This window comes from Rosa chinensis, chromosome 2, assembly GCF_002994745.2.
Source record: "Rosa chinensis cultivar Old Blush chromosome 2, RchiOBHm-V2, whole genome shotgun sequence".
Lineage (NCBI taxonomy): Eukaryota > Viridiplantae > Streptophyta > Magnoliopsida > Rosales > Rosaceae > Rosa > Rosa chinensis.
Window position 1 is genome coordinate 71,587,247 of NC_037089.1, and position 61,578 is coordinate 71,648,824.

Consider the following 61,578-nt stretch of genomic DNA (forward strand, 5'->3'; position numbering starts at 1 on the left):
GTTCATTTTAGGTATCGAAAATGTTCTTGATACCATTCCAGTGACACTGCGTTGGCGCTGAGCTAAATCTAGCTAACAAGTTCACTGAGAATGCAATGTCTGGTCGAGTACATTGGGCTAAGTACAATAATGCGCCTATTGTACTTATATAGGGAATTTCAGCTCCCAACACCTCTTCGTCGTCTTCCATTGGACGAAATGGATCTTTCCTTGCATCCAAGCTTCGACCGATTATGGGAGTGCTAGCAAGATGCGCTTTGTCCATGTTATATCACCTGACTTTTGGACATACGCAGACTGGTGGATTAGTTTTCCACAAACTCGGTGTTCTAGTTCAAGGCCTAGATAGATTAGAGTTTTCCCAAGATCCTTCATCTCAAATTCGGATTTCAAGTAGCTCGCGGTTTCTCTTATTTCATCAAGAGTACCTATTATGTTCATATCATCGATATATACAGCTACAATTGCAAATCCGGAACTTGTTTTCTTTATGAATACGCAGGGGCATACTTCACCATTCTTATATCCCTTCCCAATCAAGTAGTCACTTAGACGGGTCTACCACATCCGCCCGGATTGTTTCATTCCGTAAAGTGAGCGTTTCAACTTAATTGCAAACGCACTCAGTGGTTTAGAGTCACTTGACTTGGGTAATGTAAGGCCATCAGACACTTTCATATATATCTCTGAATATAGATCCCCATAGAGATATGTAGTAACCACATCCATAAGCTGCATTTCCAGTCCTTCGGAAACTACTAAGCTAACTAAGTAGTGAAACGTTATAACGTCCATTACGGGAGAGTATGTCTCCTCGTATTCAATTCCAGGACGTTGTGAGAAACCTTGCGCCACAAGGCGAGCCTTGTACCTCAAGACTTCATTCTTCTCATTACGCTTTCTGACAAACACCCATTTATGTCCTACAGGCTTTACACTTGGTGGGGTTAGCACTACCGAACCAAATACCTGTCTCTTTGTCAGAGAATCTAACTCTGCCTGGATTGTTTCTTTCCATTTAGGCCAATCTGCTCTTTGTTGACATTTTTCAACAGAGTGTGGTTCGATATCATCGTGCTCTATGATTCCTTGAGCAACAGTATATATCATCAATATGTATGGAAGATCTTTTATCAACTCATACACACTCTCATAATCCTTTGAGATTTTTTTGTCCTCTGGAATCATTTTAAACATCGGAGCGTCCTCCAGTATTGATTCATGGACATAATTATAATCAGAGACAATCTCATGAGAGGGATTCTATACATTGATGATTGGTTTGTGCCTTACTCGCCCTCTTCTTCCTTGGGTGAGTGTCAATAGAACCAAGTGGCCTCCCCCTCTTCCTTGGGGAGCCACAACCTCAATCACACTTCCACTAAGTGAGGTTGCAGTGCCTCTATCTGCGACACCGTGCCCCTTGTTGGGGACTTCTAACCTTGCAGGCACATTTGCAGCTGGTATATGTGATCTCGTCACTTTTGCGATATCAGTAAACGCATCAGGCATCGAATCTGCTACGTTCTGAAGATCGATTATTCTTTTCACTTCACTTTCACTTTGTGAAGTGCGAGGATCAAAATGAGACAGAGTGTGGACAAACCACGACAATTCCTGTTGTTCCCTTGGAAAATCCTTTTTCCTATCTCCCCCTAACAACGGGAACACTGTCTCATCAAAGTGACAATCCACAAATCTAGCGATAAAGAGATCGCCTGTTAAGGGTTCCAAATAGCGGATAATTGTTGGGGATTCATATCCAACATAAATACTTAATAGTCTCTGAGGACCCATTTTGGTGCGTTGTGGGGGCGCAATAGGCACATATACTGCTCAACCAAATATGCGTAAGTGTGAAATGTCAGGCTCATAACCAGTTACCAACTGGTTCGCAGAAAATGGTTGGCTCGCTGTGGGTCTGAAACGAATAAGTAAAGCTGCGTGCAATATTGCATAACCTCATGCAGATATAGGCAGGTTGGTGCGCATAACCAATACCCTAACCACCATCTGTAGCCTTTTAATGATGGCTTCTGCGAGACCATTTTGTGTATACACATAGGGTACAGGATGCTCTACATCGATCCTGATAGACATGCAGTAAGCATCAAATGCTTTTGATGTAAACTCTCCAACGTTATCAAGCCTTATGGACTTGATAGGGTGATCAGGGTGGTGAGCCCTTAAACGTATAATCTGTGCTAGGAGTTTTGCAGCATTTATTATGGACAATAAAATGACATGTGACCAGTGTGTCGAAGTATCCACCAGAACCATAAAGTACTTGAATGGTCCGCATTCTGGATGGATAGGTCCACAGATATGTCCTTGTATCCTTTGCAAGAATGGAATGTTTTCTGTTATATCTTTAGCATAGGGAGGTCTGTCCTTGTATCCTTTGTAAGAATGGAATGTTTTATGTTATATCTTTAGCATAGGGAGGTCTCGATCCTATTTTTGCTAAAGAGAAGGCTTTGCAAAACGAGTGATGTGCCTTTGAGATAGTCAATGAGGCATAATGGGAGGGAGGTAGTGCTTCTAGTACTTCAGAAGGCAATGACTGCATTTGAGCAATACTAGAACCGACACCTTTATCCCATTTTATGTTTCACTCAAAAGAAGGGATGTCCATATGAGTTTTTTAAAATACGGATCATCATGTCACGACCCCGGTGCCGTCATGCCAAAGCCTGTATGAGTCAGTGTCCCACATTTCATTGTTGGTGACAGTATAGGATTCAATGTTCCGAATCGTAGTGAGGTACAGTCCACTAGATTGACTCATAAGTTTCTCTAAAATGCGTTTCCTTCCACATTCATATCAAGGTATTCAGTTCCATTCTCACAGTGTGTTTCTACTGGATAACCGTTGGCACAAATAGCTTTGAAACTTAACAAGGTTTGATTAGCTCTTGGTGCATATAGAGCGTCTGTGACTTTAAATGTTGTGCCATTAGGCAGCAAAAATTTGGCAGTTCCTCGCCCTTTTATTACTTGTGATGATCCAATCATCGTAGTCACAGAGGAATTATGGGCTATTGATTCAATGAATTATTGCCTATTTCTTAATATTGTGTGGGTAGTCCCACTATCAATTAAGCACTCAAGTTCTCCTCCATTCATTCCTACAAATAAATGGGAGGTATTTAGAAAATATAGCTCATATTCTTTAAAGTATTTCTATTTGCGTAGAATGGTATTCTTTTCATTCTAATAATTTTTCTTTTTCTAGATGTATTTCTTTACATCTTTATAGTGCTATTTCGAACCATGTGGATATGTGTAGTAAATAAATTTGAATAAATTCAGTGCTTCAGAATAAAATTCAAAATTTATTAATAAGCCAACGATAATCAAATCAAGGTCTTTGTTCAAAAATCTAATTCATCAAACCATTCTTTAAGACCAAATAATAGTCTAATTAAAAGTGAGGCATTATGCCTTCACAACTGTCTTTGGAAAATAAAGCAGATCAGTCAAGATTGAGAGCATCCATTGACTTAGCAAGTTCCTCTTTGCCATTGAAGTATGCAATTGTAAGGTTGACGTCTAGGTTATGACCTCCTTCTTCCATATAGTGAGCCTCTTGTTCTTTAGACTCTCTATACCTCTTGTAATTGGCTACTACTCTCACTACTAGAATAACTTAATCAGACGACAGCCATCAGACGACACATTAATTTTTGCTGTCGTCTGAGTTAGTCAGACGACAGATTTTTTAAATCGGTCGTCTCATCTCTACTCATCCAACACATGATCATTTCGTAAATTTCAGAGATTTCAGACGACACTAACAAGGATATGTGTCGTCTGAATAACGAAAAAAAAAATCATTAATTTATATTTATTTTTCCCCCTCTCAAAACACCCAAAACCGGAGTAAGGGTGGGAGAGCGCTAGCATCTCTAGTCGCTTTTAATTTGTTTAAGTGTCTAAGCCCTCTTGTTAGGCTTGTGAAAGAGTTAAGAGTGTGTGCAGTGGAGTTTTCCGCCAAAAAAAAAAAAGAACAACACCCAAAACCTAGAAGTAAACCCGATCGAGTTCCCTCCCTTACCTAAAACTGTGCTCTCGGCCGCCTCCCTCCGACTCAACACTAGGTCTCAAAACTCAATCACCATCTGAGAATTGAGAATCACTCCTGCAGCTGAGAATCACTCAACCTAGAAGTAAACCCGACACCATCTGAGGCTCAGTCCCGCCGCCGCGACTCCCTCTGAGGCTCAGTCCCGCCGCGACTCCGTCTGAGGCTCAGTCCCGCCGCGACTCCGTCTGAGGCTCAGTCCCGCCGCGACTCCCTCTGAGGCTCAGTCCCGCCGCGACTCCCTCAGTCCCTCACCATGACTCCTTCTGTCCCTCGCCACGACGCCATGGCTACTCTCTGAGGCTCAAACGCCCAGTCCCACCGCGACTCCATCGAGCCACCTCCACCTCTCCACACGGCCACGCCTCCTCCTGTTTCTAGAGCCCAAGGTCCTCTTAAATCTTAATCGATTTTTTTTCCGTCTTCTTTTGGAGTTAATTGAATACCTTACGCTTAGTACGGTAGTCGGTTAGAGGAATTACTTAATTGAATACATTAATTGAAGTATTGAATTAGGCCTGTATTGAATACCTTCATGGCTTCATCAATTCCTCCTGTTTCAGTGATTGTTTTTGTCCGACTTGTGCCCACAATCTATGATTGTTTCTATAATTGAACTATATGTGCTGGTATCAATATATAGCCTTATCTGTTTTAATTGAATCAGGCCTGTATTGACTTTCTTCATCAACTAGGCTATATATGCTGGTATCAATATATATTCTAGCCCTTTGTTTTAGTTGTGCAGACTGTGACTTGTTTAGTTAGCTAATTGAATACCTTGTTCTGAAATTTCCAATTGGGTTTTGCGATTTTGATTGTTATTGAAAACCTAATTGCAGTTCTGTTCAGCGGGTTTTTCTTACTCGATCTCAGGAGCAACTGGAGTTCAAGAAAAATGTGTTTTGCAAGCTTGACTTTCCTTTCTCAGATCAGACATGGCACCGCCAAACAATGGATATCCAATCCATGCCAGTTGGTTTCTATATATATGCATGCATTCTGTAAGTCCAGGTCAATAACACATGTTTTAGTAAATGCAGATAATAAATATATATCTCTCGAGCTCCCTTCTTCCCCAATTTTAGCATAATCAACTAGCTGAGCACCATCTGTACGTTTCGAATCAGTTTGGAGCTATCTGCAGAAAAGGAAAGTACATACTGTGTTGCTGAATCAGTCAGGGATATGAACCTATAAGGCAGATATATAATAATCATCAACATGGGAAATTCCAGCTCCATTAAGCATAGCAGTGAAGGGTACGTACTTATTATATATAATTTTCTTTCATAATTCCCTCCTCAAACTTCAGGGTATTATTTAATTAATTTGTAATATGTACGTTATTGCAGAGGAAGATTGAAGCACTCGAAGAGAAAGCACAACCGGCTGGGTGTAACTTGTTCTGCAGGTTATGATCATGATTATCATGAAGGAATAAAGAGTGTAAGAGCGGACAACCACGTTTGTGATTTCTCTCCTTATTCGGATCTATGCATTTGCGTGGTTACTTGGAACATGAATGGTCAAGTGAGTTACGGAGATTTGGAGGAGATGGTTGCCGGGAACAACCGCAAGTTCGATCTTCTGGTTATCGGTCTGCAAGAAGTGCCCCGGAAAAATATTTCACGACTGTTGCAGACAGCGCTTCTTGACTCTCACATGTAAGTCGATCAATATTCCGGCAAGATAACAGTAGTACGTGTTTTATTTCGGTCATTGTTTTTGCTGTTGTCTACGTATACTTATGTGCATCATACTTAACTATAAGTTGGCCTTTATGTTCCTATTTTCTGATATGAAACAGCTTGTTAGGAAAAGCCACTATGCAATCAATACACCTGTATATCTTTGGGCCAAAGGGCTCAGATTTCTTCCTCAGAGGTGAGCTAGAACTAGAGACGTAGGTCATGATCAAATATATATATACACATGTACGTAGGTATACGAGTGTATTATTATCTCGTAGCTAGCTAGGTAGAAGTGTATTAATCACTGTGATCTAGCTAGTTAGTTAATTTTGAAATATTTCTATGATTGATGCACATACCGATGACGATGATGATGGCGTATACACAGAAATAAAGATCGATAAGGTTTCAGTAGGGGGATGTGGAGGGCTAATTGGGAGAAAGAAAGGAGCTGTGGGAAATTGATGTCAAGGTATTGCTTTAATGTTTGACCTATTTGATATCGGAAAATGATGAACTCTATTAGATATCGTCAGTGTTTTCATTTGAGATCAATGCAAAGTCCCTCTTCAAAGCCAATATCAATCTTTCTAGCTGTTGTATACATTTTGACAGTACAAATGGACTTTTGGAAGCCATCTCCAATGTCAAACAGTTGTCTCTTTCAACTCGTAATTTGGAGGTAAGCATGTCTGCAACTTACTCTTTTACACTATATATGTTAGAGAAGATTATAGAAACTACTAATTCAAGATTAGATAGAAAGATAGGCGCGCTATCTCCTGTTTGGTAGATTCTTCCTTGCACAGCTTCTAATACACTGAGATTCAGTAACAATTTTGTGAGATATACCACATATCTACGTACATACATGTCGGTTCATTTTCTTCATAGCTAGTGTAGTGTGTCTAGTGCAGGACATTAGACTTTCTGTTTGGCAGTGATTCTATTGAATAAGTGCGAAGGGTGAAGCATGTGTGTAGGTCCAAAGTTTTAAATGCCTTTGATGTTGGACAGATTGAAATCATAGAAGTTAAACGATACATTGATTGTTCTTTCCTTCTTCTTCTGCTTCTTCTTCCTTTTTTTTTTTTGGGAAGGAAACACTAAAATAAATAGCTCCATTTTTGTAAGAAAATCCTTATCTGCCATTACCCCCTTTATGTGCGAAACCGGTGGCGATATCTAATAGAGTTTGGAATCTGAATCATTTGGAACTGACTCTTGGTGGTTCTACCTGTTGGCGATATCTAATAGAGTTTCTCAAGAGATCACAGAATCTAGAATATCTTGTTATCAAACATGTAAGGTGTATTTTCACTTCTTATTACCGGCATGCAGCTTTTGAGGATTTTCATTTATTTGTTAGGGATTTGTTCTGTTGTTTTTCTTAAAACTATATCATGATAGATTGCTGATCGAAGTAACTCTTGATATTGCAGATTCTAGACAGTGGAGAACAGATAGGATTGAAGCATTTTAAGCCCTTGGGATCTGGTGATACTGGCAGGTTAGTATGTTAAACAGTTTTATACCTCAGGTTTGAAGTAGTCTATGGAAATTGAGGAATCTTAACTTAGCACAAGGTATTGGATAGTTTGTTGACCATTAAGTGCAAATCAATTTGTTTCAGTGGGAGAAAAAAGGGAAAGTAGCATATACCCAGCAACATATTGATGAAGTCAGAAACGAGTGGGCAAAATTTGTTGTTAAAACATATATGTAAGCTTGTGGTTGGGTATCGACTTATTTTGGTAACCTTGATTTTACAAGATATATAGACAATATTATTATTACTTGCTAGATTGAGGTTACTTTTGGTTAGAATTGTTGGATATAGATATGTACTTTTGGAAATGTTTTGGATTGGCAATGTAAGAACAGATGGCATTGATATATGACAATGTTATATTTTGGATTTGTTCAGGATATGAATATTCATGTTTGCAACAATTGTGCAAAGTTAATTCAGACAACATGTATAGGTCAAATAACTGTAGTTTCTAAAGGTATCACACAACTGAAGGGTTCACAAAACCATTGTCTGAGATCTACTCATACAACACATCTAAAAACAGCAAATAATACATGTTGTCTGAACTTCATTTCAGACAACAGAAATAACAAATTGATGTCGTGTGAACTTGATTTCAGACAACAGAAATAACAAATTGATGTCGTGTGATATTCAATTCAGACAACAGATATAACAATAATATGTTGACTAAAATTCATTTCAGACGACAGAAATAACAACTTGATGTTGTGTGATCTTCTTTCCGATAACATGTATAATAAAGTTACTGTCGTCTGATATTCAAATCACACAACAGATATAACAATAATATGTTGTCTGAACTTCATTTCAGACAACAGAAATAACAAATTGATGTCGTGTGATATTCAATTCAGACAACAGATATAACAATAATATGTTGACTGAACTTCATTTCAAACAACAGAAATAACAAATTGATGTCGTGTGATATTCAATTCAGACAACAGATATAACAATAATATGTTGACTAAGATTCATTTCAGACGACAGAGGTCTCCCAACAGTGTCGTCTGAGATTCATTTCAGACAACAGAGGTATCCCAACAGTGTCGTCTGAGATTCATTTCAGACAACATCGTTCTTTTAAAAGTGTTGAGGTAATATAATGTTTCTCAACATAAAATAAATGAACTGTTGTCTGAATGTCTAACAGTCAATAGTTTATCCAAATTAAAATAGTCTGGTAATTTTCAGACGACAGTTATGAGCTTATATGTGTCGTCTGAATGTAACACAGACAATAGTTTTGAACTGTCGTCTGAGCGAAGTCAATCAGACCACAGGCTACTAGACGACAGCACATTTTTTACTCAGACGACAGTTCAGGAACTGTCGTCTGATTAACTTTGTGGTGTAGTGTCTGTTGTTTTCTTGGCAATTCTTGTACCAATGCCCAATGAATCCACACCTATAGCATGGTTCATTGTCAACTCCTTCCTTTTGCATCTTGTTTCCACGATCCCCATGTCCATTTCCATGTGGTGCATGGTTGCCACGTGGGTAGGGATCAACACGTCTAAACCCCCTTGCATTGGAGTTCTTTCCACCTTTCATTTTTCCATAATTAGCCTCGGGAATTTTCTTTGTCCCAGTGGGCCTGGCATTGTTGTTCAAGAGAACCTCATTATGTCTCTCAGCCACTTGCAGTAGGCTTATTAACTTATTGAAGGTTGTGATTCTTTTGTTGTCATACTTCAATTTATACAGGTTCGCTAGTATAAATGCTGAAGCAAGAAAGGTGGTAAGAGTCTTGTAGATCATATCATCTTCTGTGATTTCCCTTCCACAGAAATTGAGACGTGCCTTAAGGCGCAACATGTCCTTGTTGAAGTCATTGACCCTTTTATAGTCAAGCAAGCGGATTCCATTCCACTGAACGGCCAGTTCTGAGAGCAAAATGTCATGAATGTTCCCAAAACGTCCCTTAAGGGCATCCCACAGTTCTTTGGGTGTCTTCAACTAAAGGTACTCTCAGTGTAGGCTAGGATCAATATGTCGCCTCAGAAACATTAAGGCATTTGCTTTCACCTTATTAGTATCATTTTTGGGGTCGGTAATGGTGGCAGTGTAGTCTTTTGCCACAAAGGCAGTTTCCATATCGGAAACCCAACGATGGTACTCAAGTCCTTCTGAGTCCAAAATGTCAAACTCAGGTCAAGTTGGATCAGCCATCTACATAAAACAAGAGAGAAGATATAAATTACGCAGTCATAAAGACATCCACGTAAATTATTTTCTAAACATATGAATTAGATTTCAAGACCGAGATTCGTAATGGTCACATTTTTTTTTCGATGCTATGTGAAAATACTTTATCACAGTAAATGTGTATGTATAATGCTCATGAATTTTCATTATCATGGCAAAGCGGATTATATATGTTGCATTCTAAAAATAAGCATAACACATTTAAACATAGCCTATATAAGAAATAAACTACATGGCATGCTCAAATTTCATATATATACAACAAATTATATACTACACATAATAATAGAAAGAATATATCATGCATAAAATAAAATATAAACAATAGCATATTTAAAACATGCTTAAAGATAATTATGTAAAACATAAATAACAAAACATGCTTAAAATGATCAAAATTATCTAACTAAACATGCTCAAAAGTTCTAATTATAAATAATGAAATATACCATAGTATGAAAATAAATAAAAGATAACATACTTGGTTGCGAGAAAATAAAATAATCCTAGCGCACGTGCTTGTTGATGCAGGCGTGCGTAGCGATATTTTTGGGCTTGAGAAAAACTAGGCCGCTTCCTCTTTTTTCAGCAATGGGCCACAAAGACTTATTTTTTTTCTTTTCTCTTTTTTTTCTAGGCCGCAGGCCTACTTCTTTTGTTTTTTTTTTTTTTCTGCTGGGCCGCAGGCCTGCTTTTTTTTATTATCCTGGGCCGCAAGGCCTGCTTCTTTTTTTTTTTTTTTTTATTGGGCCGGGTCACACCTTTTTTTCTTCTTTTTTTCTTTTCTTTCTTTTCTCTCTTTGTTCTTCTTCTTCCTAGCGTCTTCTTCGTTCTTGCTTTCTGTCCTTCTTCTGGGCCGGAGCCGGACGTAGCAGGTTGAAGACACACGGTAGAGGAAGATGGAGGTCGTTTTGGACAAGGCAGCGCCGGTGATTGGGGCCGAGGCTGGAAGGAGCGCGCTGCAGCGACAAGATCGGAGGCATGTTGCTGCGATCGGTGCTACTGCAAGGCTGGGATCTGCAGGTGGGAGGCAGCAGCGATGGGTGGAGGTGGGTGGGCTAGGCGTGGCCGGTGAGGTGAGACCGGTCTGTGTGAAGGTTGATTGAGACCGGTCTGTGCTATTGAAGAGCACAAGGGGCTGTGTGATGTGCAGGCGGAGGTGAAGCGCGGCCTGGTGTGCTGCAAGGGAGATGGAGGCCGGACGGGGCCTGTCTGGTCTGGGCGGCACAAAAAAAAAAAAAAAAATTTTTTTTTCTTCTAGGGCTTTGATTTTTTTTTTAACGAGAAGAAGAAAGAAACTAGAAAATTAACGTTTTTTCTTTGGCTATTGGCTCTGAGCGTGCTGATAACGTGTTAAAGTAAAATTGAGATTGGAATTGGTCTACTCATTTCATTTCATAGTCCCTTTATATAGGGAAAGAATTACAACGGAAATATCGATTACATTAATGATACTAAATGCTGATTGATCCGTAATTGCGCTGATTGATGGTAATCACTGATTCCTTGATTCCCTCTCCGTCAGTTGCTTTGACGAAGGCACACAATATATTTTTCCTTTAACAGAAATTAACTTATAACATTTATTAATTTAGTTAAGGTGATTATATTCAATTAACTATTTCTCTAAATCTCCCAATATTAATTGTTATGTAACAAAGAAAATAAAAATTAAAGAAAATAATAAAAATAATATATAAATTTTAGGGTTGGGCCGGGTAGGGCTTTTAGGGCCGGGCCGTAGGGTAGGGTAGGGCCGAGCTTCATTTGCGTGGCCCTTACCCTATCCTATTTGAATAAGGGTAGGGCCGGGTCGGGCTTAGGGCCGAAAGGCTAAATAATGAGGCCTAGATTCAAATTTGTACAATGAATTGCATTGTTGGTTTTTGAGAGGAATATACTTGGATAGCCTCAAAGGAAAGACCCTGAGATTGGAATCATTAATTGGTTAAATGCTTTGCTATTTTTCTCTACCTTATATATTGTATCTTGAGTTTGATTTACTAATTTACATTAAGCTTCTCTAGTTCCTGTTGGTTTGTAATCTCCACAAAACACCTTACTGAACTCGCCTTCAGATTTCAGAATACAACATGCATGTTTGGTTGCATACTCTTGCTAATTAGTTCGTCTTTATTCTAGCTCTGTACCATCTTTGATTGCACATAGATTTAGATCGATGCATGACAATTGTAGTTATATATTTTTTGGGCTTGGCTTATCAGGAAATCATTCTGACATGTGTTTGGATTTCTACAGTTGATCAACCATACATGATTTATTTGAATGGATTTCTTCAACAAGTATTTAAGCATATAGCATGAAATTGCAGATATAAAAATCATCCAATTACGATTGCTCTGTTATTTGGAATGCTCGATTGTTTCTTTATCAAATTTAAAGCACACCACCAACCTATACTTGCTGGAATACTCGATTAGCTAATTCCCACAGAATAAATTTAACGCCATATGGAGGTGCATGACATACATTACATAATAATTTCAAGGGCGGAACTTGCAAGCGACTTTTAATTCACCAGATCGTTTGTCTTTGTCAGCAGCAAGTCCACTGTCCACCCATGAAGAGTAGCCCCCTTCCATGTTAGTGACATGCTCGAAACCCTGCATATTTTTTTTTTGTCCTTAATACATTAATGAACTCAATTTCTCCATTATATAGACTAGTTATTTACAGAAATTGTAGATAACTTGCATTATGCATAGTGGTGAACTGAGAAACTTACTGCATTAAGAAGATCTACACAAGCTTTAAGTGATCTGCCTCCGCTGTTGCAACCCTACAATATATATATCGTGAAAAAAATCTAGACTCAATCAGAATCAATCAAGAAGAAGGAAAAAGAACCATAAATAATTTAGATTTAACAATTGATTAGTTACCACGACTAAGTGATCCTGTTTCTTGAGTATTGAGGAAATATGGGTTAGAAATTCAGGATTTTTCACTTTACCTGCATGGTTAATCATGACCAAAAAATAAAATAAGATTTGGTTTTAGTCGGATTAAAATGCATACTGGGGTATCTGTTTGAAAAATTAGAGTACCTTCTTGGGTCTTGAACATGTAAGGAACATTGAAGGCATTTTCAACGTGGCTCGTGTTGAACTCCTCATTCGTCCTATACATTCAGTGATAGAATTTTATTGAACTGATCGATCTAATTAATTCGTTAATTACTGCAATCATTAAGCTAGCTACACAACCGTGGTTAATTTGAGACATATCCGCACAGATTAATCAGTTCGCATATGCACCTGACATCCAGATACAGGTGACCGGTGCTGAGCAGACCTTTTGCAGTAAATACATCAACGCTCGTAACATCTTCACCCCTACAAAGTTAATAACCAGAGAAAATCATCATATTTCAGACATATGGGTAATTTTGAAGGGCTTGAAAAAATTAAACCGAACTTTCAAAACTACCACTAGCGTGACTTGACAGAATTAAAATAAGATCATCGATCAATCTCACCTTTTCATTTCGGCCATTGGTCGATCTTCACCTTCAATGTTCAACCTTGATCAGAAGATTTAGTAGCGAGCACAACTTCACATGTGAATTGGTGCCTGCAGCCGGGCGTGGTTATGTATGTATGAAGTGATAAGTGATTGAAACTCTCAAAACCAAGAGTTGACATTACTTAATTATTTAAAAAAAAAATATCTTAATTATTGATGAATTTATTATCTAGTTCTAGCTAGCGCGCGTGTGCTGCACTACATGTTCACGATCATATAGAAAATCCAACTAGTTCTAGGTGTTGACTTTGGATGAATTTATCTACTGTTAGTATATGGACAGATGACCTGGCCGTATTGCATGCTAGCGATGGATGTAAGAGATATTGAAATTGTACCTTTGAAAATCTCTCGACTACTTCAATGTAGAATAATATTGCAGTACGTACGTAGAGAGAGTAGTCGTTTCTTGTTCATGTTGGTGTTAGCTGGGAATTGTGTGGAACAAAGACGTACAAAGTGTCGAGTAATATTAGATATATATGTATATAGGGTAAAAAAATTCCTGTAATGTTCAATACATTTAGTTTTGAGAAAAAACTTCATAGATATTGCTTTTCTATAAATTATAAGTTGAAAACAATATCAGTGTAACATGAGAAGCTGAAAGAGACATCCCTTGAAAGAAACCTCTCAAAAGGCATTGACTTTGATCCATATATACAGTTCTTTTATTCGCAATATCACTTTAAGAATTTTATGTTTGCCAACCACTACACGGAGATGAGCATTACCTATGATTATTATATACATGATGATAGGGGCTCGATCCCTTTGACTTTGAAGGGTTAAATTTCAGTTTACCCCCCTGCGATTTGGGGATATCATCATTTCATCCCCCAAACTCTTAATTTCAATTTTTTACCTCCTAAACTTTCTAATTTTCGCATTCCGTGCCCAATCTTTGATTCTCCGTCCAAATTAGACGTTAAATCACGAATGTTGAGGGCTGAAATGGTCATTTTCACACAAATTTGCCTCCAAAATTTAAAAGTTACAGCACAAACTTAATCTATTACATATATACAAAGATTTGCCTCCAAATTTTGAAATTTTTCTGCCAAATTCTGATAAGTACTAAAAATCTGCAAAAGAACAAATGGGAAGCATATTAAGGGAAATTGCAGTACCAAAAACCTTATAAGTACAAATGGGAAGCATATATGTGAAAGAACAAATCTGCAATCACTAACAAAGACAAATTTGAAAGGATAGTATATTTGACCAATCCACTGACCAATTTCATTAAACTCAACATCCATGTCACCTAACCAATCATCATCCAAACCATATTCAGCATAATCTTCATTGTCAAACTTGGGAACATAGTCCTCATCCTCTGAACTATTCTCATACAACAAGTCTTCATCATCAGTTTCATAATCAGCTTCTTGCTCCACATCAACATGCACTCTTGATCTTCTTGAGCTTCTTGGTTCGTAGCTGGACACATCAACATCCACAAGACTGTGCAGGCCATCAAAGACACCTACCTTAGGTTCTTCTTCCACAATTTTTTGCTTTCCTTTGTCTTTAGGTGCATTCACTTGAGCTGCACTAGCTTGGGTAGGCACTACATTGGTCCATTCCAGCTCCCTAATGACAACTCCAGAAGACTTCTTTGGTGGCAGTAAATTATGCCATTCCAACTCAGGTTTGATGGTAGAAGATGACTTCTTTGGTGGCACTACATCATACCATTCCAACTCAGGTTTGACGGTAGAAGCTAACTTCTTTGGTGGCCTTCTCGGAGTATCCTTCCTTGGTGAATCAGGTAGTTGCTTTATAACCACGCTTGGCGGCCTCCTTGGTGAATCTAGTAACTCCTCAATAACAACTCCACTAGAACCAGCCTGACTAAAAGCAAAATCATAGTACTCATCTTCTTCATCCGAAAGCTCATCCTCATCATCATCTATCTCCAAAAATTGGGGTTCAAATACAAATGATCCAAGTATAAAATCACTAGCCTAATTTGTGGAACACAACAACACATAGTAACTGCATCCGAATCTGCGAAAGCTTTGTCAAAGCCTCATCCTCATTTCCAATCCAAAACCAATAATCTATCCTCTTGCCAACATAGTCTTGGTTCAACCCCCTCACCATTCCATCAACTTCGACAAGTGACATCCTATCCTTGTCCACAAAGTCATAATAGTTTACCTTCCCACCTATATACTGATTCCCACTAAAATAACCTCCATGATACAGCTTAATAGTAAAGTAATCTGGGTGACCTGCATACCAAAATAATCAAAGTTTAATCCATACATGCAGACAGCAGAAAAATCAAGAAGAATAAAGCCACATATAAACAGTAGCAATAGCAAACCTCATCGAAACTAGGACCACAACAGCACTCAAGCACACAACAACATTCTTTACTATTTACTTGGACCACTTGAACAGTATTTAAAGGGTAAACACAGCACCCACCAACCTACTTTATTATCTTCAGTATTTTATTCATAACAATAAACATAAGCAGACAAGAAACCCAATAAATTATCACATGCCAATCCCTATTTCAGTTCAAAATCACTTCTTCTAAACCACTTTCAAGCTTCGAAGACCCCGATTAGTCCCCAAAATAGAATCCCCAAATTAGAAACCCTAATCTCTAAAACCAGAACCCCGATTGAAAACCTTAATTGAAACCATAACAAAACACCCAAAACCCAATCGAAATAAGAAAGCGTGATTGAGATTAAACACTTACTGTAATTCGAAAGCTCATCGATCTCCTTCAGTTTCCTCTCGCGGTCTCCAATCATCGTCCTCCATTCCGCCTTGACGATTTTGGGTTTGAGGTTGTATAAACTTTATCCAGTTCTAGGTTTCTATCCTCGATTTTTTTTACTCTCACTTCTCTATTCGGTTTTGCTTTTCCAGTTTAGTCTTAGGGAATGGTTTTACAAATCCTCAAAATAGGGTTTAGATCTGAAATTAGAAACTGTGCTATTGTTTATTATTGTTTTAGGGTTAATTGAGTGGGAACTGATCGAGGTTTTGAGATTAATTTGGGGGGGGGGGGGAGGGAGGAACGTTCTTCCGGGTTAGTTTGGTAATTCAGCCCTCAACATTCAGATTTAACGTCCAATTTGGCTAGAGGATCAAAGATTGGGCACGAAAAGCGAAAATTAGAAATTTAGGGGGTAAAAGATTGAAATTGAGAGTCTGGGGGGTGAAATGATGACATCCTCAAACCTCAGAGGGGTAAAGAAATTAATCCTACAAATTAATGCAAATTGCAAAGAACTCATCATGCATATGATGCTTCATGGACACCATTAACTTTTATTCAAACAGAATCCCTAGCAATAGTACTAGTTCTTCTCTCCCTTCATGTAGTAGTACTCTTCTTTTCTTCTTGTTAGCTAAGTTAGCTAGTCTTAATGCCAGGAAGCAGAAGCTTGAAGAGCTTCCTTGTGCTCGATGCCACTTTTATCCGTAAGGTACATATAACCTCTAAACACACCGAATCTATTGGAACGAATATACAGTTGCCCGTGAATTATGATGCTATAAATGTTAACATATGGCTTAAGAATCACTACTAATAGCAAGGACCTGCATGTATATACATACTGAAACTAATTGGCAGTTGTTGGAAAGGCTGATGGTATATATTATATATAATTACAAGGCTTGATGATCATCACTAATAGCATTGAATCGTATGTAGATATAGGTTGGAGCGGAGTTTGTTGGGACCTTCATTATGATATTTGCGGCAGCAGCAACAGCAGCACCTATCGTGAACCAAAAGTACGATGGCGCGGAGACACTGCTAGGCAACGCAACATGTGCAAGGCTAGCAGTGATGGTAGTGGTTTTGTCCATCGGCCACATCTCCGGAGCACACCTAAACCCATCAGTCACTATCGCATTTGCAGCGTTTCAACACTTCCCATGGTCCCAAGTTCCCCTCTACATATAATAGCGCAGGTTCTGGCGTCCATCTCTGCAAGTTTTGCTCTCAAGGGTGTTTTTCATCCATTTATGAACGGTGGAGTTACAATTCCTTCAGTAGGTAATGGCCAAGCTTTTGCACGCGAGTTTATTGTCACTTTCAACCTCATGTTTGTCATCATTTTTGTTGCCACAGATACCGCGCCATGCGGTATGTAGTATATGACTGCAAATTATCAAATTTCTCGAGCTCTCTAATTAGTAGGGTTTGATATTCCTTCTTATATATGGTTGACAGGTAGGGGAGTTGGTGTTGAGAATATATACATCCCATATGGAAAAAATGGGACCTTGCCTATGGGTTTATAAGGGTTTGGGCCACTCCATCCATTGCCAATTGGTTTTGGATGTGAACCCCAGATTACTTTATCATGGTATCAAAGCAGGTTACCCACGTGTGCATGCCTAACGGCCACACAGGCTCCACGTCACCCAAAAAGTTGTCCACGTGTATGGCTTGAAAATTCGCCACACGTGCGGGGGCGTGTTGAGAATATATACATCCCACATGGGAAAAATGGGACCTTGCCTATGGGTTTATAAGGGTTTGGGCCACTCCATCCATTGTCAATTGGTTTTGGATGTGAACCCCAGATTACTTTATCAGTTGGCAGGTTTAGCAATTGGAGCTACAGTATTGCTCGACATTCTTATAGCAGGGTGAGTGCTTAAATCTTTTTTGCAGTATTGTGCTAATAGTGCATAGAAAATAAATTAGCATAATTTAAACCTTGTAGTGTTGTAAATGAAATTATATGTACAAACGTTCTTGGCAGGAAAACAACCGGCGCTTCAATGAATCCGGTCCGGACTTTGGGGCCGACAGTGGCTGCAGGACATTATAAGTCACTGTGGATCTACTTGGTTGCCCCAAGACTTGGTGCTTTAGCTGGTGCTGCTGCCCACACAGCTGCGAAGCTCTCAGAAATCCGACCAAACCAGCAGGTTAGGACTAGACTTAATATATAGTTACAACATCTCTATTAATCTCCCTTTTTTTTTCTTTTTCCTTTTTGAGTAATAAAATTTATCTTTGTTCTTTGTGGTAGATCCATGATGCCAGTAATGATGAGACTACACCACAACCTCGCATTCATTTCCCCCCAGACAAATCTCCTTACCGGACAGGGTAACTCAAACACTTCACATCATTATCGTAAGTGTACATAACCGATATAATCAAATAAAAACACTACTCGATCGTACCCGTTGATTAACAACATTATGGAAATTTAATTTGATCCTGTATTTCGACAAAATGTACGTAGTTTCTCAATTATAATTATGTGAACGTAGAAGTATATTGTGGAATCAATAATGTAACGGAAACGCCTGACTATGAGAAACCCTAGCACTATATTCCCCCTAGCGGCGCTCACACTCGCTCTCATCTTAGCACCATCCTCTGATCGTCCTAGGCATATACGGTCCCCTGCATCTTCTAGGGACTGCGACCGGCAGCTTTGGCCATGGCGGCGTCTCTTGCCCTTCAATGGCCGGCAGCTTGCTTGGTTGCTCCTAAACCCAAACGATGGCCTGCATTTCTTGTCAGAATCATCTGCTATAGCCAACGAAGCCAACTCCAAGGGTGATATTGTTCATTCCACCGGAGAATTCATTGCCGATCGTACCCTCCCTAAGAAGGCCATCAACCTCGACGCTACAGCGGCCTGTGTGCCGTCTAGCAGGTCGGTTCTTTTTGGCAATGATCGGGTCTCCTCTGTGATGTTCACGAGTGGCGGCACTATGGGTCATCATACTGCGCTCGGGGATTGGTCATGGCCGGTGTTGCAGATGCTTCTGAAGCTTCAAATGGAGCGTAGAGTTTGGGTGTCCAGATCAAAGTGGAGGAGCATGTGGTTGGGCTGTCTTTGGGCTCAAATCCAAGCCCAGATCTCGGGGAGTTTGACGAAGGAGGTGGACATGGGGCTGCCTTCGAATTGGTCGGCATGGATGCTTGGCCGGCCGACTCCAATATTACTGATGGCGGCAGGAACAACTTGGGGGCAGCTAGGTTTTGTTCTTGATGGGCTTTGTTGATTGATGGTTGGGCCTAGGGCTCTAAAATGGATTTTGGGTATGCTCTCTCTTGGGTCCAGAATAACTAATGGGTTTTTATACCCATTTTTTACTTAGTCTTTTTTCGAATTTACTTGCCTATTACTATGCATTACTGTCCATAGTTAAATAGGCTTTCTTGAATAAGTGAGCATGGGTACCGTCAAATGATCGGACCTAATCTATGTATCGCTGTGGTTTACCACAAACTCTTTATCTACCCATAGACGGTAGAGGGAGGATATGTAATGGTCCTTTCTGGCCTGAGTATTAATATTAATATATCGACATAATATTCTTCAAAAAAAAATAAAAAATACTGTGGAATCAATCAATATTTGGTTTTGTATGGTATAATAGATCTGTAATGCACCTGATACATACATACATACATACATACATACATACATACATACATATATATATATATACATATATATATATATATATATCTACGGAGCAGTTCCAAAGAGGACGTCCGCACTTTAGGGAAAGTGCGAACGGCGACGCTGCAGCTCTGCTCGGGGAGCGACGAAGCGGCGAGGGTTGTCGGAAGGACGCCAGGGGTCGCGCGGAGAGGTCTGCAGTCATGGGAGTCACCGGCGACGTCATTGCAGCTCTGCCCAGAAAACCTACAGTTGCAGGTCGGGTTGCTGCCCAGAACCTGCAACCCCGACCTCGAACGCTGCCCAGAACCGTCCGAGATGCCTCCGGCCTCCCTCCTGCAAGCCGCGCGCCACCGTGGCCGCCTGGATCACCTCCGCTACGTGGCCGTCCGCACTTTAGCGAAGTGCGGACGTCCGCTTTGGAACGGGCCTATATATATATATATATATATATATATATTAATGTTTCATTTTAAATGACATCATTTTAGCCATTCATATCATCCTAAGGCTCTAACTTTATACCTTTTAACCTCTAATCATAATTTATAACATTTATTACAAATATTTTTATTTATTTGTAAGGTGAGAGAGAAAAGCAAAGGGTCAAAACTATAAATTAAATACAATTCATGTCCCAATTGTGGATCTATAAATTTCTCAAAAAATAAAAAAAAAGAGTTTCTCAAAGACCATGATTTTCACCCAAAATTGTGGGGACTATAGCCCACAAAAATCATAACCCTAAAAATCAAATAATAATTTTTAAACACTTCTCGAATTGACAAAACTAAAAAATCACAACCCTTTTTATATAATTTTTAAATTAAAAAAAATCATAAAAGTAAATTCATACAAAGTTTCAGTGTTCTATTAATTGGAACATGTTTTAAAAATCATGCTTTACGAATAAAGAGTTTATGGTACAAAATAATTTCAAGAAAAAAAGTGTTAACAAGATTTTTCTTGTTTCAACATGCCATTACATTTTACGAGTGCCCCCATAACACCTGTCGACGTAGCAAACCATGCAAAGCCCAATTTTCATTCAAATTGTCGTATTTTGTAATCTCACCATTGATAAAATATGATCCTTAAATTATGTTCCAATAGACAAAATACTATTTGATTTTTGTTGATACCCAAATTTCCACAAGTTCGAATTTGACTAAGTGACAGGCAAAAGGAACGAGTGATCAACCTCATTGGGTTTTCAAGCAAGCCCATTCTTCGGTAAAAGAATTCTTTATTCAACAAACGATACGAGATGCCTAAACATTCAAACGATCGACAGGGATTTCTAAATCGACCAACATGCTTATTTATCACGCGATACACGTAGGCCCAAGCTACGTTTGGGGCTCATACGGCGGGATGTGGTGTGGAAGGTAACGGATCATGCGAGGCCCATCGTTACGATAAGGCCCACCGGTAATTTTGGACTTGGGAACCAAAATTCACGCTTCGAGGCCCAATATCTTAACATGGGCTAGTAGAGAGTTGAAAGCAAGCCCAACGAGACTTAGAGCCCACTAGAAGTCTTACCCAAAATCCACTACATTAGGACCCGTGGCCCAAAAGGGGATTGGAGTCGTCTTCTCCAGATTAGGAATATGGTTCCGTTAAATTGCTGCTGGGATTACAACTCCATCCTTTTCGGGTAAGAACTCCAAGTTTATACAAAAGCTCACCAATTCTCATCTTCCAAAATCTTGCCCCAATTTCCGATAGTACTTAGGCATTTGCTATCACAGTTTACAATACCACAAATCAAGGGATTATAATCTCTCAAAAATCACGGCAGCACAAAATCTGGGATTTCCGTCGCCACCCTACGTCTGCACCACCAGTCTTTACCCACACGGCCAAAACAGGTTTTCACTCTTTTCATTTCATAGGGAAGATAAGAACTGAAGGTTTTAGAATGATTCCATCGAAACTAAGAATACTCTCTCAAAGCCTTTGGTTCTTGGTACAAACCCTTCCCCTCTATCGCCGCTATAAAAGGCGAGTTCGTTGCAGTAGAAAACCAAGCCACAACAGCCCAGAAATACAAGCAAGAGATCAAGCTTCATCTCTGATAATCTAGCCACTAATATTCAAATAGCTTTAACCCAAAACCCAGAATGATGTTGTTGCCGGAACTCTCTCTCTCTGCTAAACTCTCATGCCTCCAGCTCCCACACCTTTCCCGCCTATGATGTCCTGTTCCTATAAACTTAAGTTTAAATCGTTACCAAGTAGCTGCTGTTATCATCAAGCTAAGCAGCTGCTGTTATCATCAAGCTAAGTAGCTGCTGTTATCAAGCCAAATAGCTGCTGCTTTACAGGTTACAACGAAGTTGTTCTTGGGACAACCATTGAACGACTTTGGGCCTAGTCTCGCACAACTAGGAGGGTCTTGCTGCAAAAGTCAAAGTCACAAAAATCACCCTCACAATTTTTTTTTACTATATACTCCTTGATGTAGTTTTTTATTGATGATGAATGAATTCCTTGTTTGATTAAAAAAAAAAAAGTTGAAAAGTAAAAAAAATATATATATATATATATATATATATATATATATATAAATCGTTTAATATTTCTATGTTCTACAAGTTTAAGCATATTCTGAAAATCATGCTCTATGAATACTAGCTAGGATCACGGCACATGTGATTATGTCAAACCATGGAATTCGAAAGGTGATTTCATGGGATGTTCAAATATGTCAAGCCATGTAAATCTGTATTTTTCTTCAAATTCTTTCATGTCATGAACTCACTATTGGTCAAGTATATTTTCAAAATGGTATTTCAATTAATGGAACTCAAAAACATTGATCAGTTTTTTTTTTTTTTCCACTTACATGTTAATGTTTTCCTAGTCAAGTAAGAATTTGACATATATGCAACTGAAGTGAGACGATACTTGCAGTTGAATAATCATTCATTACATTTCATGATCTAAATATATATATTTTTTTAACCATTTACTTTTTTATCCATTATGATTTCATTTAATTTAAATTACAGGTATAATGTGCAAGACACATGCACCAACACTTGATGCATGAATGCACCTAAATAACTAAAGTCAATCTCATAATAGAATCACATTTACAATATTACTTGTCAAATTCTATTAAATAAAATGTATAGATATAATTTACAATTAGTCCACCTAGTGACCTAGTCATAAAGCTACGATTTTCATGGTTAAAAGCTTCAATGAGTACCATTTGTTGCCCTTTCCTTTTATCACCATTTCTGGCTACAAGTTGATCAGCATGTGTTACTTACTCCATTCAATATATGTTACTCCCTACAAAGGAGGTCCTGCAAAACTATAAAAATTATTAGTAATCAACATATAAAGTTTTAAACCGATCATTGCACAACTGGTGGTACACTAATAAAAGATTAGCTGTACATTTTCTAGTTCAGTTAATTCGTCTTGTAAGATATGGACTTTATTGTGAAACATTCAGAGCACTATATTCTCGAATAATACAAGTCTTGCAAGGTTTATTTAAGTAAAACTCACGAGTTTGTTTCAGTCAATGCGTTCAAAGCGTTTTTGATACCAAGCACTTTCATTCGGTCAATGTCTCTGCGTCCTCTTCAACTGCAACACTCTCCGGTGGATATTCATCAACAGCTTCATCTGGCTCCTCATCAGCACTGTTCTCGTTATCATGATCCGCATATACTTGGGAACTCACGACCTCACCCGTCAAATTTTTATGCTTCAAATTTCCTGTTGGAGTAGCAATGAATATACACACTTCACTTAGAAAAGTATACAGACAAAGCATGACATGAGAAGAGACCTGTACACAGGACTCACTGACATTGAACAAGGCAAATTGTTTTAGAGTGCAAAAGGTGTGAGATTGTTTTATTAGTCTCTGTACTCTAAATAGTTTCTGTAAGATTATATAGTTATCCTGTACACACAGGTGCACACAAGAAAGCCATCAATGCAAAACATACCCATCCAGAAAGTAAGGCCGCTTGGTGCAGTGTGGAGAAGAGCTTTCACACAGAACAAAAAGCGTTCCATAGATCTCTTTGTAGCAGGGATTTTTCTGGTTATACTTGTTTGTCTCAAGCCCTTCCAGAACAATAAACAAAGCATAGTAAAAAAGTAGTGTATGATAATGAAATTGCAACTGTGAACATAATTAGTCGTAAAAGAAAATTATATTTTTAGTAAGAAACCTAGGACTAACCTTTGCTTCAGAACATAGGGTCTGTATTGTTCTTGTGGCTTTTTGAAGCTCTAAAACCTAATTAATACAAAAAGGAAAAGATTATCTTTCAGGACAAATAAGAGATAAAACTTTACTCCATCTTCAACATGTAACCATCTATTTGTTTCAACAGATCTTACCAACTTGATTATCTGCTCGTTGTGCACTTGGAAGTGGGACTGTAAGAAGTCAAAAACTGCAAAACATTATGATTTCAGTGCTCATACACTTCACATTCAGATCATATGCTTACAAGTGTCACGAATATACCTTTCAGGAAGGAATCAACGAACTTCCCACCATACCCAACAGCCATGGCATGCAAGGTCACCTAAACCACACGATACTAACAGGTTAAACTCTGAAGGCACTAGAGCCATCATAACAACACTGAACTAGAATAAGTCAATCAAAAACAACAGTAGTGATGATTAATAACTTCATAATCATGTTTATCTACCTTGTCATGAGTCTTACAAAGGTTAACTAGTGATACAACCACATTTACACACTGGTGTAGCTTGATCAGAAGCTTTTCAATAGTTTCGTGTTGTGCGCCAGCTCTCGGTCGCTTCAGGGTAGTAGCTTCCTTGACCTAAGAGAGGTACTAACATCATTTCTAGTTCTTTGACCTAGTGAATTTTGACTAAAACATAGGAGATCCTAGGAAAAGTTTGAAAAATGAATCTATAACTCACCAATTTGTTAAGAACGGTAAGATTCTCTTCATGCTGCACATAATATCACCTTGTGTAAACATCTCCAACAAGAAAACCATCATAAATAAAGCAAAACCATAGTCTTACCAATATCTTGTACCATACACCAAATGTTCCAGAAGATAGAGAAGGAAAACCATGACGATCATCTTCTTCCTTTCCTTTTCCAAAAGAAGCCTAATACAGAAATCAAATTTGAACATTACATTAATGGCTGGTCAACAAACTGTTTTGGTGGTTCACCAATATGAATAAACAATCTGTCCAAGATTGAATCAAGTCAGTGATATCATAGTCTAGACTATGGAACACCATTTTTCAATATGGATTTCTCAGATCCACAATCTAAAGAGTCAAAAAATAGGGTACTCCATTTGATCTGGAAGGAGAGAACAAGGGTCCAATTTCCAAACAGTTTGTCTTATTGGTATTGAGATGCAAGCATAATGACATAAAAAGTTAAAAAAATATACTTCCATTCTGAACTGTTTTTATATGATCTAAATTACAACATTTAAAAGGTATATTCAGTTATTCACAGAGGACAAGTTGTCAATATCAAAAGACATGCACCTTTTACTGACTAAAATAATGTGATTCCATTTTTATTCATAAAGCTAAAAATAAATTCAAAAATATCCCTCTAATCCACAAATATAGAGAAAAACTAAATATACGGAAACTTTGAACAAAAACCAAGTCCCAGAGTGAAGATAAAATTCATTTACCTGGGGTAAAATAGAGCAGGAGAGCTCATCCAGCAGATCAGGAGTAGAGCCGCTATTATCCAGGTAAATACGCAATATCTTCTGTACTGTTTCTCCCTATAGACAATTAGATATAAGAAAACTCGAAATGGTGCATCCATGTATAAAGACAAAACTATAATAAAACATTTTCTAAATTAATACAAGAAATAACAGATCGAAACAAAGATAGCTCACTTTGCTCTTCCAACCATTATCAAGATTGTCATCATCCCATCTATGCCTTAAAATCTTCTCCGCAGAAGTACCAAGTTTTCTGCGCAAAGCAGGAACAGCCTCCTGGATAAATCCGTACTGCATGCTTTTACCATTTCCCTCCAACTTACGGACAAATTTCTGGACTGAGGTTACAACCGATTCTAGAGTAAAAAGTGACTCTGAAGCCAGCATAAAGGAGAAAGAACATGCTGCAGGAACCATATGCACTGGTGATTAATTAAAAGTATGACCATCAATGAGCATCTTAAAGCACCACCAGGAAACAAGATTGAATAATCTACCTATGTCCAAGACACCTTCAAAGAATGAATAAGCTCCAAAATATAAATATTCTGCAGTCCCAGGAGAGAGGTTAGGCTGTATCCCTGCAAAAAAACCATCTGGAATCTTATCGGGCTGAAATGCTTCTAGCAGGTGTGAGAGAGCTGGCTTGTCTGTTTGAAGACCAGGAAGGTTTAATATCTGTCATTACAATCAAAATAAGAAGATTTAGTAGTTTTCTAACAAAAGTTAAAAATCAAGTACATAGGATATTGGGCTAGGCTGAGAGAGAGAGAGGAGTAGATTTTCACCGCACTGAAACAATGAAGTACTTCTTTGAATACTGAAGTAGAAGCTGTGTAGTTTGAAAGTACAAGATTGGGAATGTCTGGATTTCCAGCAGCAGTAGATTCATTATTCCAATGTTCTTCACAAGTTTCATCACCTGCAGAGTTACGTGTTCTAAGATTATAAGAGGAAGTGGCATTCTTCTACTGTTTATACACCAAACTGTGCTTTACAATCTCACCTTCTTTAAGTAACCAAACTGCACTATCCAAATGTTTCTTAAGACTTGGAAAGAGTGGTTCAATTCTGCTCACGAATTCATCTAATGTCATCCTTGTGAACCCAACTGGACCACTCAAGCATTTACCCCACAACTGTTTTCCAGGATTGAAGTACTCCAGCTTGTTGTGCAGATCACGCAGAAGGTACAGATGTAGGGGTAACTAGCACCCACAGAAAAGAAAATAAGTTTCGCAAGCATTTTTTTTTTCATAATAAATAAGAACTACTAGTCTTTGAAAGGCTGGTACCTCAGCTGCAGCATCAGAGCAACAGGACGCTTCACTCTGCATTTCACAATAACAAATGTTACACAATTATTCTATTGAAATACCATCCACATCTTGTAAATAAGCTACTGATTTGACATGCAGAAAAATTGATCAGTACAAAAGCAGATATTTTGACATAGATCTGCACGTTATTAAGTACAAGTGTATAGCATATCAGTTCGGCTTTTATCAAAACAAAAAAAAAAACAAAAAAAAAATCTTTGAATGACTTTAATCAGTGAAACCTGTAGTGTTTATACTTTACATAGTATTACTATCTTATTTGCTCTTATAACCCAAAGCACAAAAACCAGGTCTTTCTAAGGTACAAGCTGACAGCCTGTTGCCAAAATCTCAATGAAAAAAAAGTACACAAAAATAAATTATTAATAATAATAAATAAATAAAAAGAATCTACCTAAGAATTGACCAAATTAACTCAGAGTTATATATACTGTATGAGGACAAAATCTTTACAGAAGCATCAAATTTGTGATTTCTATTTGTGCATTAGGCTATATGAATCACCTTCCTTCACTAAATACTAAACGGTGACCAAAAGTAACCATAGTAGCATAAAAGTGAGGATTAATTTTCTAACTTAATCACAACTAATACAATAAGTACAGCTTATTTAATCAGCTAACCATACCTTTGAAATTGCTAAAACTGAATAACATTGAACCAGGAGAGGTCTGAATTTAGATCTCTGAGCTTCAAGGGCCTTGGCAACAGCAGACATTTCTATAATGGCAGCCTCATTAAAGTCACAGAGATTTTTCTGAGATGACTCAGATGACCTTCCCTTTGTAGATAAACCGGAAGAATCCTCATTTGGCACCTCTTGGCCTGTTATAACTCCCGCTTTCTCCAAGACATCAAATAATGTGGGCTGCCGGAGTTTTCCCATAGTATCTGATGTTGTTGATGCTTTTGAGGTCTTATTATTTCTCCTCGCTCCGCTTGGAGAGATGTCCTCTTGTGTCTTCTTATGCTCGAGTTTCTTTTCAGTGTGCCTCATATGGTGAGGTTGGTTTAAGAGAGAAGACTGATTGATATCCGCATGTGGATGAAGTTCAGGAAGAGGTAGAGAGTACCTCTCAATACAATTGTTTAATATGCTTTCCAAAAATCTGCATTATTGTACGTGTCTCCATCAATGCTCAAGATTAAAGGTTCTAATACCACTATTAGAAAGATATTATTCAATCAAGTGTTTCAGAGCCACATCAACAATTTCCCACAATCCAGCCGATCACCAATGCTTTAAATTACAAGGGTAGCCAGTTTCAGGACAGCAAAAGGTGTCACACCCTTAACATAAATAAATAGACAAAATAAAGTAAAAAATAATAATAATAACAAACAGCAGAAAAACTAATACAGTAAAACTGAATAAGAAAATAAAATGCTGCCATTAGGTTTCCTGCACCTCATAAATGATGCCTTAAACTATCTAGATATTATAAGGATGCCCCCTTCCCTTGAATTTTCCTCATTTGCAACAAACATTCACAATTATATATTTTTGAAACTTGACAAAATGATAGTGTAAGTTAGACACTTTGAAGCAAAATTACTTCACAATTTTTAATATTTAAAGCAGACAGCAGATTTTTAGAAAATTTTGCATAAGTTGCGAAGGGAGTAAAGGCACAGTAACGTACATAAGATTCCTCACACGCTTCAAAAGCTTGGCAATTATGTCCTCCTTAGTAGCCTGACTTGTAAATTCAAATCTTCCGGTGATTTGTGTACAGAAGGCATTGAGCTACACATTACATTAAAGGAGTAAGAAACCACAGTTTACAAGTACAAACCAGTTGAAAACTGAATGCAACATTATAAGCTTCTACACTTACTAGTTCCCGTATCCAATTAGAAGCATAAAATAGAGAGCCACATACAATCTGTTTCTGCTTCCCTGTGAGAGACGGCCACTCAGATCCAAAGAAATACTGGGAATCCACAAGTAGTTGCATGTCAGTATTGGTCATTGATATGAGCACTGACAGGCTACACAAGTAAAAGAATTCAAACCAACTAACAACAATATATTACTTCAACTGATCACAATTCCATAATTCTCAAATGCTACAGTAAATAAGGTATCTGGAGCAATCTCTGTGTGCGTGCATTTAAATATGTGTGACTTATGGTTTACATTGGGGATATATTTGTCAGAATTCTTAAAGGCGGATTTACAGCTTTAACTAGAAGAGAAACTCTGGTATAAGCCAAAGATTTATCTACGGAAAAGGCATTTTTTACTTGGCCTGACCTTTGAAGAAGGGAGGTGGAGAGGACAGCCCAGTAGTGCATCAATTCCACCAAGAGATCCTTGATTTGTCAACCTTTCAATCTGAAAGTTGAAAAAAACAATCCAAAAGTTTATCACAGAGATCGTAATCTGATCAGTTATGAGCAATCACAAGCACCTTGAACTTACTGCAGATAATAGAAGGAAGTTAGCAGGAAGAACTTGTAAAGAAGAAGCAGACCTGCACACAACAAGATTCCAACTTCAGCATTCATCAATAACCAGAAAAAGAAAACAAGACTTATCTATGAGACTTATTAATGTGTATGCTAACACATTACTGCAATGTAGATGAAGCCAATGGCAAAATGTTTAGACAAATAGGAGATATATCACCGTCCAAGTTCATCCACAGTTCACCTAGAAAAATAAGAGGTATCATTATTGACAAAAAGCAATATCTCTATCAGGAGAAAACAAAAAAGGAAGGAATAGCGCATATCTGAATCACAATAAGGAATATTGCAAATCACCTTCTAAACCACAATAAGATTCGTTGGCTGCTAATTTCCCACCGTCAAGATCAGAAAGAAATATAGATTCAAACTCTCCTACATGTTTGCCAATCCTGCAATAGGCAGATCAGTTTTTCCAAAGTAAAAAACAACTACTTGTATGTAACTATGTACGTAAAAATCAGTCCAAAAAAACAAACTATGTGTGTTAAAAAAAAAGACAAAAAAGGAACAGAGAGAGAGAACTAGGGTTATTAAAATTAACTGACCATTCCATAACTATTGGATCAAGTGTGTTATTATCCATCATTTCAGTCAGTTCGTCATAAAACATGATCAGAGGTAAGGGCAACTGTTTGCAAGAGTCCAAAGCTGTTTTCAAGAGTTCCAGAGCCTCATCACAGTTTGATTTCTGTAGGAATGAAGGATGATGAAGGTTTTGAGAATAAAGTGTTTAAAAAATGAAACAAACAGAATGCTGACAAAAATATAATCGTAAGTTTAATACAATTTTATTTACAGAACCAAAACGTGAAATCAGCCTGGAGGCAACAAATATGAGCATTTTACTGTGTTCTCTATGTTTCTCCAATCAACATAAAATTTAAACATCACAATCATGGGAAAGGCTATTTCTCAAATAGATGTTAATCAATGCCAAAACAACGTCAACATACTACTACCCATGTCCACCTAACTATGGAAGAGTAGAACGGACATGCTGGTGGATTTACCTGAGATGGGGATGGATATGTATCATTAGCTGCATATCCTAGACGGGAAACTATCTTCAGAGTCCCAACAAGGCCCATCTTCTTGTAGTTCAGATCTGGATGACTAACCTGTCCAACAGGAGGGAGGAACAACTCAATTTTCCATTACCACAACTGTAACAGCGACTACGGTTATACATGTATTGCATTTCAATATAATGCTGCATATATAAAAAATAATAATAATAAATTAAAAAAAAAAAAATTTGATCATTCTTTGTACCTGCTTACGTACTATCATGAAAAGTTCATTTGCAAAGGAAGAACCATATGAATCTACACTTGACCGAGCCAAAAGGGCCAGATGGCTGAAAATCTCATAGACCTTCATGGTGGTAAAATCAGTGAATGATGATTTTAAGTTTTGAGCCAAGAATAATAAAGAATGATAGCATCCTACCTTGTGCAGATTTTCAAGACTGAATCCCTCTAAATAATCCAAGATACCTGAAATGAGGAACAAAGAAGTCATCATGCATTGTTGAAAGTACTCCACACATACTACCATTAATGATGGATTAATATTTTTTAACTAGTGATGGATGTGTATTATACCACTAATATGAGAAGAAAGAGGAATTAATTGCTGTGCATATTTGGAAACCAGCAACCTCATGGTCTCTAAAGAAGAACTGACTTCAAAACCCACACTAGAGCCCACATGGGTAACTAGTGAACCAAGAACCTACGTGAAAGATACAATCAGTAGTTACATCATCCTCTGTTGATGACCAAATAACCAGTAAAGAAACTGTAGACCACTTACTTCCTGTCTTGAATAAGTATCATCAAACTCCTCAAAGAGACAAACATACATGTGAATGCTAAAGTGCCTGGCCTTCTGCTCTTTGCAAGCCAACAGGTACTCAGACAAAGAAATGAAAGATAGAAAATAATCCTACAAAGTTAAAAAGGAAAATTCAAATTAGTTAATACATCACTTAATTAAAAAAAAAAAAAAGAGAGAGAGAGAGAAAACTCATCCCTACAGTTGTAATGAATTCTAGCACAAGTGGCACTGGGTGGGGTGGAAGAGTAGAAGCTCTAAGGTTCATTTCTCATCATACGTAAGAAAATTGGTGCTCTTGCCATCCCTAAAGCCTATATTCCCACCCATCCTCTATTCCAACAGAAACCACTGCTTGATCGAATATTATGGTCAAAATTACCTGTACGAGCTCCTTGTGCCCATGAATGCATTGATCAAACATAGCTTCCTGAATACAATCTTCAATAACTTTTTTCTTAAATAGCTTTTCAACACTCCTTTGCAAAGATTCGCCATTCATGTATATCAGCATAAGTAGCCATATGTCAATGACTTTGTGATCCTGAGGTTTCTCAAGACAGTTCAAGTCTTTCAAGATCTCCTGACACAGTATCTACATAAAAAAATTAATAAAAAATAAATAAATAAAATATTAGAGGAGAAAAAATTAATTCAATCATAACCATTGTTCTTGAATAAGGGGCAGAAAACATACATTCTTAAATCTAAGACTTGATCTCAAGGCATCAAGAATAGAAGCCTCTGTGTTGTCCACCCGAGACTTTCCTTTGAGTTTACTCTGTTGTGATGCATGATGGCTTGATACACCAACAAACTTCAGCTTCGCACGTATCTGAGAGATTATTCGCCTCACATTCGATGGTGTTGCTGAAAGCAATAAAAATCTAAGCAGGTAGGGCATATGCTCCGCATCAATTGTTCTGATGCAGGACAATGCTATGGTGATAACCTTCAAATAGAATGAGATTGAATGTTAGGTGCGGTTAGAGTATGCAAAAGATTACTTAATCCTGATTTTCACTCCTCAAACATAAGAATCCAAAGTAAATCATTTCATAATATCACTGTATACTTCATTTTCCTTACCAATAAATGACAATGAAACTAAAATGTGCAGTAGGCTTAGCACGGTATACAAAGACAATTTGTGATTCCAATTTTTCTCAACAACCAAACACATATTAACCCAAACTGTTAAAGGCACTACTTAGAATCCAAAGGTAAGTGAAAGGTACCTGTTCTTGCAACTCATTATCCAAATTAAGGTTCGAGAAGGAATCAAGCACAGCCACAACTACAGCCGAGTCCTCTTCAAGCATTTTCTCCAGAGACTGAACCACAGTCTTGTTATCCTGATCCCCAATAATCTCCGGCAGTGATCCAATGATCTCCTTCTTCAAATGCATAGGGCAAATCGAGAGCACTTGCATCAATTTCTCAGCCAATGCATTAGAATCAACAACGAAATCGAGCCACCGGAAGTGGTTGATTATAAGCCTAGCAACATCATCTTCAAGAGAAAGCGATGGATTCTGATCCGAATCCCCATGGAAATACTCCGGAAGCTTCTCGAGAAGCATGTTCTGAATGTCGACTTGGATCGACGGGACCAGCAATAGGTGCCGGAGTAAGCTGTCGGTTCTGGTTGAAGCAGTAAGAACCCTAGAAATGTAGAGAACAATTTTCAGAAATTGAAGCGTGAAATAGTTGGAGATTGTAGAGAGGAACTGACCTGCGGAGGTTTCTGGGGGTTTGAATGTAGGAGGAGAGACCGCTGAGGAAATCGGAGCGGAGAGCAGGGGCATTTTCGGAAGAGGAAAATGTGCGGTGGAGGTCGCGGCGGAGCTTGTGAGGATCGGAGGGGAGGCACGGAGGGCCGGAGGGGTTGACGAGGGTGCAACCGGCCTCGGCTAAAATTGAAACCATTTTATCGACGGCGTCGTTTTGTGTTGAATTTGAGGCGGCGGTGGCGGTGGTTTTGGGTTTTGAGGATTTGGGGGGAGGGGGAGGGGGCCGAGAGAAGAGGCGGGTCTCTTGCGGGAAGGGAGTTGTTGGTGGAGGAACACCATCTTGGGCGGTTTACGGCGTCGTTTCGCTGGGATCTGATCTCTGAGGTCTGCTGCTACTGTGGGAAGAGAGAGACGGAGAGACTCAGAGAAATGAGGGCATAAAAGGGCGCGAAATTTTGGTGGGGGTGGAGGTAGGGCTGTTTCGAATTTGTTTTCAAAAATATCTAATCTTTCTTTCTTTTTTCTCTCTCTAAAACGGCGTAGTATACAAGTAGTTCACTTGTTTTTTTTTTTTTTTTGAAATAAAAGTTGAATTCATTAGATCAACAGCAAATAGGCTGGAGTCTACCAAAACTTACATAAGAAATCCGGCAAGAAAATCCGGAGTAACCTACCTAAGCTAAAGCAAACCTTTAAAGATCACTGGGTCGCTCACATTTAAGCGAGTCTATACAAGAATGAAAAAACCTCGCCTCCTACGGAAAGAAATCATTCAACTAGCCCTCACTTGCCAATCACGCAATTGTGGTACAAGCAAGATACTAGAAACGTCATAGAAGACTCATAGAAGTTAATCCAACCTCACACAGGCTCAAACCCTAATACATTAGGGCCCCAATTGCCTTGACCTGAGCCCGAGCCCGTAGGCCCAAGCCCAAGTCCAGTCTTGTCTAGCAGAAAGAAAATCAAACAGGCCCATCAGCCCAAGAATGAGCCCAGGCCCAATCCCAAGCCAACAGAAGAGAATCCTCATGTTGATCCTTCACCTCCGCCGCCGTCATACTCCCCGGCGGCAAGGCCTTCAACCACAGCTCTGGTGGCCGGCCATTCCAGCAGTGCGACAACATCAGGACTTGTTGCCTTTCTGCTACTCGGTCAACAATCCTCCGGATCAAGAGAGATGAGCCTGTACTGAGAGCCGGCCGGAAAGGTTTCTAAACAACCAGATCTCACTACTGCGCACCTACAGATCGGGAGAAACCGACCTCAAGCTACTGCAAGCTGTTGATCGATCAAGCACCAGGAAGAAGCAATCTCTGCCTCCTCGACCCACTACAATCTGCTTCCTCGATACCGGACGCCGAGACGCACCACACTGCCCAGCCGAAGCCGATCTAGTTTGCCTTCAAATCGGAGACGATTCAATCTTCAGGCACCACCAATCCCTTTGAAGCACGATGCCCAAAGTTCCCCAGCCACGACGAGACACCTCGCCGGTCTAAATGACCAAACGGCAACCGGAAGTTTTCCTCTGCTGCCGCCACACACTGCTCAAAACCCTAGGGTTCTGCTAGGAGATGCCGCCTCTTTTATGTTCTAGAAGTTTGTTAGTAGTTCACTTGTTTATTTCAAAAAACAGAGAGAAAAAAAGAATTAAAACATGAGGATTTATCTTTCTCGAATTTTTTTATTCTAAAAAAAAAATTAATATTACAATAGAAATGACAATTGTTACCTATACCTACAACATAAATAAGAAAAATGTCATAATGCAATTTAGAAAGAAATATTACGTAGCTATAGTTGTGAAGTATTATTATCGAATTTATATGTTAAATACAATTTGAATGCTTTTATGAGCTTGGGAATATACACTTTTAGTTCGAAACTCGCTTTCCTAAGAATCTCTCCTTGGTAAACAATTCTCGGACATCATTTGATGTGTCAAGAACTCGAGGTGCATTCTTAAAATCAATCATATAATGTAGATTCAGCAGTACAACATTCTTAGAATCTATCATGCAATGTGTCAACGTGGATATATGTATTTGTTTTTATTTCAATTATGTTATATATGGAAATTAAAATTTAAAATCTATGATTTGTTTGCAGCAACATTTTTTGCCAATGAGGGGTGAAAGTTCAGAATCATGTAGAACTAGGTGGCTTCACCAAGTTAAATTTTGGGTTTTAATAGTCACGCATATAGAATCCATATCATGTTCACTTTTATCTTTTTATATTATTAACAGAGAAGAATTAATACTGAATTATTATCCGCTGATAAGATAAAAAGGACAGAGGTGAAAAATTTTGGGTTCTAAACTTCTAATAGTCATATACATAATAACTTTTAAAGGGTTAATAGAGATGAGAGAAATGTAGTCGCAATATTCATAAACACTGGGATGGGATACATAAGTCTTCACCACAAAACCAAAATAGTAAAATAGAGAACTGCATGACCATGTATTCCAACCGAATTAGGCGCATACTTCTCTCCGCTTCATCTTCCTGACTCCGCATATCTACTAGGTTCCTTGGGTTCTTCATCTTTCTGTATTACCAAAGTCTGGCAATGAAAAGGCATGAAATAGTCACTACCAAGCAAGCCACTAATTCTAAATGAAAGATTACTTTGAATTAGGTATCTGTTCACTCCTCAAGCTAATACCAGTAGATTGAAAAGGAAAAGCAAATCTCACGACTCACATGATGTCTTCATCGAAACAAAATGGAGGAAAGAATACGCAACTTGTGTTTGTTACAGGACAAACTGCTGCAATGGAAGCATTACAGGCAGATGGAGCGTGTCTAATACAAGGATTCCAAACAAAAGGCAATAAGCTGTTTCTCACATAAACAAACTAAAAGTGATTGGACCTGAACGATCAAAGAACCATGTGGTGAACGCACGTTTTGAAGTACTAGTACTAGTAATCTCAACCATGTGGAAAAAGCATACAGAAAAGTAATATTGCTTCAGAAAACGCAGTAGCGAACTTCTAAAGTCGAAATCCCTCCATTCAAGAACAATCTTCACCGACAGAGAAAATTCATCCAGTCCTTCTAGTGGCTAATGGCTACTATTGTTTATATAAGTGTCAAAGAAGATAATGAAGAAGCTTACACCAAGATGGAATTTGAAAGAAATTGTTAGTTCACAACTTCACATAATGGCGAGGCAAAAGCATGTTTTGACAATGCATGAGTAAGGGTAGTAATCACTTTATAGCAGAAGTTAGATCCAGTAAGGGACAGTCATACTGCTATAGTGACATTGAATCGCCACAGTCCTAATATTCTAATATTTGTTCTTCCTTTGTAGCCAGTACCAGCAGCTTTTGAACCAGGATACAAAGGGCGCAACTGACAGTAATTAATTACCTCACGCACAATAACAAAAGAGAAAAGCCAAAGCTGAATATCATTATAGCAGTAGAAGCTTACAATGTCCAGGTACACAATCTACCATTAGCTCTAAACACAAAATGCATACAAGTTGATCATATAAGGAAGTAAAAAACTCACAATGCTGTTGTCAGATTTCTCCAAGATTGCCAGTTACCGGTGAAACAAAAGTTTCTCTGTAAATGACGGATTCAAACCTGTAACTCCCTTCGGGCTTAATAACATTCCTAAATGCCTTATCCTTTGGTTTATATAATGACAAGTAGCCTCCTTGTTGTACTGTGTACGCCAAAACATCGCCATTCTCTAGAATCCACAGAGGCTTCACCTTGCAGATTTCATCATATATCTGAGGTACAGTAAAAATAGTCAGATACAGCACTTCAGTCCAAGATTCCTTGACCCCGTATTCCTTCATCATCACTATCCTCACAGCCCCTGTTTCACTATGTACACAGAGACGATTCCCGGAAATCAAAATTCCACCAATGTTATTCCAAGGAATCGGCATCACCTCCTGAAATTTCTCCTCAGCTAAACTAAAAGGTCTAATTTCCTTGCTTTCCGACTTCCACCACTCCTCAAACCACAGCCAATGCAGCTTTCCATTTACAAACGCCCCCTGCCCTCTCATGCAAACATTCTTCGGGCCGGGATAGGTCTTCCATGTACCTTTTCTCAGCGAAAACACCTGAATCAGCGGTTTCAGCGGACCATTCCCATCAGTTTCACAATGTGACCCCTTCACTACCTTGTAATCATCATTGATTTCATCATAACCAAATCCATAATACCTTGGATAACAAAAAACACTAGGTTTCGGCAACACATTGTACTCTCCAGTACAAGGGTTCCATAAAGCATACTCGCCGCGATTAAATTGAATGCATATAATCCCATTGCAAGTTCCCACATTCACTATTTCATAACCATGATCAAGACTCACCGGAAAATCAAGCTCCCTGGTTGCAACACGGTCCTCTCTGAATCTTTTGGCCAGCTCAGCATCCTTCAAACCCTTCAAATCCACCAAGCCCATGGAGCTGGGAGGCTTCATGGAGAACAGTAGCCGGAGATCGCTGTCGTTGACGCCTCTTTCGGCGTCGTATTTCCTCTGCTTCTTGAGGAAATGAGGGTCGGAGATTAGGGAACGCCACGCCGTGCAGACGCACCTGAATCGGATTAGGGTTTTGACGGGGAGTCTTGCGAGTATTTCGACGAGGACGTCTTCGTGGTCAGTGAGAACCGCGGCACAGCCGTCCGGCATGTCGGTAGCGGTTGAAGAACGCCGGGAAGAGAGTGAGAGGTGTCTCTTTTTTCTGATCATCCATAGGAATTTGAGCGCTGGCTTCGAAATTGGTTTCAATTGGGGTCTGAGATTGGTTCTCTTCGTCATTTTGGGGTGCAATTGGAATTGGAATCGGAGGACCTAAAACCCTAGAAATCCCTCTCTCTAAAGTAACCAGCCCTCTAAACTCTCTCTCATCTTGGTACACGTGTTTTTAACCTCCCCACGACTATATATTACTTCATAACTAGGAAATTACAATTTACCATCCTAATATTACAGTTTGCTCTCCATATATTTCAAAAGTTTACAATTTCCCCTCCCAAAAGTTGTGAAGGGTTTGGTCTCCTGCCAGTCTACATCCACTAATGGATGCATCTCTATGTACTAAACATAATGTAAATGAGATGAGAGTGGATGAGATCATTTTAGTTCCGCAAATTTATTACAGAGTTAAGTGCAGAGTAGATATTTTCTAATTTTTGCACGAATAACCGGCAATCCTCTAAATCTGACCGAGGCATCTCAAGTTTCTAAATTGGCTTGATGCTCGGTTTTGACATATTTAGTGATAAATGACCATATATGGTTGGATTTGCATGATATATTGTTGGACATGAGCCGGATCAATTAATCGACATAAGCAATATATCGACGTTAAAAATGGTGAAATTATGTTGTTGATAAAAATACAAAATCACTGGGTGAAATAGAATTTTACTTTATCTATTTTATTGAAATAGAATTTTTACCCAGTGACTTTGGCTTCATGGTGAAAATACAAAATCACTGGGTGATGTCTAAGTGGTTCTTATTTCACCACCCCCAAAGTCAAAATTAGAATAGATAAAGTGAAATAGGAAAAAATAAAATAAAAGGGTGAAATAGAATTTTAGGAACTCAAACTAAATGTACAACCCATTAAACATCATTTAAGCTAACAACCATGGAAAAATTCGGGTCACACTTATCATATCAATTATATTGAAATCATTATCTAAAGTTAGAAGATTAAATTTTACTCAACTGTACTTGACTATTTAAGGTTGAAACAGAGATCTAGATATATAAAAGTAACAAATATAACAATATGACCCTTCTATGGTTATTGTAGCTGATAATATACGAGGCATATCACTCGCATCGCCATCTGTCACATCTAATGACAATATTTGTTAAAAAAAACTGAATCAGTTAGGAAGGTTGGCCCCTAATTGCCCTATAAGAGAATCAAAATTTTCAAGTTCTCATCAAAGGCGGCAAGTACTTTTTTTTTGCAGCAAACCAATTGTAATCAATGGCCTATTTCCAGCTCTTCACCATCCTTGCCATATTAGCAATTTTTTCCCCATCAATTTCGGCCAAAAATTATGTTGTTGGGGACGAACAAGGCTGGACCGTTGAAATTGACTATGAAGCTTGGGCTAAGGGAAAGCAATTTTATGTTGGTGACAATCTTAGTAAGTAAAAATTTTGTGTGCTCTCCTCTTTTACCAAGTAAAATTTTGTAATCTGTAAAATTATATAAGATTAATTTGTAATAATTTACTTTTATTACATGTGCAGTTTTCAAGTATCTACCAGGAGTTCACAATGTGGTTGAAGTGAAGGAAAAAGAGTTTAAGGAATGTGCAGCTCCGTCTAGCACCAAGCCATTAACAACTGGAGAGGATTTGATCAAGCTTGCAACCCCAGGAAAGAAATGGTTCATTTGTAGTGTTGGTAAGCATTGTGAATTGGGGAACCAGAAGGTTGCTGTAACTGTTTTGTCATCACCTTCCTCTTCTCCTAGCTCAATCCCAAGCAGCTCAAGTCCAAATGCTGCCCCAAGTCCGAGTACCTCAAGCCCAACTTCCCCAGGCCCAGATGCCTCAAGCCAGAGTGAACGAAGCCCAACTATCTCAAGCCCGAGTGGACCAAGCCCAAGTACCTCAAGCCCGAGTACCTCTGCGGCAACTGTCGGAAAGATATATGGGTGGCTGGTAGTTGTTGGTGGCATTGTAGGGTTTCACATGATTTAAATTTGCATTAGCTTCCCATTGTTAGTATTGGGAATGAATAAATTGGGATTATTATGATTTACATATAGATGTTATGGTTTATACATAGATACGGATGTAACGTGTGAACGTGTAATAAAGATATATTTAATTTGTACATTTTATTTTATTTTTTGTAATTTTCGGATGTTACTTTTAAAGCTTGTACATTTCTACATTTCCGTAGGTCAATCTTTAGAGAAAAAGAAAGGGTCTTTTAATAAATTGATTTTGACAGTATGTCATTTATTCTATCCAAATTAGCTCAGAAGTTTGAAACATGACAAACCAAACAAAAAATTGGCATATGCAGACGCAGACATGCAGTTCATATAAATACTTGAAATATCAAACTTTATTCCAGATCTCACACTTTGTAACAGGAAGAAGAATTAATCAAATACTCAGAAACAGTTTGAAAAGAATATTGACAGTGTATTCATCTAGTCCAATCCTAGATGTGTTGAAACTCAATATACTAAATGCAGACAACGTACTGCACTCTCACTCTATTCAAGGAAACCATAAGGTATGGCTTATAAAGCCTTACAAAGAAAACTGAAAAGCAAACAGCACTCTAGAAACATGGAGCATGAAACAAGGAAAAGCAAACAGCACATGGAATGAAAAAGTTCAAACCCCCGCACTACCCTATTTAAGGGATTATTGACATAAAGCAATAACACAAAACATATTTTAATAACCTTGACAGCTCCAACAAATCCTCCCTTAAACTGATGTTCATTGCATCGCATCAGTTTATACCTGGCACCAGACACATTCCAAGCAAGTCTCGAAGTTTTTCGAACACCTCTAGCTTCAGTGGTTTAGTCATAGCATCTGCAATTTGATCTTGTGTGTTGCAATAAACCAGCTCCACAGTTCCATCCTTGGTAAGCTGTCGAAGAAAGTGAAAACGTACATCAATGTGTTTACTTCTCCCATGCATTACTGGGTTCTTCGAAAGCTTTATGGTTGAGCTATTGTCACAATACACTGTAGTACACCCTCTTTGTGCATGACCAAGCCTTTCAAAAATTCTGCGCATCCACACTCCTTGACAAGCACAGTAAGCAGCAGCAATGAACTCTGCTTCGGTGGTGGATAAAGTAACCACAGGTTGCTTTTTGGAAGACCATGAGACTGCTCCATCACTAAACATGAAAATATACCCTGATGTACTTTTTCGATCATCCACATCACCTGCATAATCACTATCAGTGAATGCCTCAAGTTTCTCTTCACCATTCCTTCTATATAGAACTCCCAAATTGATAGTGCCTTTAAGATACCTGAGCACCCTCTTAGCAGCTTGCATATGTAACTCAGTTGGACTTGACATAAACCTACTAATTAAGCTTACCACATACATGAGGTCAGGCCTAGTTGCGGTCAAGTACATGAGACTCCCCACTATTTGCTTGTACATGGTGGCATCTACCTTCACACCCCCTTCATCCTTCATTAATTTGATCCCAGGAACAATTGGATTCCTCACTGAGTTGGCTTTCTCCATTCCGAACCTTTCCAAAATCTCACTTGCATATTTCTTTTGGCAGATATAAATACCAGCTTCATTTTGAACAACTTCAACACCAAGAAAATAACGCATCATTCCAAGATCAGACATATCAAATTCGTCCTTCATCGACTTCTTGAATTCCTCAAACATATATTCATCATTGCCAGTAAATATAAGATCATCAACATATAAACTAACAATGAGAATTTTACCTCCTTCACTCGACTTCACAAATAGAGTGTGCTCATGAGGACATCTTTCAAACCCTTCTTTGATGAAATATGCTTCAATACGACTGTACCATGCACGTGGAGCCTGCTTGAGTCCGTACAGGGCTTTATTTAGCTTGTATACCTTTAATTCATCTCCTTCCTTCACATAGCCTTGCGGTTGATCAATGAATACTGCCTCAGTAAGCTCCCCATGTAAAAACGCACTCTTGACATCTAGTTGATATACCTTCCAACCTTTTTGAGCAGCAAGAGCAATTACCATTCTAATGGTGTCCCATCTAGCCACTGGTGCAAAAACTTCAGTGTAGTCAATCCCATATTGTTGTGCATACCCTTTTGCCACAAGTCTGGCCTTACATTTTTCAACTTCACCATTTTCATTCAACTTAGTCTTAAAGATCCACTTCACCCCAATTGTTTTTGCTCCAGCCGGCAAGATTGTTAACTCCCAAGTATGATTCCTTTCAATTGCCTCAATCTCTTGATCCATTGCAGCCTTCCACTTAGCACTCTTGAAAGCTTCTTCAAATGTGGTTGGATCAGTGACAGAAGTAAACATGACAATGTTGTTTGTTTCTTCCTCTTCAGATAAACCTTCTCCGCTCACATAATCTTGCATCCATATAGGTTGCAATCTTGTCCTCCCTTCTTCTAGAATTTCTTCTTCTTCTGCATCATCATTATTCACATTTTCTTCTTCACTTTGAGCAGACTCATTTTCTTCTTCTTCACCATCACTCCAATCTAACACATCAAGCCTCTCCTCTTCAGCAGTCCTTCCCCAATCCCAACTTTCATCCTCTTCGAAAACCACATCTCTACTTACCACAATACGTTCAGATATAGGATCATAAAGCCTGTAAGCTTTTGATTCTTTGCTCACACCCAACAACACACACTTGTAGCTCTTATCATCCAGCTTCTTTCTCTTAGCCTCTGGAATGTGAACATGTGCAATGCAACCAAAAACCCTGAAATAGTGAACAGCTGGTTTGATCCCACTCCATGCCTCTTCAGGGGTCATATCCTTCACTGCCAAAGTAGGGCTCCTGTTGAGAATGTGGATTGACCAATTTACTGCTTCGGGCCAGAATACTTTTGGAACTTGTTTCTCCGACAACATGCTCCGAACCATATTCATAATGGTTCGATTTTTCCTCTCGGCTACCCCGTTTTGTTGAGGGGTGTAGGCTGCAGTCAATTGCCTACTAATGCCATGTGTGCTACAGAAAGTGTTAAACTCTTGAGAGGTGAACTCTCCTCCTCTATCAGTTCGTAGACATTGAATATAATCTCCTGTTTCCTTCTCAACGAGGCACTTAAAACTCTTGAATGTTGTAAAAGCTTGGGACTTCTCATACAAGAAATACACCCAGGTTTTTCGACTATAATCATCTATAAAACTGATTAGGTACCTTTTTCTGCTATTTGACAATGGCTTGATAGGTCCGCATATATCTGAGTGTATGAGCTGAAGTCTGTGTGAGGCTCTCCACATGCTCTTCTTTGGAATTGATTCCCTGTGCTGCTTCCCTACCATACAATCTTTGCATAACTTGGATGACATCTTGAAGTCTGGTAAACCCTTCACCATCTTTCTGTATTGAAGACTTCTTAGCCCTTTGAAGCTTAGATGGCCATATCGACAATGCCACAAGTGAGTGTTGTCTTCAGACACTGTTTGGAAGCAAGCTGAGGCTTGAGGCAACATGTTTGCACGTATTACGAACATCCTGTTAGCTGACATCTTAGTTTGCATGATCAAACCTTTTCTTGGATGATAAATCTGGCACATTCCATTCCGAATTAGAATTGTAACTCCCTTTTCTTGCAATTGTCCAATGCTAAGCAAGTTATTCTTCAGCTCCGGGATGTAGTACACATCTGTGAATACTTGTGTGACTCCATTGGCTTGTAGTCTCACATTACCCTTCCCCATGACTGCCATTTTGGAATTGTTGCCTAGTTTTACAGACTGTCGAAATTGCTCATTTAGATCAGTGAACCATTGCTTGTTGCCACTCATGTGGTTGCTGCAGCCGGAATCGAGAAACCAAACCTCCTCCATCTTAGAATTGTTGAGCTCAACGTATGCCATAAGTAACATCTCCTCATTCTCATCGTGCTCTGCATAGTTTGCACCTTTCTCCCATTCAGGGAACTCATGCTGAAAATGCCCTAATTTGTGACATTTGTAACATTCAACCAATGCCTTATCAAACTGTTGTCTGCCCCTTCCTCTTCCTCTTCCTCTAAAGCCTCCTCTTCCTCTTCCTCTTCCTCTTCCACCAGTTCTGTCTTCATATGTGACATTCAATGCTTGTTCCTCTCCTCCATGGCTTCGCATTCTCTGCTCGTGTACAAGAAGGCTGCTCTGCAGTTCATTGATGGTCATTGTAGTCAGATTATTGGATTCTTCAATGGAGCACACCATATAATCAAACTTGGCAGTCATCGATCTCAGGATCTTCTCAACAATAACCAGCTCTATCATATTTTCACCGTGAGCCTTCATCTTATTTGCAATTGTGAGGGTACGAGCAAAGTATTCATCGACTATTTCTCCATCTTTCATTTGAAGCACCTCGAACTCCCTTCGAAGTGCTTGCAATTGAGCACGTTTCACCTTTGTAGAGCCCTGGTACTTCTGCCTCATTGAATCCCATATGTGCTTTGCTGTTTCTTTGTTGAGAATTGTCTCCATAATTGTTCTGTCAATGGCTTGAAATAAATAATTTTTCACCTTCAAGTCTTTCAGCTTTGCATCTTCAATTTGCTTGCGTTGGCCCTCTGTAAGTTCAGCTCCTTCTGCTGCAGCAGGTATCCCATTCTCCACTAAACTCCAGTACTCTTTCGATCTCAGAAAGTTCTCCATGAGCATAGACCAGTGGTCATAATGCCCATCAAATCTTGGTATGGCAGGTTGCACAAAGTTGCTCTCAGCTGCCATGTTTCACTCACTCTCTATCTCTAAGAAAACTGCGGTTTCTTAGCTTTGAAACTCTCAGGCCCAGTAAAGGGCTCTGATACCAAATTTGTTGAAACTCAATATACTAAATGCAGACAACGTACTGCACTCTCACTCTATTCAAGGAAACCATAAGGTATGGCTTATAAAGCCTTACAAAGAAAACTGAAAAGCAAACAGCACTCTAGAAACATGGAGCATGAAACAAGGAAAAACAAACAGCACATGGAATGAAAAAGTTCAAACCCCCGCACTACCCTATTTAAGGGATTATTGACATAAAGCAATAACACAAAACATATTTTAATAACCTTGACAGCTCCAACAAGATGAATATCCCAAGAATGCCAAAAACAACGATCATCCACCCTAATCTTGCTCCATTAACAGAACTGGTAGAGGTAGTAGGGCTTGGGCTAGGACCTAGGAGCAAAGGAAGCTGGCATCACAGTTATGAACAGCTTCTGGGGTCCAACTTGACGGTGCTTAGAAACACCACAAATGTACCATTTTCTTCCTGTGGTTGCTAGGTTTATCACATCCTTTCCACTTGTTAATACCACAGTGCCTGCAGGAGCTGCACATTCTTGGAACCCAGTTCCATTCACTTTGAGAACATTGTGAACTCCTTCTGGGTAGTTAAAAACTGCATATACATAACGGCTCAAAGATTAAAAGAAAGAAGAAATTATATATATCAATCAAAAGTTATTACGACAAGAATTTGTAGAGCTTAGTACGTAATTTACATACCGTGGTTGTCACCGATAACGAAGAGCTTTCCCTGAGCCCAGGCTCGGTAATCAACATTAATGGTCCAACCTTTGTCATCGCCAACGATAAAATCTGTGGCCAAAATTGAAGGGGCAACAATTGCTAGAATGGCAAGGACAAAGCTGGGAAGAGGCCATTTTAAAAAGTTTTGATCAGTTGGGCTAAACGGCTAATTAGCTTCTCGATCTCTTTCTTTCTGTGAATTTGGTTTGTTTTGAGCTCGATCAGTGGTTATGGTTGTGAAAAATGAGTTCAATGCTTTACATTTTATAAGGGTTGTGGTTCGACTTAAGTCTAGAATTCACAGGGTGTGGTACTGCCAGGCAGGGCCGGCTCTGAACATGCAGGTGCATTGAGTGCGACCGAACATGCATGGCCCCAAATTGAGAGGCCCCCAACGTTTTTCTTTAAGGATTTATGTTTGCATGATTGAATATAAAAGACTTCGATTTAGGCATGAAACACTAACATTGATATGGAAATAGAGCCCCAGATTTTATATTTTTATATCTATTTATATAAATAATAACTTAAAATAAAAAATAGGGCCCCAAACACTAAATCCTTATCCTCTGCTCTTTGCATTCACACACTCTCTCTCTCTCTCTGTGACAATGTGCAGTTGGTCACGGTGACACCGACCATGGGTTGTTCGCTCCTGTACTTACCAAGACTTCCAACAATTATCTTCGATCAAGAACGTACTGAATAAATACAAATTAAATGCATGCATGCAATATTATAATTAGCTAGTTAGTTTGGTACGTACCTAACGCCATGGCTAGGGCCCTCAATTCTCATCGACCCTTCTCTATTCCCATCAATCTCTTCTATCCTTTTTCATTCTCTAATTACTCTAAAAAACCCCACTTCAAGTCTTCATTCTTCAATTAGTGATTTAGAGGCAAAATGAAGCTCATCAGTAATCCCTACACCCTTGTCATGACTCAGGTATGATTAATTGATTTGTATCCACATATAAATTAATGTTTCTTTAGTATAGTTCTCCTAATGGTTTGATTTGTTTTTCAAATTGCAAAAGCCTAGCAATTTTCTGGAAATTGAGAAATGTAAATCAAGGATTGAAGAGATCAAGGAGTGAGGAAACTCAAGAGTCGATCTCATGCTATACTTTGAGTCTTTGTTCTTCAAAGAATCAGGTTTCTCATAACACATTGATTTGCTTGGATTGTTTGGTGATGCTGTGTTTGAGACGGCTCGATCGTCTCAAACACAGCATTTTAATAAATCAAGGATTAGAGGGCCACATTTTAAACTTTCGCACAGGGCCTCCGAAAAGTTTGAGACAGTTCTGCCAATTAATAAGTTGACGTGCAAGCCATAACCTTCATACAAGCCTCAAAACTCCGTGTCCATCACATAACTCACCCTAGACTAATAGCAAACTCTTTGATCCAAGCACATTTGTATCTAGAGTGTAGGACAGCAGGGCAAGAATTACTCCAGCGAGAGGTAGACTGAAAACTAGAGCAAGAATTGCTCGTTATACTAATAACATTTATGTTTTTTGTGCTCTTTGTAGTTCAGGGGTGAAAGATTTGAACTACCTCTTCCACTCTTGTCATTTTACTTTGAATTTTTGGTGGCTGGCTGGAAGCCTATCCTCCCCTAGTAATTTCCAAAATTTATCTGACAGTTCCTCTCATTGTTCAGGAAGGGTAACCAGAATTACCATATCAAAAATTGTTTGATACTCTATCGACAAATTTGAGAGGCTAGGAACAAACTCATCTTTAGACAAGTTCCTCCTTCGCATCCATCCCTTAATTAAGGTCATTCAATCCATTTCCAAGAGACTTGAGAATATTTCCTTCTGCCATGACCCTTTAATCCAAGAACATTTGTATCTCCTTTAAAATTGGATCATTTTTATTTTTGTTGTAAATATTATTATCTATGTGGCTGTCCACATAAATACTAATTAGTTATATACTCTGATGTAAACTCTAGCTCTATATAAAGGAGGCTAATGAGACTGAATCAGAACACTTCTACTTCCTCAGCACGCTTGCTCTTAATTTTTTTTTTCACTCTATGATGATTTAAGAGTTTTTGGTGCAATTTTGTTGCTCTTGACCATAACTCATAATCTACGAGTCAAAATTTGTAGATTATATGATGGCACGGCTATTACAATTTCGTCAATTACCTTAATTTTTTTTGTTTCTTCTATTCTGATTCCTTTGTATCCCTGCATCCATAATTCATGGTTTCTACGGTTTTCGATCGTTTTTCAAGTATGCTGATCATACATGCAACTTGAATGATATATATATATATATATGTGTGTGTGTGTGTGTGTGTGTGTGTGTTGTAAATATTATTATTTATGTGGATGTCCATGTAAATATTCATTAGTTATGTACTTTGATGTATAAATGAGGCTAATGAGACTAAACGATAACACTTCTACTTTCTCCCAAGTATTCTTTCTCTATTTTCTCCCTACTTTATAACATGTTATCAGCATGTTTTGCTCTTCTTCTTTTTCCTTAAAAACTCGATGATGATCTAAGACGTCTTGGTGCAATGTTTGTTGCTTTTGACCATGATTCATGATCTATGAGTTTGATTTTCATAATTATAGCAGTTGATTTTATTTAACCTGTATATGTTTTCCTTATATATCTTCATTATGGGACGGCTAGCAACTAACTTGCCTATCAAAATTATTTGTTTCGATTGGCTTTAGCAAGCAAATAAAAGGGGCGTTTATATATTATCAGTGAGGATATAATCAGCAGGTTTGAAAAAAAATGATCATAGTAGGTTATGGAGAATTCTTGGGTACCTTGGTGTTTGCCATACCCTCATTTTGTTAAATATTTTGGACCATTGGATTAGTAATATATCTAATGGTTCAAAATATTTAACAAATTGGTAACTTGTTTAGCCCTTAGCCTTTCTAATTTTTTTGGTAACACAAACTACTAATTGAATTGAAAACAATAAAGATAGGGAAAACAATAAAGCCAATTAATGTTTGATTATCAATTGACAATTGACAATTATGATTTTTCCTTTTTCAAAAAAAATTAAAAGAATTAACCTTATATCCTAGGTTCACCGAATTACTTTTAGTTAAATAGTCTATATAATGGGCTAAATACTAGTTACTACCCTGTGGTTTATGTCTAAAATCAATTCACTGTCTGGACTTCTAATTTCATCAAAAACACCCCTATACTTTCAATTTTGATCTAATAAGTTCAATTCGTTAATATTTTGTTATGGGTTCAACTTATAGTTGGATTATTTGATGAAAAACTTTTTATTTGATAGATTTCTAATAGTGAGACCCACTTTTAAATTGACTATGCATGCCACCTCAACACCACATCATAAAACATAGGCCATGTATGAGCCACGTCAACAAGTTAAATGACTTAATTATCGAAAGACTAACGGATTGGACCTATTAGATCAAAATTGAAATTGCAGGGGTGTTTTTGATGAAATTAGAAGTCTAAGGACTGAATTGATTTTGGACCTAAACTACAGGGTAGTAACCAGTATTTAGCCCTTAATTTTATTATTAGTGCATTAATGCTTGATTAATGTTTGTTATTAATGGACAATTACACAATTGAAAATTACGTTTTTTCCTTATTAAAAACAAAAACCTTCTAACCTAAGTTCGCAAAATTAGTATTAGTTAAGTAATCTTTATTACCAATTAATTATATCATTAGTAGTTTCTTTAACCAAATATAATTCTTTTTACATGCATTTTACGACAATGACAACAATTAGTGTAAAAATAAATAATATGTGTTTTAAATGTAGTCAAATGAGAACCTACTTTAGGACTTATTTACTCAAATGAGAATCTACTTTACTCGAATGAGAACCTATTACAATTACCACTTTTAGGACTTAATTACTCAAATGAGAACCTACTTTTCTCTAACAAAGACCTTATTTACTTTAATGTGGATTTTTTTTTTCTAATTACCACATGTGTCCTCAAAGTGGTAAATATTATATAAAATAGAATATGTATGAATCTTTATGTTTTTATCATTAGTGAAATTATTACTACAATGACTACACATTTTATCACAACCCACAACACTTGATGTAAAAACGGTAACTTTTGTTCTATTTGTAGTAATTACTCCACCTAAACTAATGTACTAATTTATAGACAATTTAACAAGTATGACAACAAATTTGCTGTCAGAGTGGTAAATCTTTATGTTTTTATCATTAATGAAATTATTACTACAATGACTACACATTTTACCACAATCACAACAATTGATGTAAAAGCGATAACTTTTGTCCTATTTATAGTAATTACTCAACCTAAACTACTGTACTAATTTATGGACAATATAACAAGTATGACACCAAATTTGTTGTCAAAGTGGTAAATCTTTATATTTTTATCATTAATAGAATAATTACTCAATGACTACATATATTACCATAACTCGCAACTATTGGTGTCAAAGCGGTAACTTTTGTTCTGATTGTAGTAATCCACCACTACTTCTCCGCTGTAATTCTCTCCATCCTTAGCTTCTTTTTGGTTCAACTCAGTGAAATCTAATCAAATAAGCCCCAAAATCCCCCAATCGGTATTCTCAAACCCTAGAATTTGCAATCACGGCTACAACATGATCCAAACAGTGCCTCCTTCACCCTCTTCGCTCCCACCGGCACCTCCCTCTTCGCACTCGTCATGATCCAAACGGCGTCGTATTACATCGACACCCTCCGCGTCCGCGTCGTCCATCTCCGACCTTCGATCTGTCTCATCCGGCTCTATACCGCACAGATCTCTAACCGAACGGCCTGCTCTGATCGTTCTCCTGCTAGAGCCGAGTTTCCAGTGACCACAAGGTCTTGGAGTTTACGAATGGCAATTTCGACTCCGAGGGTGATGAAATTTCCGAGTAATTGCCGCTGCTGATGGAAGCGCAAGCAGTTGGCAAGGTGAAGAAATGTGGAGCGTTGGATGAGATGACCATTGTCTGCTTTGTGCCTGAAAACGGGGATGGACTAGGTCAGCTCAGCCTTCAGCATTTGGTTTGAGCTTTGGCTTAAACGCTGCGTTCCATTCTTGGTACATTTTTGACTGTTCTTCCTTGAAAGTTCAATTGGTTCAGTAACTTCTGGAAAATTAAGTTGGGTATATTGAGTATTATTGTTGTGTGATCTACTCTGCTTATTGATTGCCCCTTATTACCTGGATTATCAACTCAGTCTGGTTAGGTGATGGTATTTGGTGTTATAAGGTTGATATGTTGTGCTTTGGTGCTCTGGTGAATTCTTTTCATATGTTGATTGGAGATATTCAATTGTCCTGGGTCGCAGCCTTTCCTTTCTTGATTTGCTTTTTGCATTTCTTCAATCTTCTTTTGTAAAATTACCATTGCAACCAATTATGTACAATTACCATTGAAACCAATTCTGTACAATTACCAAGTCTCCTCTTGCTTTCCTTCAAGACTTTTCTTCCAATTCACTTCTGTACAATTACCAGTCAAAATACCAAGAGATTCCTTTGTTTTGCAGTTCATTATCAGCTTTTCTTTTGCTTCTGTACAATTACCATTTAAAACAACAAGATCAATCTTTTGCCTTCTGCACTTTTCTATACTCTTCTGGGCTGTGGCTGTGGGCACTTCACTCGAGATGGGACTGCTGTAGTTACTTTGCTGACCTTGGATATCTCAGCTCGGTGGTTGTTCTACTCTCATGGTTATGCTATTGAATATGGGCAGCAAAGTGTTTCATAGAGATATTATGACTGGTATTGAGTTGCTGGATGGGATTTTCAATGCAAAGTTTGGTGATTTTAGATTGGCAAAGCTCATGGATCATGATAAGACCTGTATTCTATTGATATAAATTGAGGGATGTGCTTGCTGCCAAGGAGCAAATGAAGGCTTGTGTTGTTTTTCTTGGTCACTTCGATTTGGGATTCATGTGTTCCAACCATTATGCTTGGTACCCCAAGCATATGGTTGAGGGGGGATGTTAAGGGTAGTATAGTAATATGGTTTATCCTCCTATAGTATATAAAAAATGCAAATTGTAATCAACCATTCCAGTCAAAATGTAGTACTTTTTTAACTCTCTGCGTTTCTCTTTCTTCCTCCTCCTTTCTTCTTCTTTCTTCTTCTTCCATGTTGAAATTCTAGCAGTAATTACTTCAAAAACTATACCATTTACAAGATTACCAACCATTTTACAATTCCTACAACATTTGTGTTCTGAAAATGGTAAAATAAAAATTAGACCAAAAGATATGTAACAACTCAGTACTGTAAGGAGCTTCTCCACTTGATAATCAAGGTTCTAAATTTGATAAAAGTTGTCCAAATATGATATTTACATATTTGACCACTTAATTACAATAACCGCAATAACTGTTGTCATAAGTCGTAATTGTAGTTCAACTATGTGTAATTTATTATTTTGACAATACTTGTTACATGAACTTTTAACAATATTACATATCAAGAAAGAGTGTGTTGTTAATATGATAAATTTTATTTTTTAAAATGACACATGTCGATATTTAATTGGGTAACCTGTTGACCAGTTCACTAGGTTTCCACTATATTAATTTACTAAAAGTATAAAAAAAATAAAAAATAAGGGTATGACAAACACCAAGGTATCCAAGACGACCCGTAAGTTATTGTTTCACATACAATTGCTAGCTATTCATTTGTGCTAGCTAGGACTGGCTTCTGTTCTTATTCGTAATCTATTTGATTATATTCACTTCATGTTTTACATGCTAATGCATTTGTTGCCTTCTCATGATCTATATATATATATATATTTATATATACATCATCGCAAATTGCGATGTTCCTTATTGATCTGATCATGATAGATTTATTTGACGATATGATAGCCAATTTTGGTGCACAAACAGTTTAGCTGTGGGTGTAGTATCACGATGAACTGGTGATTCACCAAGTCCTGCTTTCAATTATTTTAAGATCAAGACCAGAAGATCTTGATTCCTATTATACCATGAACTGGGAATATTGGAGCCCAATTCACTGAGAGACAGTGTAATGCTCATATGAGAGCCGAGCGATAGCTTAATGCACCATGTAGAGTGTCACTTACTTTCCATAATACGGTATTTTTCAATTTCTTTTTTACACAATTGATGCAAGAGCATCTCAATTGATTTTTATCATTTTTCAGTATTATTACTGGGTAGTATAACTGCTATATGTACCATTTTCATATTGGCTTTTGTTATATAGATCTGATTATGTATCTTTGTTTCATATTTTTGTTTTGTACGTGTTCATAACACCCCTTATGTTTGATAATGATTTCTGGAATTTTCAGTAGATTTACACATCTTGACCTTATTGCCTATTCAAGGACAGATCAATATTAGTGTGGGCATATATTACACTTTTTGTCAACAAAAGCTATATCCATGTACCTATTTGATACTGTCGTATGCATATAACTTGTTTGCCTTTACAGTTTTTGTGGGCTATTTGATGTCTGATACTGTATATATTGATTACTATGAATATATGCAGCTGATATGTGGATGATCACCTTGTTTTCATGGGCTTTCTGCCTTCAAATTTAATATCAGATTAATTGTTCATGTGCTGACGTGAATCTGTGTATATAGAGCATGTCACAGATGTTGAGTATGAAGGGACAATTGGCCTATGAATTTTCGATGTTTAAGCCACTTACAAATTCGTTTTGAGATTAGGTTTCCTCTTATCATAAGCCCTAGAAGCTCACGCATGTCTAAGCATAATTGATTTTCGCAGTTTATTTTAATCTCAAGTCTGTGACTGTACATGCACCTTCTATGATCATATCATATGTATAATGTATTGATTGCCGCGAGAATACTGTTATTTCTCTATCTGTGCCGTTTTGTTTCCATTACATATTGGTTATCTTCTCTCCTCTACACACACACACACTTATGCCGGTGAAATTTTTTTTTGGATCTGCACCGTAACAAATGTTTATCTCGAGTATAAAACTCTAACTTTAGGCTTATCTCTGTTGATGCCAATTTTCTCGACTGTTTTCCACTAAGTATAAACTTTGGGGAATCTAGGTATGTATTTATCTTGTTTGACCATGTGGATTACTTAGTTTATTTATTATTTCTTTTAATTTAATAAATTGAAATGGTGAACTCATACATATTTCTAGATATTTCTAACTGTGAATTTTTTGTCGTAATCACAAGAGATCGAAACAAAAGTTTCTTATTCCAGTTACATGAGGACCTGAAGTTCCTCGAGAGTTACATAATCACAGCTGTGACCTAATTTTTTTTCCAGAGCTTATACAATTATTGAAGGCCAGAAGTTCCTTAGGATTATACAATGATTAAAATTTCCTGTTGCTTGGTCCTTGATCATATGGGGGGCTGAAGTTCCTCAAGGGTTATGAAATGTAAATTAGAAAATTGTGACATGAAGCTCTTCAGAATCTATGCAATTAACGAGGGCCAGAAGATCCTTGTACCTATACATTTGAGTATATGAACTCACATATTTTTGATCCCCAATCATTATAAGAGGGCTGGAAGTTCCTCAAATTTTTTTTTTCGATATTGGGGTTTCCTCCTCTGTACGATAATGTGAATTTGAAGGTCAATATTGGACACTTGGCCAAAGCGAGAAGCTATACATTTAGCTTGAGGTTCTACATATGATACCCTCGTACAGTTAGAGGAGGGAGAAATATTTTTTGAAGTTAACCAGACCAGAAATTCTGTGTATTCTCTTCATTAATGGAACTAGAAGTATCCATTATTATTTATTTATTTGCTCACATTCTATTAATTTCTTTTCTTTTATTAAAGTAATTTTCTTCTTTTTTTATACGGATCAGCAGTTTGATATCTCGAACCTCCAAATTTCGAGTGTACATTTTTTGAACCAGAAGTTCAAAGTACCACATAGTAGAACCCGAAGTTCTAATAGTAAAAAATCGAACTCGAACGTTTAAGTACAAAATAAAAATTAGTTAAAAAGTGAAATCAAAACTTCACTTTAATTACCTCGAGCCTGAAGTTTTGAGATCAAATTTATTTGAACTTGAAGTTGAACATACGAAATCTTAGAACCTGCAGTTCTAATAGTAAAAAATTCTAACCAGAAGTTTAGAGTGAATTTTCGTATGTTAATTGATACGTTTTTTTCTCTTATGCTTACCGAAAACTTTCTTATTGTTATCTTATAAGTGTACAAGAAGTTCACTCCACTTTAGAACTTGGAATTCTAATTGTGCAGACTCGAGCCATAAGTCTGGAGTGAATGTATTGACAATTTATCATAAATTTTTAATCTGGGTCAACCTCAAACTTGAAGCTTTAAGTGGATTATTTTGACATCAATTTAAAAGTATGCAGATATTTAACTGTTAGTTATCTACTTAACTAACGAGTACAATGAGTATATCTTTTGAATCCAGGTACGTCATTTTTCTAATCAATATTATTTTTTCCCTTCATCATAAGTTTTGAGAAAGTGATCCACTAAACCCAAATTTGTGATCGTGAATCCTGTAATTAAAAGAGATCGGAACCTACCATTTCTATGAAGTTTAAACTTGACATTTCGAATATATCATTTTGGCCAGAAGTTCAAAATGCATTTGATGTTAATCTACATCAAACAACAATACAATAATTGAATGTCATGTTTAAACTGTATAACACGGACAAGAAGCTTCGTGTATATCCTATGAGATCCACTGTTCAGTTCTTACAAATTTGATTCATGTCATCTTCAAACTTATGTTTTGAGTGATTTTCAGGTAATGCAATTTTATCCATAGTGTCCAGAAAACATTATTAAGACTTATGCTTATGAGGCTAATATAACAACATTTCAAATCTTACATATCTGATTGATGGCTCCAAAAGGGCACATATTATTGTCTCTTTGCATCTTGTGCCTCCAATATTACTAGAGATGTATAATCTCTCCGTCTCATGGATCTCATTGTATAGCAAGAAAGCCGATTGACGTGGCTACACCATGAAATGCCACCAGAAGTGGATCATGGCAAAAGAGAAATCATGTGTCAATGCAGATACTGCCCTAACAATCACACATGTGAGGAAATTAAAAATTGGGCATGTTTCGCCTATGGTACACTATATGGTGGATGTTTATCAAGCCATTTTCAAAATGGCGCACTAGTCAAATTAAATTGCATTGACTAATAAGAATGTTGAGATTATCATATATCCCTGATGTCTTTTGCTTACAATAAGCAAATTGAAAGCATTATTGTGTTATTTCACAAATTTATTGTAACCTCTTGAGTTTCCATTGAAACTAAATGTTTCCTAATTTGATTATCTTATAACGTCATGTTCCTCAAGAAGTTGTTACAAAAGGAAAAAAAAATCAAAATCAAAATCTCAAGTTTTTAGATCTCCAATTATATGAGGGCCTAAAGTCCCTCCTCTTTATGACTACATATTTATATGTGACACAGAACTTGAGGTTCTCCGCATGATAAAGTTACTTGTTCTTATGGATTGTAGTCTTTAACTTCGAAATTTTGAGTATGTCATTCTGGCTAGCAGTTCAAAATGAATTTGGTCCATTCCAATTGTCACTATTTCACAATTGATTTTTACTCAAGCTAAGATAACACTCATATCACGAGTTGCAGATCTTGATCTATGGCTCCAAATGAGCTACTTCATGTTACCAAATTTGAAATATTGACGCACTAAGTACCTTCAATATGGTTGGAGAAGATTTTTTTGCTACCTCATATATACTGTGTCAAATTTATACAATAAATTTAGGCATAAAATGGCATGACCCAGAAGTTCATTGAACCAAATACACAATTTTGGCTTGACCGGTTATGTTATCTTTGTTGGTCATGTTGCATGGAATCACTTACAAATTTTGATGACTGCTAACCTTACTCACAAGCAAATTGTTTATTTACCACATATTTGCAAGTTGTCACTTTAATGAGACAATCGTCCTGCTATAAGGGGGAGAAATATTATTCCTGAAGAACAGTATGAATTGGTGTGAGACTTTTCCACCATGTCTCATCTTGAGCTTTGTCCCTAAAGTGTCACACGATGTAAAAAAATGTCATTAACATCGATTCCTCAAATTCCGATTTGTATGAATATAAAAGACATTTTTTATTGTTGACTGATGTCTATATTTTGATTTCAAAATTTTTAAAAGCACGGAAAGACTTAATTTTGTACACGCGGAAAAAAAATTTTCGCACTTTACTTCACTCATTCTCTCTCGCCCTTCCCTGAAATCCTATCACTCTCCTCCTTACCATCCTCCTCCTCCTCTCTCTCTCTCTTTGTGTCTCATCTCGGAGGTGTAGCCTGGCGTTGACTGGTCGGAGGAAGGCGAAGAAGATGGTGGCTACGGTGAGTCCACTCCGGTGGTTGGAGATCGTGATGGAGGAGAGAGTCCTCCAGATCCACTTTCTCTCTCCTCCACGAATCTGAGTTCTTGTTTCCTTTCTGTTCAGCGCCCAACCTCCTCCTCCATCTCCGAACTGCACCGAACCGTCCTCTTCTTCCTTATCCACCTCCGACCACAACCCGACCCTTCTTCGCATCTGACCAGCACCCGGCAAAGAATGAAGAGAGAGAGAGAGAGAGGTCGGGTGTGAGGGGTTAGGGCTCAAAGATGGTGGATGTTCCAGAGTTCAAGGCCCCCGTTTCAGGGACGAATTAGAGCAACTCCGAAAGAAGTGAGTTTAGGGTTTTCGAGGCAATTTGAATCTTTTCAGTTTATGGATTTGGTTCTGTGTCTTTAAAGTATTTGTGAGTGAGTTTCTTAAGTTTCTTCACTTTTGTGTGATTCCTTCTTTAATTTATTGAACGGATTGGATTATTGGCATAATACTCATATGAAGATATAGATCCACTAGTTTTGTTTTGATTGGGGATGGAATAGAAAATTGAACTATCGCCAAAAATGGTACTCAGAAAAGTACTGCTGTTGGTGTTTGATGGAAATCCCAATGTGTTAGAGAATATCTTATCATTTCTACTTCAGTGTCGCTCCCTAGAACTTCAATTTTTTAGCTTTACATAATTTGAATTTGCAGGAAAGTTCAGGACTTGGAAGTTGTTGATGTAATTCCAGATGAGTTATAGAGTTTGACTTCCCTCACCAATCTGTATGCTTTCTCTGAACTCGTGTACTTGAGTTGGACTCAATTTAGTTACCCAAATTGTGATATTTCTCCCATGTATTATAGGAATTTAGAAAGGAATTGCCTGACAGGACCTCTCTCTGCAGCCATTGCAAATCTAACTGGCTTGCAATACTTGTATGCACATCTAAGAGCATCTCCAACGGTGGTGTCAAAATCCACTGTGGAGCTCCAACGAATACAAAAAACAATTCTCAGCCTCTTCAACCCATTCTTCAAATCCACCGTGGAATACAGTTCTGGCTTCATCCTATCAAATTTGACAGACTCAAGCGTTCTGTCTTTTCTTTTTTTAATTGTTTTTCTCTCCTTCTCTCTCCTTCTCTCTTCTCTCTCTTTCTTCATACCCGATGCCCAGACCAAATCAAAACTTCTAGTCTTGGTTCAAATTTCACAGATAAAACAGGAAAGCAAGAAATGGGTTTTTTGGGTTTTTCAGTAGAAGTCTCTTTGTGATCGATTTGATGAAGAAGATGAAAGGGGTTGTTGTTATGGAGCCTACTTCGTATGCTCTGTATTAGGATCAAGGGCCAGATTTTAGCATCAGAGTCTTATGCAAGACTATGAGAAGCCGCATAAGGTATATACCGTTTATGGGTTTTCAAAATCTTCTCTGGGTTTTGGTTAGATCTGTGTATGTAATTGGTTTTTTACCTGGGTTTTCCTTGATTTGGATGTTATGTGATTGTTTTTGCTATTGAGCACTTTGAGTTTATGTAGCTGGATTTGAGTTGAAGAATGAGTAATCGGTTTTGAATAGAGATGATGAAGGAGGAGAAGGGAAGGACGACAAAGGGGAGAAACAGGAGGAAGATTGAGACTTGAATAGGAGCAGAAAAAGGAGGAGGAGGAGAAGAGAAACAGAAGAAGAAGAAGTGTGATCAATAAAATATACATTTATTTTAACTAATGGGTTGGAGTGTAAATATAATAAAATTGTCAAATACCACATCATCTGTCAAATTTAAATTTGACCCAAAATTTTTAACATCTTTGTTGGAAATGGTCTAAACCGTTTTATTTGAATGCTTTCAATGGATTTATTTTGGTGTTCATGCTCATTTATTTGATTTTAATGTCCAGTACTATTGGAATCAACGATTTATTAGGCGAGATACCAAAAGAACTTGCACAACTTACTGAACTGAGATTATTGTAAGTTTTCTCATTTGGGAGCCTCAGACCACTGATTAGGGGGACATTGTTTGAATGTGTGATTCAAAACAAGAGAACTTAGCTTTATATGACAGTTTGATAAGGTGGACTCTTATTTAAAGCAAAAATCTTGATGTATATGACTGCTTTCTTTATATATATCTTCTTTATTTCAAATATTAAGATGTGTTTCTAATATTGTCCCATTTAGTAGTCTCCCTATTCAATGTTGTCTCTGCATTGCTTGATTCAAACATGACTTATTGTCATATACCTGCACTTACTCTTGATTATCTGCACCAAAGAGTAATATCAATTGGAAATTACTTGTCACTTTTGTAGGGCTTTTGGGAGAAACAACTTTTCGGGTTCTCTGCCATCTGAGCTAGGGAATTTATTCAAATTACAACAGCTGTAAGTTTGATATGTTGTTCATTTCTTTTTCAGAGCTTTGGCATGAGGGTATCAGGTGTTTTGAAATGATCCTACATACAAAAAAATTTCTAACCTCAGTTTTGTTGGTTATATGCGAATGGATAGTAAATTGTGGGTATATGCAGATGTATAGGTACAAAATCTATTCCTCATTTATTGTGGGTGCGGATTAGGATTACTTGGTAGACTATTTGATAACATATACGATGTATGATGATGCAGTTTTTGTGTTATAAGCAAGATTGAATATTCCTCATTGAACTAGTGTATAATTAGGGTTTTAAAACTTGGATTTGAATTTGAATGTTTCTGATGCCTTGAATAGCTTTTATTCTAGGTATGAACTGATTATACTAGTTAAGCTCATTGTATTTGATAGATATATATGGTGTTGTAGCTTTATGTTGTTGTGTGGGTAAGAATTGAAGTTTCTACCTCTACTTAAACTATTAATTGAAATAGGTCTGATGTCTTAGTTGCTTTGGTATTGTGAGGACGGAATCAATTTCACATTCATTTTGCTCTTTCCCTGTGTACTTTATATTTTAGCTATAGATCAATGATACTGTTAAGCTATGAAGCATAGATACGGCAAAATGGCTTCGTATCCCATATCGATCAGGGATACGGGTACGATACGCGCGGATACACGGATCCGGATTTGTGTACGGCCTAGATACGTGCGTATCCTAATCAGATACGTATATATGTAAATTAACTGGATACGCGGGGCTAATCTTGACTTTTTACCATTAAAAAAAAATAAAAACATAAAACACCATATCACAGATCGAGACCTACCCTCACTCTCAGCGCTGCTGCGATCATTTGGTCCTTCACTCGCTCCTCTTCTCCTCTTCTTCGCAAGTTGCAGCTAAGATTAATCAGGCTTCTCCTCTTCTTTGATCCGCTTGGAGCTTGGAGCTGCAGTTAGACTGCTTTCGGTACGTTCTCTGTTCTCTTCTTCTTAGTTCTTAGTTGCTTCTTACCCATATGAACTTGATTGCTTCTCTGAATGGTAGAAGTTCTTCGATTCGTTTGGGTGTGATGCTTTCAATCATTGTATAAGGATATGGGTTTGATGGGTGTGATGCTTTCAATTGTTTGGGTGTGATGCTTCCAATCGTTGTATAAGGATATGTTTTTTTTTTTTTTCGACTAGAAGGGTCTGATGGTGTTATAGATTTTTTTTTCTTCTAATTATATATATATATATATTTAATTGAATTATCCTTCGCGTACCCGGATCCAATTACATTTAAGATTTGCCGTATTTACGGATCCGACCGTACCGTATCCAGATACTCGTACCCGTATCGGTGCTTCTTAGATGTTAAGTCACTGCCCTCTACTTTAACTACTTTTTGTGATTTGAATTTGCAATTTAAGTGGATATCTGTGAAACCAGTTCTCAACTCATTGGCACATGTATGTTTTTGCTAGGTTCATTCGTAGCTACACCAAGGACTGGAAATTCAAGTTACAAGTATTTTTATCTTATAACAAAGGGCTATTTTTCTCTTTTTCTTCTCACTGTATCTACAAACCTTTTTTGTCTTCATATGGTTTATTAGGAGGCTTCAATCTTGTTCTTTTATTTTGCTATTGTATATGGAGAAGTTTAGGCCATATGTCCCCTTCTTCATACTCTTTGTACTGTTTTTATCAATAATATTAATGAGAATTTTCTTTTTCTTACCACCGGTATTCTCATTGTGATACTTTTCTAGTGAAGAAACTGATTTAGTAATCACTTCTAAATTAGAAATTGAAGCAAAAAGAATGAAGACACTACAGTTTAAAATAACAAACTGATGTTATAAATGACTTAGGACATCAGTTCTATCTATAGAACATATGTCTGATACTGATATATAAATCAATTTCTTATGTAAAACAATGTCATAGTAGGAAACGAAATCAGTTTTATATTAATCAAACGATGTGTAGGGTCAATTTATACATCGAGAGTTTCTAAGAAACTGATGTCTAGAGTCATTTTGAACATCGGCTAAAAACCGATGTCTGGAATTTCTTAATCTTTAACATCACCTACTAAGACATCGGTATATATTTTTTTTAACATCGGTTCCTGGCCGATTTTTGAGGCCAAAATACTAGTAGTGAACTGAGGCTGGTAATATAAGGTGGGGTTGGTGTAATGGACAGATGGGGATGTGTGCGGTTGATTAAAGTAAGTTAGTATGACAAATGGGATAGGTTGAGGCTGTGAAGCACTATGGTAAGTGATGTGGGCATAAGGGCTAGAATACCTCATAACAAATGGGTCAATTTCACTGTAGTGTGTAGTGGGAGCATGTCCCAAAACAAGCTGATTAGACATAGTGCTATAGCTAGGCAGTGGGCCATTGATATAATTGAAAGGTTGTGAACCAAAGTTGGTGTGCTGATAATAATGGTGTTGCATCTGGGGTACAGAGATCCCCTTTTTCTTGAGCAAGTTAACATTACTATCACTACCACTATTAGGAACAGAAGATGCACATGTATTGGCACTAGTAATTTGGTCACATCGTCAATATTAATCATTTGAGAGTAGACCTCACTAGCAAAACCCAAAATCACGTCATGATCACCCAAATTTAGTGGACAACTTGAAAAAGGAGCTTTAGAGATACTACCCACTCCTTCCTTCTGAGATGTAGATGCGGCCATGGTTGAAGAAACGGGTGATGCTGATGATCCACGCGTCAAGGTGCCTGTAGGAGTAGGTATAGATCCAAAACTCAGCTGAGGTGACCCATTTGCTGGTTGGGTAGATTTAGCTTCCACCCTCAGCAACCTCATCTCTTCTAGAAATTCAGCTCGCAGAGCAGCTACTTACAGAATCCTGAATTCCAGCTACTAATGCTTGCACAACACCGATCTGTGATGCCGTTTCATCCTTGTGGACT

The 61,578-nt window shown here is 37.8% G+C and overlaps 5 protein-coding genes, 1 non-coding gene and 1 pseudogene across 18 annotated transcripts; 3 read left to right on the forward strand and 4 right to left on the reverse strand.

Moving 5' to 3' along the window:
• Window positions 1-3,931: 3,931 nt before the first annotated feature.
• Window positions 3,932-7,709, forward strand: LOC112185697. 10 transcript variants are annotated; one of them, XR_005807336.1, is made up of 10 exons: window positions 3,934-4,473; window positions 4,927-5,098; window positions 5,215-5,346; window positions 5,440-5,751; window positions 5,895-5,971; window positions 6,167-6,250; window positions 6,394-6,460; window positions 6,913-7,082; window positions 7,221-7,288; window positions 7,412-7,709. It is a non-coding gene; the product is annotated as an uncharacterized LOC112185697 (transcript). The 10 variants fall into 10 exon arrangements; XR_005807334.1 differs by having other exon boundaries at window positions 3,936-4,473; window positions 4,927-5,088; XR_005807340.1 differs by having other exon boundaries at window positions 3,932-4,473; window positions 4,927-5,346; window positions 6,913-7,087.
• A 4,170-nt stretch (window positions 7,710-11,879) lies between these two features.
• On the reverse strand, window positions 11,880-13,447 carry LOC112190303 (protein HIGH ARSENIC CONTENT 1, mitochondrial). The gene is made up of 7 exons (XM_024329740.2): window positions 13,429-13,447; window positions 13,044-13,138; window positions 12,823-12,900; window positions 12,613-12,686; window positions 12,448-12,518; window positions 12,291-12,344; window positions 11,880-12,168 (listed from the first exon to the last, which is right to left on the reverse strand). The coding sequence occupies exons 2-7, from the start codon at window positions 13,058-13,060 to the stop codon at window positions 12,049-12,051; spliced, it is 414 nt and encodes a 137-aa protein (XP_024185508.1). The 5' UTR covers window positions 13,061-13,138; window positions 13,429-13,447; the 3' UTR covers window positions 11,880-12,048.
• A 3,041-nt stretch (window positions 13,448-16,488) lies between these two features.
• Window positions 16,489-18,198, forward strand: LOC112184923 (annotated as a pseudogene).
• Window positions 18,199-22,564: 4,366 nt separating this feature from the next.
• Window positions 22,565-33,044, reverse strand: LOC112185566 (Fanconi anemia group D2 protein homolog). Of its 2 annotated transcripts, XM_024323824.2 has the most exons (32): window positions 32,622-33,044; window positions 32,125-32,551; window positions 31,584-31,838; window positions 31,269-31,481; window positions 30,866-30,997; window positions 30,655-30,784; window positions 30,500-30,546; window positions 30,323-30,424; window positions 30,061-30,168; window positions 29,596-29,738; window positions 29,345-29,439; window positions 29,153-29,231; window positions 29,001-29,052; window positions 28,833-28,913; window positions 28,414-28,509; window positions 28,219-28,322; window positions 27,204-27,684; window positions 26,531-26,566; window positions 26,242-26,443; window positions 26,024-26,157; window positions 25,733-25,913; window positions 25,410-25,639; window positions 25,194-25,289; window positions 24,553-24,642; window positions 24,445-24,477; window positions 24,207-24,341; window positions 24,017-24,077; window positions 23,887-23,942; window positions 23,726-23,782; window positions 23,487-23,607; window positions 23,038-23,250; window positions 22,565-22,829 (listed from the first exon to the last, which is right to left on the reverse strand). In XM_024323824.2, the coding sequence occupies exons 1-31, from the start codon at window positions 32,813-32,815 to the stop codon at window positions 23,087-23,089; spliced, it is 4,335 nt and encodes a 1,444-aa protein (XP_024179592.1). In that variant the 5' UTR covers window positions 32,816-33,044; the 3' UTR covers window positions 22,565-22,829; window positions 23,038-23,086. The 2 variants fall into 2 exon arrangements, with proteins under 2 accessions (XP_024179592.1, XP_040369737.1); XM_040513803.1 differs by lacking the exon at window positions 22,565-22,829 and having other exon boundaries at window positions 22,865-23,250.
• Window positions 33,045-34,963: 1,919 nt separating this feature from the next.
• LOC112189522 (putative F-box protein At3g16210) lies at window positions 34,964-37,530 on the reverse strand. 3 transcript variants are annotated; one of them, XM_024328864.2, is made up of 2 exons: window positions 36,151-37,530; window positions 34,964-35,176 (listed from the first exon to the last, which is right to left on the reverse strand). In XM_024328864.2, the coding sequence occupies exon 1, from the start codon at window positions 37,424-37,426 to the stop codon at window positions 36,161-36,163; it is 1,266 nt and encodes a 421-aa protein (XP_024184632.1). In that variant the 5' UTR covers window positions 37,427-37,530; the 3' UTR covers window positions 34,964-35,176; window positions 36,151-36,160. The 3 variants fall into 3 exon arrangements, 2 of the variants coding, with proteins under 2 accessions (XP_024184632.1, XP_024184631.1); XM_024328863.2 differs by having other exon boundaries at window positions 34,964-35,191; XR_005807172.1 differs by having other exon boundaries at window positions 34,967-35,191; window positions 35,332-37,530.
• Window positions 37,531-38,615: 1,085 nt separating this feature from the next.
• On the forward strand, window positions 38,616-39,339 carry LOC112184924 (blue copper protein 1b). The gene is made up of 2 exons (XM_024323149.1): window positions 38,616-38,778; window positions 38,885-39,339. Exons 1-2 carry the CDS (start codon window positions 38,616-38,618, stop codon window positions 39,337-39,339), a joined length of 618 nt encoding a protein of 205 aa, XP_024178917.1.
• A 5,157-nt stretch (window positions 39,340-44,496) lies between these two features.
• LOC112184925 (blue copper protein 1b) lies at window positions 44,497-50,403 on the reverse strand. The gene is made up of 4 exons (XM_040513570.1): window positions 50,306-50,403; window positions 49,668-49,865; window positions 44,834-44,976; window positions 44,497-44,726 (listed from the first exon to the last, which is right to left on the reverse strand). Exons 1-4 carry the CDS (start codon window positions 50,401-50,403, stop codon window positions 44,497-44,499), a joined length of 669 nt encoding a protein of 222 aa, XP_040369504.1.
• Between the last annotated feature and the right edge of the window lie 11,175 nt (window positions 50,404-61,578).

What these genes read in the sequence shown, in the direction of transcription:
- LOC112190303 (XM_024329740.2), bottom strand. An exon ending in AACAGGATCACTTAGTCGTG is followed by an intron (nt 12,345 to 12,447) that starts GTAACTAATCAA and finishes TATATATTGTAG; the next exon opens with GGTTGCAACAGCGGAGGCAG. An exon ending in GTGTAGATCTTCTTAATGCA is followed by an intron (nt 12,169 to 12,290) that starts GTAAGTTTCTCA and finishes AAAAATATGCAG; the next exon opens with GGTTTCGAGCATGTCACTAA.
- LOC112185566 (XM_024323824.2), bottom strand. Translation starts at nt 32,815, where the DNA reads ATGGTTTCAATTTTAGCCGAGGCCGGTTGCACCCTCGTCAACCCCTCC. An exon ending in ATAATGAGTTGCAAGAACAG is followed by an intron (nt 31,839 to 32,124) that starts GTACCTTTCACT and finishes TTCTATTTGAAG; the next exon opens with GTTATCACCATAGCATTGTC. An exon ending in GCTCTGATGCTGCAGCTGAG is followed by an intron (nt 26,444 to 26,530) that starts GTACCAGCCTTT and finishes TGTGGGTGCTAG; the next exon opens with TTACCCCTACATCTGTACCT.
- LOC112189522 (XM_024328864.2), bottom strand. Translation starts at nt 37,426, where the DNA reads ATGACGAAGAGAACCAATCTCAGACCCCAATTGAAACCAATTTCGAAG.
- LOC112184924 (XM_024323149.1), top strand. Translation starts at nt 38,616, where the DNA reads ATGGCCTATTTCCAGCTCTTCACCATCCTTGCCATATTAGCAATTTTT. An exon ending in TTATGTTGGTGACAATCTTA is followed by an intron (nt 38,779 to 38,884) that starts GTAAGTAAAAAT and finishes TTACATGTGCAG; the next exon opens with TTTTCAAGTATCTACCAGGA.
- LOC112184925 (XM_040513570.1), bottom strand. Translation starts at nt 50,403, where the DNA reads ATGAACTGCAAAACAAAGGAATCTCTTGGTATTTTGACTGGTAATTGT. An exon ending in CGATCAGAGCAGGCCGTTCG is followed by an intron (nt 44,977 to 49,667) that starts GTTAGAGATCTG and finishes GCCTCTTCCCAG; the next exon opens with CTTTGTCCTTGCCATTCTAG. An exon ending in CGTTATCGGTGACAACCACG is followed by an intron (nt 44,727 to 44,833) that starts GTATGTAAATTA and finishes ATGTATATGCAG; the next exon opens with TTTTTAACTACCCAGAAGGA.